The sequence below is a fragment of the Saccostrea echinata genome, unplaced genomic scaffold, assembly GCF_033153115.1.
Source record: "Saccostrea echinata isolate AGI-Se365-2 ecotype Australia unplaced genomic scaffold, CSIRO_AGI_Sech_v1 ptg000016l, whole genome shotgun sequence".
Taxonomy (NCBI): Eukaryota; Metazoa; Mollusca; class Bivalvia; order Ostreida; family Ostreidae; genus Saccostrea; species Saccostrea echinata.
In genome coordinates, this window is record NW_026889765.1 from 17610130 (window position 1) to 17682218 (window position 72089).

At 31.9% G+C, this 72089-nt stretch overlaps 3 protein-coding genes across 3 annotated transcripts; all 3 read left to right on the forward strand.

Moving 5' to 3' along the window:
• The first annotated feature begins 23908 nt into the window (after nt 1–23908).
• On the forward strand, nt 23909–29563 carry LOC133188965 (patched domain-containing protein 3-like). Its single transcript, XM_061324431.1, has 5 exons — nt 23909–24107; nt 25913–26915; nt 27289–27507; nt 27619–29041; nt 29176–29563. Exons 2-5 carry the CDS (start codon nt 25919–25921, stop codon nt 29348–29350), a joined length of 2814 nt encoding a protein of 937 aa, XP_061180415.1. The 5' UTR covers nt 23909–24107; nt 25913–25918; the 3' UTR covers nt 29351–29563.
• Nucleotides 29564–33318: 3755 nt separating this feature from the next.
• Nucleotides 33319–49986, forward strand: LOC133188686 (uncharacterized). Its single transcript, XM_061324189.1, has 8 exons — nt 33319–33527; nt 34034–34194; nt 37215–37418; nt 37532–37713; nt 38798–38972; nt 44902–47336; nt 47502–49760; nt 49957–49986. Exons 1-8 carry the CDS (start codon nt 33319–33321, stop codon nt 49984–49986), a joined length of 5655 nt encoding a protein of 1884 aa, XP_061180173.1.
• Nucleotides 49738–54067, forward strand: LOC133188966 (uncharacterized). Its single transcript, XM_061324432.1, has 3 exons — nt 49738–51468; nt 51560–51712; nt 52838–54067. Exons 1-3 carry the CDS (start codon nt 50043–50045, stop codon nt 52981–52983), a joined length of 1725 nt encoding a protein of 574 aa, XP_061180416.1. The 5' UTR covers nt 49738–50042; the 3' UTR covers nt 52984–54067.
• The last annotated feature ends 18022 nt before the right edge of the window (nt 54068–72089 follow it).

Genomic DNA, 72089 nt, shown 5'->3' on the forward strand with positions numbered 1-72089 from the left:
AAATAGTAAACAATGGGAGATAATTAGAGAATTAAAAACAAAAGTAGTGATTGCTAAAAATACTCTTCTTAAGAACTGGACAGATTTCACCAATCTTATGCGTATGGATTAGGATATGATGTAGATGAAAAATTGTTCAAGGCATCACCCTGGGGCAAAGAGTGTGATCTCAAAGGCACTTCAAAGTTGACCTAAAACTATGTTTTGTTAAAACTTTGATATTTTGCTTAATGCAATGACTGGAATCATAATTTTTTTTTCAGTTGATGCATCTTAGGACCTCATGTCAAGTTGACGCAAAAGTAGGTCACGATGACCTCTTTTGAATTTTGCAGTTATTTATATTTAATTTGGTTTTGATGCATATACTGTACACTTTGAAGCCTATAATCATTAAAAGTTGTCAGTCGATGCATCATTGGGCCTTTAAATGTGTCAATGAAAAAGTATGTTACCGTGACTTACTTTCTGAATTTTATGGCGAATCATTTTCAAAACATTTAAGGTCATTATTTCGGATACTGAGAGGTTTAGACTCATCAAACCTTGTAAGTTGATGCCTCTTGGGGATTTGAAACATATCTATTTAAAAGTAGGGACATACTTTATGAATTTCTTTTGGAATTTTAAGACAATTTCTAAATATTTCAAATTAAAAAAGGATTACAATAATAACATATGTCATTTGATGCATCTTAGGCTCTCAGAGTTGTTATCCAAAAAGTAGGTCACAGAGTTACTTTTGGAACTTCAAGGCTTTATTAAAATATATGCGATACAAAGAGTCTTTGGATGGAAGTGATACGGTTTTACACTTTAACAGAAGAGCGATACTAGGCCCTTGGGCCTCTTCTTAAATTGCCGTTTCATTGATCCATTACAGGGTTATTCTCAGATGACTGTTAAAGCCCTCTGGCCTCTTGTATAGTTTTGTTGCTATAAATAGAAACCGAAATCCCCATCGATTTTATGTATTTAAGTTATAAATAGAACTGGAAACCACCAATGATTTATTGTGCTTGTCAGTTAATGGTTACTAGTACATATACTTGTATACTCAGTCTGCAAATTTTCCATCCATGATATCTCAAATAGTGCAAATTTACATATTATGCAACATCTATTTTTAGACAATTGTTGCTGAAAAAAAAAAGAATTGTGAACCTACCTTCAATAATGTGTAAAGTGTTGTCTAAACAAATGTTCCTGTTGTTGAAATATTTTAGGTAGCAAATTTTCATTTAAATACGCTTTTATGAAGCTTTCAGAATGTGGAAAATTTTCATTTCATCTCATATACTGAGACGTATCTAAGTTTTTAAGTTTTTGTGCTATAAATAGGAATGGGAACCCTTCAACCATTGTGCGTTTTAGTTATTGGTTTCTAGTACTTGTCAGTCACATTATGTTTAATATAATAGTAGTATTCAAATTTTCAATCCGTAATGTCTGAAATAGCGCAAGAAACTATATTTTCTCAACACCTCAGAGCATCTTTTTTGACAAATGTTGCTGTAAAAAGAAAAGAGAATCCGTCCTCAATATCGTGTCAATTATTAATTGACCAAATGTTCTTGTTTATTCTAGACAGCATTATATTTTGTCAATACTTTTTCTATGAAGCTTACAATTGGTGGAAATTTGCCATTTTTTCTCATATGCTGAGATGTATCTATTTATGGGTGTTTTGTGCTATAAATAGAAATGAGAACCCTCTTCAGACATTGTGTATTTCAGGAAATGGTATCTAGTACTTGTCAGTCACACTATGTTTATAACAGTTAATCTGCATTTTTTCCTTCCAACATTGCCTAAAAAGTGCAAGAATCTACATTTTCTTGATAATTCGAGACATTTATTTTTAGATCATTGTTGCTACAAAAAAATAAGAGTCCACCCTCAATATTGTGTCAATTATTGTACAAAATATGTTCCTTTTGATGGAATATTGTAGAAAACATTATATTTTTCAATACTTTTTTCTATAAAGCTTCCAATTAGCATAAAATTGTCCTTTTTCCTCAAATGCAGAGATATATCTATATTTAGGTGCTTGATGCTATAAAAAGAAATAGGAATCCCCTTCAACCATGGTCCACCCCTTGTGGTGTCCAGCTTCTGTCATTAACATCTTAAAGTTTACGGTATACTTGCGAATTATCCAGCAATGGCATCTAAAACTGATTTTCTTTTTTTACATTTTTTAAAATATGTCTATTTATAGATACATGTTACTATGAATAGCATTGAAAGCCCACTGATATTTTTTCATGTGATGACACTAATAATCTTCAAGTATAAAAACACACATAAGATTTGAAAATTTTCCTTGGACAATTTTTCTTATTTAGCATTAGAAATCTCAAAAAATACTAAATGTCCCATTCTTCACATTTTCAAAAACCATGTCAGTTTGCATAACGTTTTCTTTAGAGTTGGAATATTTCTAGAATAAATGATTATATGCCCTGTACACCTTAAAATTTCTTGTTATTTCATGATCCAATGATTTTTGTCTGAGTGTATTTCATGTAGATACCGACAAATATTCGTTTACATTTTTCATGTTTTCATTTGTCAAAAAAGGCCAAAAATGGCCAAATTCAATGAATCCGTCTCCATGGCAATCAAGTGCAGTGTGGAACTCCTGACACCATATTTGCTAGTTTCGTTCCAAGAGGCACCCGTGGTGCAAATTCATCAAAATCGGAGACATGTCGTTTCCAAGCCCTATAGTAAATTTATTGGTGATTACGGAGAATGCAGTATAAATTTGTACATTATTAAAACGAAAAATGACAAAGGGAAAGATAACGAAAAATTATCAGTCTAATTAATACGATAAAAAAAAAAATCGAGAACAAGGCCTGCAAATTTACATCATTTTAAATTCCTACGCCCTACGCCCACTATTGTTTATTTTATTATTTATTCAAATTTTTCCAGCATATTTTGCAAAAAGGTAACAAGGTTCAAGCAGAACTCAGAAATTTTACTTTGCATGAGGAAGAATAACAAAGAAAACGACAGAAATGTACGGTATCAAATTGGTTTAAAAACGTTGATGTTAATCGTATTCTTGGGCGTATGGTGTAATTAAAATTAGAATTAGCGAATGATCACGCAGTCTGAGAATCTCTTAATTAAGTAGTTTCACATCCTGGTATGAAACCATTCCTAATATTTCTTTCTCCTGTGTGACGGTGACATGTTTGATCATCTTTAAATGTAAAATATATTATATGCGATGGTCAAGATTAAGACTTGCAGAATTAAAGCTGACTTTTGTTGGCGCTTTACATTTTATTAATTTTGAATCAAAATGATTGAATAAATATAACCAATGTTGCCTTGCTGCTTTTTCTTAAAAATAATTTTTATGAAAAAAAAAAAAAAAAAAAAAAAATAAGTAAGAAAAAAATACTTGAGACAGAAAAGGCAATATAGAAATTTTCTTTGTGTTTATAAAATGTTACAGCGAATTAATCTATTTTTTAATTTACGAGGAAAAAACAACCAAATTTTGTCATCTATACCTTAATTTGCAGCACAATGAGTTTACACACAATAATTTATTTAAAAGTGTGATTATAATGAGAATAATTTTATTGCATATTTTGTAAGAATAAAATCTTTTTTAAAAATGTATTTCATAATTCATGGTTTGAATGAATCGTTAAGAAATAAACAAAAAGAAAATGAAACTGGGAACATCTTGAGTGTTTCTCCTGAATGATAAAGGGGAAAAGCGAGGGTTTCCGACTGCACATGATACAAGCAAAACACAAAATACGATAGAACGTGATATCAACTTGTGTGTAAAACAATAGATGCTGATAAAATCCTACGGATATGTGGTGTAATCAACACTTGTATACGTCATTGATCATGCTGTATTTCTGAGAATTGCTCAATGAAAATAGTTTTACTTTCTAGTATATAACCGATGTTATTTCGAATTCTATCTTGTGTAACAGTCACACAATAATGATCAAATGTAAAGGGTCATTTAACTATCAGGAACAAGACTTGCTGTCTTTCAAGCTGGTTATGTACTTTAAATTTCATTCGCTGTAAATGTTTATGGGATTGAAAATAAATATTAAAATTTTCCTTGCTGATGTTCATGCTTTCTAGTCATGTCTGTCCACCTACATTTAATACGAAAGATGACACTAGCAATTTGTTGTAAAATTGGATACACATTGCATTTGATGGATACATGTAAGCATCAATCTACATTTCATTGTGATATACTGGAAATGAAAAATAACTGGAAATTTAGCAGAGGTACGTGAATTTGCTTATGACATAATTACATGTACATGTATATTCTTGCTGTTCTAACATCCTTCCCTTCAATATTATAGTGGCTTTGAGTGTTTATTTTAATAATTTTTTTTTCATGAACCTTTCTTCTGCTACGCGTTTTACTCACCTTATATATAAGTAAATTCCCCAGACAAATCAAGTGTATCGATTTATGAGCAACTCTTATCTTTAAGAAATAATCAATACTTTTTAGTTGGATATTACTTCCCAAAATCATTTCAATATGCTATGGAGAAAAGGAAACATTTCACTCGAAAATTTCTGAAGACAAGATGACAAATACGAAATTAGTTTGGTGAAATGTCTAAAACAGGTCAAACAGCTTATCGTTAAATTAAAAATGTCAAAATGAATCAAAGTAAAATTAAGGACTTTATGAGTTGGTAAGAGAGACATTTTTAGAATTTGACAATGATTTTTTTTTAATATTGTGCGGTGATTTTAATCTGGCTCTTGACCCTTCAATAGACACAGAAAATTATTGTAACATTAACAATCCAAAGGCGAGGGAAAAACTTCTAGAAATTATGAATGATCTACAAATAATTGACTATTTCAGGATATTGAATCCAAATTTTAAAATGTTTACGTGGCGAAAGAAAAATCAGTTAAAACAAGGACGATTAGATTATATTTTAATTTCTGAAAATATGTGTAATTTGGTTGATAATTTAGCAATTAAACCAGGGTACAGATCGGACCACTCATCGGTGGTTCTTGATAGGAAAAGGTCTCTGGAAACATAACAACTCTTTACTTACAGACAAAATATACGTTGGCAAGGTTAAAGAAACAATAGAGTCTGTTAAAAACCAATATGAAAATAATAATGTGCTTATAGAAGATATGGATTACAGTACATTTTTTGAAGTCCTTCTAATGGAAATTAGAGGAATAACTTTCTCATATTCGTCATATAGAAAGAAAGAAAAAATAAAGAAGAAGCCTTGTTAATTGCACAAATAGAACAATTAGGGGTAGAGAATATATTGAATCTACAATTAATAGAGGAAAAAAAAAAACAAGTCTTGAGAATTTGAGAAAAGAAAAGCTACAAGGTCATGTTATAAGGTCTCGAGCCAGATGGGTTGAAGATGGAGAAAAACTATCTCAATATTTTTTGTAAACTAGAATCCCGTAATTATTTGAATAAGATTATCAAAAAGGTTAAAACAGAGGAAAATGAAATCATTTACAATCAGAAATTTTAAATAGAATCAGGATGTATTACAAATCTCTTTATACTTCTGCAGATGCAGAACTTCTTGATATAGATCTTGGAGATATTATTTCAGTTACTTAGGTTCCAAAACTCGAAAATCATGTTGCCAATACACTTGAGGGAAATATATTAGAAAATGGAGTTTTACAGGTGTTAAGAAACATGAAAAACAATAAGTCACCAGGAAGTGATGGTTTCACTGCTGAATTTTTAAAAAATTTTTGGTCAGTTTTGAAACATTTTATTTTACTTGCCATTAATGACATATTTCAGAAGAAAAAACTTCCTATTTCTCAAACACTAGGGATAATTACATGTTTACCAAAAGGTGATAAGCCAAAAGAATTTCTGAAAAATTGGCGGCCTATTACACTTTTAAATGTGATTTATAAACTTTTATCAGGTTGTATAAGTTATAGAATAATATCTACCCTGGACAATATTATATCAAATACTCAACTTGGATTTTTAAAAGGAAGATAAAAAGGTAAAAATACCAGATTTCTTTATGATCTTATGGCTTATACTGAATCTGGAAATATACCTGGGTTGCTTGTACTTATAGACTTTGAAAAGGCTTTTGATTCAATATCCTGGACTTTTGTGTATAAAGTATTAACATTTTTTGGGTTTGGTAAAAACATTATTGAATGGGAAAAAATTCTAAATACAAAATTTTGTGCATCTGTACTTCAATGTGGAATTTTATCTGAACAGTTTAATATCCAAAGAGGATGTCGTCAGGGAGAAACCGTTACACCATATTTGTTTCTTCTTTGTGCAGAAATTCTTGCAATTATGATTAAACAAAATCAAAGCATGAAAGGAATTGTAATTAACAAGACAGAACATAAAATATCCCAATATGCAGATGATACCTGGCTTGCCCTTGATGGTTCACCTGAATCACTTTTTGCAGCATTAGATACAATTGATTTTTTCTCAAAGTCTACTTAAAATTAACAGCTCAAAAACTTAAATTGTTTGGATAGGTTAAAAAAAAATTCTCAAATCAAGTTTTTCACCATTCTTGTTGGAAGCTTGAATGGGGTTGCACAACTTTTAATTTACTTGGAATTAATTTTTCAGTAGAACTAGATAAAATTATTGATTTAAACTATAATGTTCAAATACCAAAAATCAAAGCATTAATTCAACAATGGATCCGGAAAAGAAGGATTCTTACTCCAACTGGAAGAGTCACAGTTCTGAAAACATTAGTCTTACCAAAACTGAACCATCTTTTTATATCTTTACCGAATCCAGGTAAAGAAATTTTATCATTATTGAATAGAGAAATCTTTGAGTTTATATGGAAATCAAAATGTGATAAAGTAAAAAGAAAAATTATTACTCAAGATTTTTTACAAGGAGGATTAAAAATGTTGGATATAAATAGCTTTATTATATCTCTTAAGTGCTCTTGGATTTCAATTAGAGAATTGATTGTAAATGATTTCATTTTCCTCTGTTTTAACCTTTTTGATAATCTTATTCAAATAATTACGGGATTCTAGTTTACAAAAATATTAAGATGGTTTTTCTCCATCTTCAACCCATCTGGCTCGAGACCTTATAACATGACCTTGTAGCTTTTCTTTTCTCAAATTCTCAAGACTTGTTTTTTTTTTCCTCTATTAATTGTAGATTCAATACATTCTCTACCCCTAATTGTTCTATTTGTGCAATTAACAAGGCTTCTTCTTTATTTTTTCTTTCTTTCTATATGACGAATATGAGAAAGTTATTCCTCTAATCTCCATTAGAAGGACTTCAAAAAATGTACTGTAATCCATATCTTCTATAAGCACATTATTATTTTCATATTGGTTTCTAACAGACTCTATTGTTTCTTTAACCTTGCCAACGTATATTTTGTCTGTAAGTAAAGAGTTGTTAAATTTCCAGACACCTTTTCCTTTCTTAAAGGTATTAAATTGCATATCAAGAACCACCGATGAGTGGTCCGATCTGTACCCTGGTTTAATTGCTAAATTATCAACCAAATTACACATATTTTCAGAAATTAAAATATAATCTAATCGTCCTTGTTTTAACTGATTTTTCTTTCGCCACGTAAACATTTTAAAATTTGGATTCAATATCCTGAAATAGTCAATTATTTGTAGATCATTCATAATTTCTAGAAGTTTTTCCCTCGCCTTTGGATTGTTAATGTTACAATAATTTTCTGTGTCTATTGAAGGGTCAAGAGCCAGATTAAAATCACCGCACAATATTAAAAAAAAATCATTGTCAAATTCTAAAAATGTCTCTCTTACCAACTCATAAAGTCCTTAATTTTACTTTGATTCATTTTGACATTTTTAATTTAACGATAAGCTGTTTGACCTGTTTTAGACATTTCACCAAACTAATTTCGTATTTGTCATCTTGTCTTCAGAAATTTTCGAGTGAAATGTTTCCTTTTCTCCATAGCATATTGAAATGATTTTGGGAAGTAATATCCAACTAAAAAGTATTGATTATTTCTTAAAGATAAGAGTTGCTCATAAATCGATACACTTGATTTGTCTGGGGAATTTACTTATATATAAGGTGAGTAAAACGCGTAGCAGAAGAAAGGTTCATGAAAAAAAAAATATTAAAATAAACACTCAAAGCCACTATAATATTGAAGGGAAGGATGTTAGAACAGCAAGAATATACATGTACATGTAATTATGTCATAAGCAAATTCACGTACCTCTGCTAAATTTCCAGTTATTTTTCATTTCCAGTATATCACTATAAACTGATGTATGCATATCACCTAGTCCAATGAAATGTAGATTGATGCTTACATGTATCCATCAAATGCAATGTGTATCCAATTTTACAACAAATTGCTAGTGTCATCTTTCGTATTAAATGTAGGTGGACAGACATGACTAGAAAGCATGAACATCAGCAAGGAAAATTTTAATATTTATTTTCAATCCCATTAACATTTAAAGCGAATGAAATTTAAAGTACATAACCAGCTTGCAAGTCAGCAAGTCTTGTTCCTGATAGTTAAATGACCCTTTACATATGATCAACATTGTGTGACTGTTACACAAGATAGAATTCGAAATAACATCGGTTATATACTAGAAAGTAAAACTATTTTCATTGAGCAATTCTCAGAAATACAGCATGATCAATGACGTATACAAGTTTTGATGACACCACATATCCGTAGGATTTTATCAACATCTATTGTTTTACAGGCAAGTTGATATTGTGTATTTATGTCGAATACGCAAGAATTCTTCAACACGCAAAGCATATTTTATAAATACTGTACCTTATTGTAAACAATAAGTAATAATTTACAATAATTTGATTTCATAGATAAAACCGCTGTGAGAGTAGGGATTAAATAATGTAAATTTTCAGACACTGTTTTCGATTTGATGGGGTTTATTAGACTGACCACTATTTCTTTTTCATGATTCGAATTTTTATTTTGAATCATCAAAATAAATGTAAGAGAAAAAAAATTCGTTTATAATTTTTTCGTTTATCTTGAAGAAAGTTTATCACGTTCTATCGTATTTTGTGTTTTGCGTTTATCATGTGCATCGGAAACCCTCGCTTTTCCCCTTTATCTTTCAGAAGAAACACTCAAGATGTTCCCAGTTTCATTTTCTTTTTGTTTATTTCTTAACGATTCATTCAAACCATGAATTATGAAATACATTTTTAAAAAAGATTTTATTCTTACAAAATATGCAATAAAATTATTCTCATTGTAATCACACTTTTAAATAAATTATTGTGTGTACACTCACTGTGCTGCAAATTAAGGTATAGATGACAAAATTTGGTTATTTTTTCCTCGTAAATTAAAAAATAGATTAATTCGCTGTAACATTTTATAAACACAAAGAAAATTTCTATATTGCCTTTTCTGTCTCAAGTATTTTTTTCTTACTTATTTTTTTTTTCATAATTTTTTTTTTTTTTTAAAAGCAGCAAGGCAACATTGGTTATTTTTATTCAATCATTTTGATTCAAAATTAATAAAATGTAAAGCGCCAACAAAAGTCAGCTTTAATTCTGCAAGTCTTAATCTTGACTATAATATATTTTACATTTAAAGATGATCAAACATGTGTCACTGTCACATAGGAGAAAGAAATATTATGAATGGTTTCATACCAGGATGTGAAACTACTTAATTAAGAGATTCTCAGACTGCGTGATCATTCGCTAATTCTAATTTTAATTACACCATACGCCCAAGAATACGATTAACATCAACTTTTTAAAACCAATTTGATACCGTACATTTCTGTCGTTTTCTTTGTTATTCTTCCTCATGCAAAGTAAAATTTCTGAGTTCTGCTTGAACCTTATTACCTTTTTGCAAAATATGCTGGAAAAATTTGAATAAATAATTAAATAAACAATAGTGGGCGTAGGGCGTAGGAATTTAAAATGATGTAAATTTGCAGGCCTTGTTCTCGATTTTTTTTTTATCGTATTAATTAGACTGATAATTTTTCGTTATCTTTCCCTTTGTCATTTTTCGTTTCAATAATGTACATATTTATACTGCATTCTCCGTAATCACCAATAAGTTTACTATAGGGCTTGGAAACAACATGTCTCCGATTTTGATGAATTTGCACCACGGGTGCCTCTTGGAACGAAACTAGCAAATATGGTGTCAGAAGTTCCACACTGCACTTGACTGACATGGAGACGGATCCATTGAATTTGGCTATTTTTGGTCTTTTTTGACCATACAAAAACATGAAAAATTGAGGAAATGTAAACGAATATTTGTCGGTATCTACATGAAATACACTCAGACAAAAATCATTGGATCATAAAATAACAAGAACTTTTAAGGTATACAGGGCATATAATCATTTATTCTAGAAATATTCCATTTCTAAGGAAAATTATGCAAACTGACATGGTTTTTGAAAATGTGAAGAATGGGAAATTTAGTATTTTTTGAGACTTCTAATGCTAAATAAGAAAAATTGTCCAAGGAAAATTTCCAAATCTTATGTGTGTTTTTATACTTGAAGATTATTAGTGTCATCACATGAAAAAAATATCAGTGGGCTTTCAATGCTATTCATAGTAACATGTATCTATAAATAGACATATTTTAAAAAATGTAAAAAAGAAAATCAGTTTTAGATGCCATTGCTGGAATATTCGCAAGTATACTGTAAACTTCAAGATGTTAATGACAGAAGCTGGACACCACAAGCTGGGGTGGACCATGGTTGAAGGGGATTCCTATTTCTTTTTATAGCATCAAGCACCTAAATATAGATATGTCTCTGCATTTGAGGAAAAATGACAATTTTATGCAAATAGGAAGCTTCATAGAAAAAAGTATTGAAAAATATAATGTTTTCTACAATATTCCATCAAAAAGAACATATTTTGTACAATAATTGACACAATATTGATGGTGGACTCTTATTTTTTTATAGCAACAATGGTCTAAAAATAAATGTCTCGAATTATCAAGAAAATGTAGATTCTTGCACTTTTTAGGCAATGTTGGATGGAAAAAAATGCAGATTAACTGTTATAAACATAGTACTAGATACCATTTCCTGAAATACACAATATCTGAAGAGGGTTCTCATTTCTATTTATAGCACAAAAACTCATAAATACATACATCTCAGCATATGAGAAAAAATGACAAATTTCCACCAATTGTAAGCTTCATAGAAAAAGTATTTACAAAATATAATGCTGTCTAGAATAAACAAGAACATTTGGTCAATTAATAATTGACGCAATATTGAGGATGGATTCTCTTTTCTTTTTACAGCAACATTTGTCAAAAAAGATGCTGTGAGGTATTGAGAAAATATAGTTTCTTGCGCTATTTCAGACATTACGGATTGAAAATTTGAATACTTACTATTATATTAAACATAATGTGACTGACAAGTACTAGAAACCAATAACTAAAACGCACAATTGTTGAAGGGGTTCCCATTTCTAATAATTGTAGTTGGAATTGTAATTAACAAAACAGAACATAAAATATCCCAATATGCAGATGATACCTGGCTTGCCCTTGATGGTTCACCTGAATCACTTTTTGCAGCATTAGATACAATTGATTTTTTCTCAAAGTTTACAGGACTTAAAATTAACAGCTCAAAAACTTAAATTGTTTGGATAGGTTAAAAAAATTCTCAAATCAAGTTTTTCTCCATTCTCGTTGGAAGCTTGAATGGGGTTGCACAACTTTTAATTTTCTTGGAATTAATTTTTCAGTAGAACTAGATAAAATTATTGATTTAAACTATAATGTTCAAATACCAAAAATCATAGCATTAATTCAACAATGGAAAAGAAGGATTCTTTCTCCAGTTGGAAGAATCATAGCTCTGAAAACGTTAGTCTTACCAAAACTTAACCATCTTTTTATATCCTTACCAATCCAGGTAAAGAAATTTTATCATTATTGAATAGAGAAATCTTTGAGTTTATATGGAAATCAAAATGTGATAAAGTAAAAAGAAAAAAAAATATTACTCAAGATTTTTTAGAGGATTAAAAATGTTGGATATAAATAGCTTTATTATATCTCTTAAGTGCTCCTGGATTAAAAGATTAACAAAAACCAATCAATCATGGTTTGGGTTTTTTTGGCAATAAATGGTAAATACGTATTGTATAAACTTTTTGATTTTGGTGAAGAGTTTGTGTCTTGTCTTATTGTAAAAAATAACAATGATTTTTGGAAAGATGTATTTAATTCATGGATATGTTTCATGAAGACGCTCAATAACAATTCATGTATGAAAACTAAATATCTGAATTTACCTGTCTGGTACAATCCCAATATAAAAACGGGAAACAAAATAATTTTTGTAAAGACCTGGTATAAAAATGGTGTTAAAAGTGTTTGTGATTTCTTAAATGATGAAGGAAATTTTTTTTTTTTAACTCTCAATGACCTTAAAAATAGATTTCATTTGTCTAAAGTTTGCATTATGCAATACAACAGTATTTTATGTGCTATATCCAGGTATTTAAAAACAATATGTCTATAGATAAATCATCTGTTAAGAGGGAATGTACCCCTGTTATCCCTTTTTATTTTGAAAATATTATTGTATATAAAAAGTGCACTAAAATAATTTACAGATATTTGAATAGTAACCATGTCACTCCTACGTCTATATTTCGATGGAACCAGAAGCTATCAGTGTTTTTAGAATCTGATATTTGTGCTCAAGAGGTTTTTAAGGTTTGTTTTAGAACAACTATGGATACTTCTGTTCAATGGTTACAGTATAGAATCCTTCATGGAATCCTTCCAGTGAAATATTATTTGAAGAAAATAAGTATTTTATCTGATGACCACTGTACTTTTTGTAAACAGGAGATAGAAACTATACAACATATATTTTTGAATTGCACAAAAATCTCTTCATTGTGGAGTAATCTTAGCATGCATATTTTAACAAAAACTTCTAAAAGAGTTGGGTTTAACACATGTAATATTATTTTCGGTGAAACTCCATTATCTTATCATAATAGGGTGACAAATTTTATTATTTTATATACAAAGCAATATATCATTTTCTGTTTGAAACAGAACAAAATACCTATGATTACTGGGCTGCTTCATCATTTAACTCTTAGATACAAAGTAGAAAAATGCATATCGATTCAAAAATTTGCAATGAACAATTTTGAAAACTTATGGTCACCATGGATCAATATTTTTGAGTTGTAAACATTTAAAACACAATATTATATTTCATTTATAAACTTTAAACTTTTTATTTGATATTTCATTCTTGTTTAAAACTAGAGAGGGGAAGTGTGAATGTGTGAGAGAATGTGAGCAAAAAATTCATTATGTAACTTGATATGTAACTCTTTGAAATAATAATAATAATAAAAAAAATAAGGACTTATGATACAACACAACAACACATTATTTTTTGGTGTGTGACATTTTGTATGTAATCAAAACATCTTATTTTCTCTATTCCAGAAGCATTAGATTTCAAACATGTCATATCTATACTTAATAGGTAATGTGATAAAAATCAGATCCTTTGTGGAAATCATTAATAAAAAAGATGCAAATAGAGCTAATAGTCTGTCTGCTTACATGGAAAGTTTAATTCAAAATAAACGTCAGTTACTGCGAATTTAAAATTGAAATGCATTTACACGAAAAAAATGATGCTTATTAGTTTAATTAGAATTAAATTTCTGTGGATCAAATTACTTCGTATTTACTTCGTGTTAATTCGAATTAAATTTTGAAGTATGCGTAATAGCAAAACTAAGACACATGCCACATATCAATGGTCAGATATAGGGATCATGCTATGTTTGAGTGAAAAACAAAGTAAAATCATGTTAAATCACTAAAGATATGTACAGACACTATGACATTATGTCATGTGTATATCTATTATTCACAAGGTGACGTAATTTGCAAATGATGTCTCAATAACGTTAATAAATACACGTATTGTCAAATTTTAATGCACATTAGTTTACCTTAACTGCCTTGTGAATGCCATGTAATTCTCATTTATTTAATTTGCATTTTTTTTTCTTCGCATTAGTTTACTGCGAATTCCAAAATTAATGTACATTCATGTGAACAGGAAACATAAAGCACTTGCATCGTTGAATCATCTTTCTTAACATTTCTATCGTATCATATCGTTCGTGCATCCAAAGGCATCTTTTTTGCCGATTATAAGGTTTTGCCTTCTCTATTTTTTTTTGTTTATCGGGGTTCATTGCTCGCATGTCGGGATCAATCTTGAATTGTTTTGCGTTTATCATGTGCATCCTCACTTTTTCATCTTTACTTTGAGAAGAAACAACCAAGATATACTTTTCTTGTTTGTTCTTTTGTATACGATTCATTCTAGTTATTGTCGGGATTAAGTTTAATAAAATGTGGAAGTTTTACACTTCTCTTTGGAAAAAAAGTTGTAGCAAATCTGTTTTTGTATTCTAATGAAGCAGAATTCTTTCAAAAATTCGTAAAACTTCCTATTGGAAACAAATTGTACTCCTTAATTATCCAATCTGTTTTTGTATTCTAATGAAGGAAAATTCTTTCAAAAATTCTATGTTTCCTTCAATTCGACATTTAAATTTCTAGGATGTTTTATCTGAATTAACAAAATTGATATTCATTCATATGCCGAAAAGACACATCAGAATCTGTCAAGTCTGTTTCATTTTCAGATATTTTTATTTGAAATAGATGTTAATGGCAAACTAACAACTAAAGTATATGAAACAAGAAGCCTATGGGCCACAACACTCACCCGGGTCACATTGGCCCTGCTTCTCATGAGAAGATTTATAAAAGTTTTTTTTCTCCTCTATATTCCTGTAAAAAATAGCACCTATATTGTGGCCCTACTTTACTTACTGGAGCCTCGATTTGAACAAACTAATCTTCACTACATGAGGATTTTTGATTATTAATATGATTAATCATGTTTCAGTAGTTCTTCACAAAAAGCTTCTAGAGATTTTTTTCTTATATATTCAATATCAAACTTTTTAACCGCCCCCCCCCCCCATTTCTGAGGGACGTGATTCAAATATCTTGATCTGCACTTCCTGAGGCTTTATATGAATATGATTAATAATAACTCTTCTGTTGATAAGAAAAATTTTAAAGATTTTTTCGTATTTATTCCTAATATGTAAAACTATCATTAACCATGGGTTTGTTCTTGAGAAAACGCTTTTTAAAGATTTTTGCTATATAAGCGTAGGTGTAAAATATGTATCCTCTGTTGTGGCCAGCCCTACCCCTTGGGGTCATGATTTGAACAAATTTCATTTTGCAATACCTGAAGATGCATGCATATTAATATCACTAACCATGGCCCAGCTGTTTTCCTTTATTTTCCAATGTAAAACTTTTATCTCACAAATGTGGCCCCATCCTACCGCCTGTGGAGGGGGGATGGAGGAATGATTTTAAATAAACTGAATATCCACTACCTAAGGATGCTTGCATATCAGGTCTAATGAGTCCCCTGATAAGAGAGGTAATTTTTGACAAGTATGGAATCAAAAATACTCGACAATTCACACTTAATATATATTTATTAATACTTCACACTTAATATATATATATATATATATATATATATATATATATATATATATATATATATATATATATATATATATATATATATATATATATATATATATATATATATATATATATATATATATATAGATATAGATATATAGATATAGATATATAGATATATAGATAAAGCACATTTTACAACAACTCTTAAACTAACATAACTGCCCTAAGTGAAGAAATATTAATATAGAAAGCACAAAGAAATTCACTTTTATAAGGATACCCACTTCCCCCCCAGCCCGGGGTTGAACTCTCAACCTACGGAATCTGTCTCCTAGCAGTACAGGAACAGCGCGCTAGACCGCTCGGCTATCTAGGCAAGTCAAAAAACTTCCTTTCGATGCCGATGGAATTCTCGCGGCGCTGCCCTACACTACACGGTCATTGAGAATGGAAGTAAGACACAGTTATTTGGACATTAGTTTTATTAGAGGAATGTTACCAATACACGTTGTAATGAAATTAATTTTTATTTATTAAGCACATTTTACAACAACTCTTAAACTAACATAGCTGCCCTAAGTGAAGAAATATTAATATAGAAAGCACAAAGAAATTCACTTTTATAAGGATACCCACTTCCGCCCCTGCCCGGGGTTGAACTCTCGACCCCGGGCTGGGGCGGAAGTGGGTATCCTTATAAAAGTGAATTTCTTTGTGCTTTCTATATATATATATATATATATATATATATATATATATATATATATATATATATATATATATATATAGATAGATAGATAGATAGATAGATAGATAGATAGATAGATAGATAGATAGATAGATATAGATATAGATATATATAGATATCATATCATATCATATCATATCATATCATATTTTTGATTTCATGCAGTGATAATAAATTATTGTTCTTTCTGTTTACTGTGTCAAATTGTCTTCACAAGGTTAGACATGGAATTATTTTCTGAAAAAAAGTAATCCTCACTCCAAAATTCAAAGTTTTTTTTTACTTTTTAATCCAATATTCAATATTTTTGTTGATGAAAATCAAAGATGGGAATTTTTAATTTTTTTGGATAAAATGTAGAATAGAGGGTAATTAGCCATTAACATGACTAATCATGGCCCAGCTGTTTTGAGAAAAAGATTTTAAAAGATTTTATCCACATATATTCCCGTGTAAAAATTTGATCTCCTGTTGTGGCCCTCGGGGGCTATGCTTTGAAAAAAAATTAAAAAATTAAATATGCACTACCTCATATGAGAATGCTCTCATATTTATTAAACTAATCAGGGCCTTGATGTTCTTAAGAGGGTTTTTAAAGATTTTTCCTCTGCATTCCCATGTAAAACTTTGATCCCCTATTGTGGCCACAGCCTATATTCGGGTGCCATGACGAAAATTGAATTTACAAGTCAGGAAGCTAATTTCATATAAGGTTCATCTTTTCTGGCGTAATGGTTCTTGAGGAGAAGATGTCACCGAATTTTCACAAATTCTTAATTATCTACCCTTAAAAGAGGGGTGAACCTTTATAAGAACAAATCTGAGTCCCTTTACCCAAGGATGTTTTAAGGTAAGTGTGTTGAAATTGGCCCAGTCAAAAATGTGAAGTTTACAGAGAAAACTCAACACATGTTTAATACTGTTGAGAAACAAGTTACAACCATAATTTACAGATAACCGTATACGAACTGAGAGACATTATCAGAATATCTGTTTACAATATTTCGCATAGGATTTATGATCTATTATTTCAAGTACCTTTTGTAATGTCTACGGTATAGAAATTGTTATGCATGATCACAATCCACCTATTTTGAGATGGCGACACGATGGCTGTATCCCCTAGATACATGGCAATATTCATGCCTAGCGCTTTAAAACTTAGGTTGCTATTGTTAACTCTCAGGTAGAAGGGACTTTTTGGCAGGTTTGATATTAATGCTGATTAGATCCTCACTGGGTTTGATTTAAGTAACATTGCTCTAGCTATAACCACAAAAAAGGACAGGCCCAATGATTCATCTCCTTCTTTAGGCATTACCTAGACAAATTTACTTGTTAAGCAGGAAGGTTAAAATCTTTCCAAAATATTCACTCCATTATTCATTGCTTTGGTATCTTGTATTAAATAATCTTCCTCTTTGTTAATGTTCATGTTTAGCATGAAATATGGATATTACGAAAAGTATTCAAGCTCATAGTCCATTGAAACAAAACAAATCGGGAGCAGAGCAAACACAGACCTCCAAAAACATCAGAGGCGGGATCAGGTGATCCCATGTCGACCGGTCACACCCGCTGTGTGCATCGTGTCATGATCGGTTAAACGGAAAAATCGGTAGAAATTTCAGTGTGCAAATAATGGACTAACAATTAATATGAAAAGTGTCAGTCAGCATTTGACCTAAAGATAGATTGTATTTCTTGATAAGGTCATTGTATCGACCATAGAACTTGCAAAATGATGACTTCAAATGAGACTGTTGATATCATTGTTTCATCTACTTGTTGGTTAATACATTGCCTCGTTTTAAAAATTGATCGTACGTAGAGCACGCTCTTGTGTATCGAATCAACTGGGAGACATAAACCCCATTATGCAGGTGAAAAGGGTGTATTGCTACATAAATAAGGAACGTAAAGTTTTGTTGTTGGGTTACCATTAACGTCTTTTATATGAAACAGATGTGTCAGACTCTGTGATGTCTTTTATTTCAAGTTCACTGGGATATATCGAATCGACATATGAATGAAGTAACTATTGTTCACTGATAATACGTCGTCGATATATCTAAATGTCGAGTTGAAGGCCACAACAAACGTTTTCTTCTTTTCACTAGAAGTTTTTTAATAAATTCTGCTTCATATCAATACAAAAATAAGTCTGCTAATAATTCGGCTCAATTGGTACCCATGGGAATTCCAACACATTGTTGGAAGACCTGATCTCCAAAAACTACATAGATATTGTCAATCAGAAAATTAAGCATCTTTTTAATATCAACTTTGGAGTACTTGTGTGCACATGTATCAAAGATGATTGAGCATCATCCACATACATTAAAGCTAATATTTTTCATAAATGTGTCTAAATTTGAAAACGCTGCAGCAGGAAGTTCTTACAAGTCTTTTCTTACAAGGAACCCTTAGAGTTTAGATTGGTTCTAATCTCCAAATTGGACAACAACTAAAGAAAACATTTTAAAACTAAATAGGGTTCAGCTGAAACGAAATACATATGTATAATTTTGGGTCATCACCGAGTGAACTTAATATCGGCTTGCTCCATATCTCTCTCTCTCTAAATTATATATATATATATATATATATATATATATATATATATATATATATATATATATATATATATATATATATATATATATATATATATATATATATATATATATATATATATATATATATATATATATATATATGAGTAAAATTTGAGTGAATTTCATGGTCCCTGCACTCCTTGGGCCTGAGAGGTGCGGCTAAATCCATCAGAATTAGTGCTATTTTGTAAATCTTCTTCTTTTTTCATGTAGACACTACAGAAGTCTTCATTGATGTTTGTCGATAAAATTCAGTACATATTTATGATGAACAAGGGTGCCTCTTCAAAAATTGTGAATTTTATGGCCCCTTCTTCAGGGGTTCTGGTGCTAGGGTGGCTATTGATTATATAGTGAATATACATTAATTATTTGAAAATCTTCTTCTGTACTCCTGGGTATTAAAGAGACTAACTAATTACATAGTTATGATGAGCAAGGTTGCCTCTTCCAAATTTGTGAAATTCAAGGCCCCTGGTTCAGGGTTCTGGTGTTAGGGCGGAGCTCTATTGATTATATAGTAAAAATGCATTAATTCTTTGCAAATCTTCTTCTCTAGTCTTGGGTATTAAAGAGACGTACTAATTACATAGTTATGATGAGCAAGGATGAAAATATTGTAAATTTCATGGCCCCTGGGTCAGGGGTTCTGGAGTTAGGGCGGGCCTCTATGGTTATATAGTGAAAATGCATTAATTCTTTGAAAATCATCTTTTTTTTTGCTCCTGGATATTATTTAAACAAATAGTAAGTGCATAGTATGATAAGCAAGGATGGCTCTTCCAAAATTGTGAAATTCATGGTCCCTGGGGGTTCTGGTGAAAGGGTGGGGGCTCTATCAATTATATAGTGAAAAAGCATAATTTCTTTGACAATATTCTTTTTTGCTCCTTGTTATAAAGCAAAGAAACTAAGTGTATAGTTATGATAAGCAAGAGTGCTTCTAGAATTAGTTTCATGGCCCCTGAGAGAGATGTTCTAGTGTAAGGAAGGAGCTCTTTTGATAATATAGAAAAAATGCATTAATTCTATTTAATAATCCTGTCTGCTCCTTAGTGTCGAGCAGATAAACAAATTGCATAGTTATAATGAACAAGGATGCTTCTTACAAAAATTTTAAAACTTGTGGTCCCACGGTCAGGGATTCTGGTGTTTCTTGGGGGATGGGGGCTCTATTGATAATATAATGAGAAAATGTGTTAATTCTTTAAAAAAATCTTCAACTAAGTGCATAGCTATCATGATGATGGTTCCTCCTCCAAATTTGTGAATTTCCTGCATGACTGTTATGGGTTCTGGTGTTAGGGTAGGGATTTGTTGAATCTGTAGTGAAAATGCATTATTTCTTTGAAAATCTTCTCTGCTTCTAGGCATATCGGAGACAAATAGAGTAAAAGTTTTCATTAGCAAGGGTATTTTTACCAGAGTTTTGAACATCTGGATCATTTGTTCAAGTGTTCTGGTCCTGGTCAAGGCTCTATTAATTTGTATTCTACTGAGAGAAGTTATTCCCCTTTGCCATTCACTTTTGATAAGTATTTACTGTAAATAATGTATTTGAAAGGTTAATGGAATAAGAGAATTATGCAAGAATTTTTGGCATACTATAAAACTTGGCCTGGCCTGGTCTCTAAGTTGGCCTGGCCTCTATTCTTGCCTCTAATTTGACTCCAAACCAGATTTTGGCCTGGCCTCAAAAGTTGGCCTGGCGTCAAATTTGGCCTCTGTAAAACTTTTTGGCCTCTATTTTGGCCTCACCCAAAAATGATTTCTATTTTTTTTAATTTGATTGGTTTGATTGATTTTTTATTGGTTTTCAGTTTTTCTAAGTTAAAGCAGATGAATAATATATTTCTGTTGGTTTGTTAATGTTCAGATTAAAATAATCATGAACTGCCACCAATCTGATTTATTTTATTGATTATCCATCAATCAATTTACATATATTTCTTCTAATGATTTGAAGGCCTTTGTTGTTTGCAAACATGTCATACTGGCACACTACTGATACACTTGCTTGATTAATTACAAAAATGTCTCAAATTTGTATTTTCCAAATTGTGCACATTGAAAAAAAACTCTAGTAATAATCCATATCAAATTTCACAAATAGCTTAAACAAATTCCCACTTGTTAAGTGATGAATCATCACCCTTCACACACTGCACCGTAGTTTGCCGTGTTACTGTTATGTCTGCATTCTCTTGAAATTGATATATGAAGTGTAGATATTTAGGAATTTTTAAATAGTAATATACTACCATAAACTAAATTAATGCAGATATCAAAAATGTTTATATTAATTTTACTCATTTGATTACTCTAAGTTATATAGACTAATCTCAAAATGAGATGGAATTTAAAACTTTAAAATAACATAATCAGATAATTAATAACTTTCTGTTTCAGTGCAGTAATACTGTAATTGGATATCGGATCACAAAAAAAATATTTGCAGCATGGTTCTTGACAAGGAGTCAAGGTTAATCAATGATGCAACAAATATGTGCATAGTCAGTTAAGCCACACGTTTTGTAAATAATTTCCTGCTACAACTTTCTTTTTCCACAATTATCAAAACAAAAGGTGATTTTGATAACAGTTTAATAACATTGAAGTGAAACAATTGCATCCTATCAACCAGTCAATAGTCAACCAGACTATTAGGACCCTTAGCATTTGGTCAATTACTTGCATATCAAAGTGTTGACAGTATTTTCATCATTTTAAGGAAAATGGTCCACGTCATAAAAAGGCATTTTTTCTTCTTAATAACAACAGTTTTAAAGTACAAACCAGGAACACTTAAAGTAATAGACATAAATTCTTTTTAGTTCTTATGTTATTATAACTTACCTGCACTCATTTCTTTGTTGTCTTGATAATTTGAATTTATGCTTCTAAACTTTTTTTACTGTGTAGATATCATCAATTCTGCTTTGGAAATTAAATAAAATTAAAGTCACATTTACTGAAACATTGTGGTATTTTCACATTGAATGGAAAATTATATGCTCTGTGTTATTGTCTTCAAAATTGAAACTGATCAAAGATAATCGATTAAATAAATCAGAGTGGTGATGGTGTATGATTATTTTAATCTGAGCATTTACAAATCAACCGAAATATGTTATTTTTCTGCTTTAACATAAAAATAATCTGAAAACCAATAAAAAATCAATAAAATCAATCAAATTCTGAAAAAGAAATCATTTTTGGGCGAGGCCAAAATAGAGGCCAAAAATTTTTACAGAGGCCAAATTTGAGGCCTGGCAAAAATTTGGTTTGTAGCCAAATTAGAGGCCAAAATAGAGGCCAGGCCAACCTAGAGGCCAGGCAAGGCCAAAGGGGCCAGGCCAGGTTTTATAGTATGCCAGAATTTTTACTGTGTATAACAAAAAGTACTTTAATAGTTTTAATGATCAGGTAGACTTGTAAATAATAGATAAATAAAAAATGAGACAAAAATAACTTATATTATTAAATGTTCTTCAAAGATCAAGGAAGGGCAATGTGGAAGTTATGATATGGGGTTAAAAATAGTACAGAAGCACTGATAGTTAGTTAATAGTCTTTATGGTGATAGTGATAAATGGGGGGCAGATTAGGACTTGATTTATGAGTTGTTACTGAATACTAGACTATTTATTTCGTTGATCCTGATCATCCTATTTCTCTATCAGTTTTCACTTATCAGTTTGGTTTATTCTCTATGGATCCTCTACATTGTTGCATTATACTCAGGTGACTATTAAGGCCCTTGGGCCTCTTGTTATCAATTTTAGAGCACATTTTGTTTCAGAAAGCACAAAGCAAAAGCTTGTCTATTTACCAAATTTATATATTTCATGCACTAGTATCAGATACATCTTATGTATGAAAATCTCAGGAGACAAGCTTGTGCTCTTTGTTTCCCAAAGTGAAAAGTATCTCAAATTTGATGAAATTCAATCGGAATTGAGGAATTTTGGTAAATGTTCTACTTTGTCATCCTCTTGTGACTCCTGTATATACTTTGAATCAATGTTAATGCTGGTTTTAAATCAAGCATTATTCTAATTGGAAACTGCCACAATTTTAACTGATTTTTATCCCAAATAAGGGACCAATTCAGACTTTACCGTAGCTTGTCCTCTATCAATCGAAAGTATCAATATTGATACCTGATTAATACATTAGGCTGACGGCGGGTATGATCGGTCAACAGGGAATGCTTACTCCTCCTAGGCACCTGATCCTACCCCCTTGTGTTTCCAGGAATCCATATTTTTGCCCTGTTAACGATATGTATTGTTTATCGGATTTATGAGATTGATCACTTTTCGTTATTATTTACCTTTACACAGGTATTTACTGATGAGATCTATCATGATTTTGAGCATCAGATAATTAAAGGCAACTACGGTGCATCGTACACTTTATAATCGCTCTGATGTAATGGAAAACCTCTTACAATATATTGATTTTATTTTAAATAATAGCAAAGTTTTTGTGCATTTTAAGCTCAAATGATTTTTCTGGTTATTATCACCATTACTATTAATGTATCGATATTACCTGCTGATTTCACGTTCATTTGTATTTATAAGTTCAGTTGATGAGGCCACATAATTAAATAGACATTGTCGTCTTCCCCGGAAGAGGTAACTAACTTGAAGATTACTTGTTGCTAAAATTAGTCAAACTTGATTCCAGGTAAACAAGCTATTTCCGTTATCATTTATGTGCTTAGAATTTTAAAGACCTGCAAAGCTTTAAGTTCAAATGCAGACAATCGGTAAATAGTCAGTCTTTTAGGTTTTGGAAAATTTGTGATTTTGTGCCTTATTTGCGAATACTACCTGGTCGATTTTTTCAACCAATGGTTTCATTGGACTGGTAGATCGGGAATTTAAATGAAATTAGGTCAAGCATATGATAATATAGAATGTGCATTAATTAGAGGACATTCTTTCCTAATTTTGGTGTAGGATCCTTGCGCTATCAATTTTAATCTAGTGTTTTATTTTTCTGTGTGAAAAATCTTCAGCTAGCCACATAAGATCAAATCGGAAATGGAATTGGATTGTGATTGAATTTCAAACTAGAATACACACACTTTAAAAGGTAAGGAGAAGACAAAGGTTTCTGAATTTTTTGGACATGTTACTTTCTATCCGTTATAGTAAAAATGTTCTTTTCAAATGTTCTTTGTAGGATTGGTTTTGCAATTAAAACAGAAATTATGTGTCTAATTAGTTTCTCGGAAATGTCATAGCATATATTACAATATTTTGATATCTTATTAAAATATGTCCACTAATTTAGTTTGCGTTGCTGCAAACTCTGCGAAAAAATATAATGCTTTTGATTTAGGTACATGAAATGGGTGTGAAACGTTTTGTACCATCTGAATTATTTTTCTTTCCAAAACTTACATACATTTTTTTAAGAGGAAGATGTACATTTTATTCGGAATTAATGATAAGCAATATTTGTTCCTGTAAAAATATGGGGGATTATTTCGGAAAGTTAAATAAAACAGGCATTTAGAACCAAAGTGCCGTTTAAATCAGATCATTAGAGGCTTGATATTATTTTTGGATTCGTTGGATTTTTATCATAATTATCAAGCATAGAATGCAAAGAGCAAGAGCCACTTAGGGTTTTTTTTTGGCCCTGAGAATTTCTGAAAAATCGAAACTGCTCAGTTTTGGTTGAAAATGCAGTATTTATAACCTGGACCCTTGGTGACTATGTATCTATTGAACATGACGTAATTTTCTCACTAGTCAATGCATTATAACGTCCTAAAATACGTTATTTTTCCCATATCCTCTAAATATCCTTAAAATTGGCCAAAGGTTGAGGTATTTCTTCCATATTTCATATAGAGCACAACCTCTGATCCAAAATATGCAATTACATAATGAAAGATCTGTTTCTGAAGATCACAAAACATGTTTCAATTTTTGGATCGTCGGCTGTGCCCATATTTTAATTTTTTGCTAAAGGTAGTCAAATGCGCATGTTTTCTGCAAAAATTCAAGAATATTGCATATTCTCAAAGCTTGTGTTCCAATACTTGGATTCTCAAAAAGAAATTTTGTTATAGAAAATGAAAGCACTAAGTCTCTACTTAATTTTGATATATGAAATGGGAAAGAGAGTGATAGTCAATTAATTGATAGAAGGACAGGGCCATTTTATGCATAAAGTGAACCTAGCTCTTTGAACTACATATTTTCCATATCTAGAACAAATTTTAAATCAGGTTATAATCCAGGAATCTAAATAAACTAAGCTGTAATATTTGATTACAATTTTGTATTTTCAAACTATAGCATAAATTTCTATCTACTTTTCAAAACCATTCATTGTAAATATTTTATCCACCATTGTACTCATAATTCATTAATGTATGCTAACTTCTTTGAAATGTGCAACCCACACATGCGTGGAAGCTAAATGAATTATGCCTTTAGTTTAGGAAAGCTTTCCTAGCCCCATCCCCAAATACCAACGATAGTGTTATATAGAGAAATTTGGAAAGTACAAACTTTGTTCATTCATTTCAGGAAAACAACAGATACCTTTCTATCTTTTTTCGATTGTTACCAATAAATTAAAAATGGCTAAGACCAAAGATATTATTATTTTATATAAAAAAAACCTTTTTATTATCTAAATAATAATTTTATTAAATTAGCAATAATTATATTTTTAATCCTTTTTTGTATAGATTAGAATATTTTCATTACAGTTTCTTAATAATAATTTTGTCCGGAAGTAGAAAAAAAAACTTGAAACATGAAAAACAACCTTTTCTTTTAGCTATGATATATATTTTATTTTTCGAAACATTTATAATTCAACAAACACTTGTTAAGTTTGTTTAGATTGAGTATTTCGTACCAATCATTTACTTGTAGGTCTAAATGGGATGTGATTGCATGTCGGGCTGTAAAAGATGTCACACAAAATGGGAGACTACGATAGAGGGTCTTTTCGGCAAACTCGCAGAACGAATTTCAGATTATCCGGTTCCGATAATGGTTTCATGTATCATTGTAAACTTGTTGTTTATCATTGGAATACTTGGAATGAAAGTAGAAAATGACATAGAAAAACTTTACACACCGATTGACAGTCAAGCAATACAGGATCGAGCTACTATACAGAATTTGTATGGAGACCCGACAGACAGATATTTTCGATCGTACCAACTTAGTGATTTTGGACTTTATGGAGGTGTTATGATCCTTTCAAAAAACATGAGTGACATAAAAACACAAGCTTATGTGGACGAAATAAACAATATTCACAGTATAATAAGTGCCATAACCGTTGATAATAAAACATATGCAGACTTAGCCCCTGGATCAGATCCTTTTGAGGGAATATCTGGTTCCGTGATATTATCACAGCCATTTCAAGACAATTTTATTATCAATAATATCACATATCCTATGTTTGGCACGAGTCTTTTATCTCCTTTTCTTGCCCAGGCCGTTTCAGAAAGCGGAAAATTGACCTCTGCTGTTGGTGTTAAGCTACAATATTACCTGCAACAAAACAATGCAACCGTCACTCAGCTATCAAAGACATGGGAAACAGCTTTCATATCGAAAATGGGAAGTATAAAGACAAACTTAACACAGATTGCTTACGTTTACTCAGATTCCATTGAAACAGAATTAAATAAGAATATAAATAGTGATATAATATTGTTTGCTGTTACATTTACACTTATGATGACATACGCGAATTTCGCCCTATTAAGTACAAATTGTAACAACGTAGCTAATCGTATGAACTTGGGCTTTGCTGGCGTACTTGCACCCGTATTAGCCATTGCTTCAGCCTTTGGATTTGTCAGCGCTATAGGAGTGGAATTCACGAACATCGTCGGCGTCATGCCATTTTTAGTTGTCGGTGGGTATTTTACAAATCAGTGTTCCTGAAAAGCACAAATAGCGCCAAACTGATTTAGGGTTTAACCCCTTTTGGTTCTTTAGCTACTTAAAGAAATAGCATTACAAAAGGTTAATGTTAAAACTATTCACCTCCCCCCAATAAATTATAAATTATTAATCTTTTAAAATTTAAATAAGAGACATGCATGTTAAATTAATTCAGAATCATAAATATATTTTTTTTTCTTTCGGGAAATTCAAAGTTCCTCTTCAAACTGTTAGGGAAAAAATTAGGAGAGAGAATCTGCAGAAATGTTTGAAGAAATTAAGAAAGTGCACTTTATATGTTTTGTGAAATTTTCATTGTTTTTTTTTCTTTTTTAATAAATTAGGTATTGGAATCGATGATATGTTCATCCTCATGTCCGGAATGGCAGACGCTCCATCTCTGTCCGAACAATCCGACAACCGTGATATAAAGAAGAGGATGATATTCATGATGAAGAAAAGTGGCATTGCAATAACTATCACGTCATTAACAGACTTTCTGGCTTTTGCTATTGGATATTCGTCTGTCTTCAAAAGTATACAAAATTTCTGTATTTATACAGGTATGAATATCGAATCACATCATCAAAAAGTATGTACCGTAATTATATCTAACAAAATTTTAAGGAAATCAGTTTGAAAACGACGAGTTAAGGAGTTCTTCATATTTTTAGGTGTTTCTGTGTTGTTTTGTTACCTGAACCAGCTTTTCTTCCTCAGTCCGGCTATAAGGATTAATGAGGAAAGAACTATGGAGAACAGGCACTACTGTTTGTGCAGTAAAGTTGTCAAACCAAAAGAAGAGTACGCAAATAAATCTATGTGCTTTTTGAACTGTATTTCTGGGTATATCCCTCAAAGAAGAAGTGATGTAGAAAGTCTTCTGGAAAGATACCCCAAAAAGTTTATACTTTTAATTCTAAATAATATTTTTGGGGAAATCTTCATTGTTTTGATATTCTTGGCTTATTTGGGTTCTTCGATTTATGGGTGTATACATCTTCAGCAAGGCTTACAGCTTTTCAATTTAGCTTCAAAAGATTCTTACTTTTACAAGTATAGTTTATGGGACGAACAGTATTACACCACAGAACCAATGATTATGATCTGTGTGACACAGATACAAGACTATCACAGGAATGACACACAAAACCTTATAAATTCTGTCTTATATAAAACTAAATTGGACAATTACATTGATGACAACATTGAGATAAATTGGCTCGAAAATTACAAAAAATATCCATCATATGATGACACTTCCGAATCAAATTTTGCTATTGGTCTTGCTCAGTTTTTAGCATCTCCTTTTGGACAATCTTTTACAAATGACGTAGTTCTGGATAATTCAAGCTTGAAAATACTGTCATCCAGATTTTATTTAAAGGCGAAGAATATGAAAACATCGGATGAGCAAGGAGATTTTATGACACGCATGCGAAAAATAACGGACAACACTGGACTTCCTTGCATAATTTATACCCCAGCCTTTGTATATTTTGAACAATACGTTCAAGTTTTACCCAGTACTTTACAAACTGTGGGTATTGCTGTGGTTGTTATGCTCTTTGTGACTTTTATATTCATGCCAGATTTTCGAATAGTATTAATTGTAAGTATAACTCTAATTAGTATCCTTGCTGGAATATTTGGATTCATGTTCTACTGGGATCTCACTTTGAGTTCTATTACCATGATCCATCTGGTCATGAGTGTTGGTTTTTCTGTAGATTTTAGCGTTCATATCTGCCATGCATTTTTTTCTGTGGAAGGGAAAGTTCCAAAAGAAATTTTAGAAAAGGCTATGGACCGTGCTGGTGGCCCAATCGTTAATGCTGCATTTTCAACACTTTTGGGAATATTAATGCTAGCATTTTCCAGTAGTTACATTTTTGTTTCGTTTGGTAAGCTAATGTTCCTGGTTATTTCCTTTGGTCTTTTACATGGTTCTTTCTTTCTTCCATTACTATTATATACTTTGAAAGCATGCAAATTATACAAGGCAAAAGTAAGTGAAGCAAAGAATGGTAAAATACACACCCCAGAACCTATTCCTGCCATCTCACAGAATGGATCGTTTACAGACATTGGGAAAAGGTATGATATACATGTTTATCAACTTAAAATACTTTAAACACGTTATATATTTTATTTCTTAGAATAAGCAAATTTCTTTGTTATTTATTGTGGTTAATTGTCCTTTGAATTGTGTTTTCTTATTTATTATTAAGGTCATTATCCTCCCAAGAGTTTCAAGTACCGAAACTACAACCTTATTCATCCTCACAACAAAGACGGTCGTGTCCGAATATACACAACGAAGTTAGCAGGACTACAGGGTTCAGTAATGGACGCTTGGGAAAAACAACTTATATAGGCGATGGTTTTATGATGTACCAATATTAATTTTTTTGTGTTTCTATAAAGACATATATAACCTCCTCATTTTTATATGAATCACAGAACACATCAAATTAAAACAGTATATATCTTAAAATGAATCACTGTACATTTCTATGCATTTTAATTGGTAAATAAGATTCTGTAGTTAAAAAAAAATTGATTTGTCTTTCGAATTTTCTTTTAATAATATGATATACAGCAATGCTTTTACTTGAAGAAAACAAATCAAATTAGATACGTTATTTAACGTTGAATTATTGAAAATAAAGTGTAATGGATATTTTGAATTTCAGATCCCCAGTATACAATAGAATCAGTACCAATGAAAAGATAATATCTCTACAAAGTAATGGGTGATTTTCAAACTTTAATTAAGAATTTTCTGTTTACATATGTTTCTCCTATGTATCCTGAAATGCAGTTGTGTCATTTTAGTTTTTTGGTAGCAATTTTTACGAAATAGCTAATTGAGCAGTTTTATACGATTTTATATCCTTATATAAGGTCTCGTTATGAAAATAATTTCCTACAGGTCAGTTAGGAGAGGTTGTAAATTATTTATGAGTAAGGGGTATACGAGATATATACAAAACATGAAATTTATATTGATGCATTTTTTTCGATGTATAATGAGCAAAATTTTTAAGTGTATAAGTAATCATGGTTTTTGTGCATTGATTTATTGAATTCCACTTTCAGATGTTTAATGTTTCTTTGAAAATAAACATTTTATCATTGAAATGGACAGTTTTTTTTCAGAGAAAAGCAGGAAAAAAGAAATCAGGGTGTTGCTTTTTTTGCCAAAATTAAAAGAGGATTTTTAAACGAAAAGTATATAAAGGAGATTTATATCTGACAAAAGAAATGAGTGTACGTGTATATATATAAATATTAAGGGTTCATGAGCAAAATCACAATACATGGGATGCAATATCGATTTAAATGTATTATGTTTCACTTAAAAGAATGAGTTATGAATAGCAGAGCAATTTCTCTAACAGTTTTGCTGTTTGTTTGTTGTTTAATGTCCCTCTCGAGATTTTTTCACTTATATCGAGACGCCACCAGTTGCCTGTGGAGGACTCATATTTTGACCTATACTGGCACTCAGGGCCATTGAGCAGTGAAGGATCTTCTTCGTGCCAGCACGTACTGCGACACGGGACCTCCGTTTATACAGTCTCATCCGAAGGATCCCGCAGTGGATTCGAACCTGCGACGTAAGGAGCAACTCCTTACGTCGCGCCTCTAGAACAAACGCTCTAACCACTGCGCCACGCGACTCTTTAACAGTTAACAGTTGTCTTGCACTAACTTTAAGTAACCAATTTTTGCGAGACCTTATTTTGGGCACAAATGACCAGCAGAGGACAATTCATGTTGTTATAAAGTGTATCATTTTTTCATTCTGTCAGTCTGTCTGTCAGTCTGCAGCACAGAAGATTGATTGATTGATTGTATTTTGTTTAACGTCCCTCTCGAGAATTTTTCACTCATATGGAGACGCCACCACTTGCCGGTGGAAAGCTGCAATTTTTGTCCTATACTCGGCACTAACGGCCATTGAGCAGCGAGGGATCTTTTTCATGCCAGCACCCACTGCGACACAGGCCTCGGTTTATACGGTCTCATCCAAAGGACCGGTCTCCACGTCCCACAGTGGGATTCGAACCCGCGACGTAAGGATCAACTCCTTACTCTGCGACTCTAGAGCAGACGCTCTAACCACTGCGACATGCGGGCGACCAGCACAGCAGACATCATATGTGAGATACAGAAGTTATCATTTGGTAAAAAATAAAAATTTGTTTTACAAGCCTTGCTTATTATCTTGTCATCTTATCTCTTATTGAAGTAAAGTTAAAAAGCGTCTAAAAGAACGAAAGGCTAATATTAGATGATTAGATACATCTTAGGTATATAACATAATATATGCTGTAGATATGTTTCACAAATAAAAACTGATATTTGAAAACGATAGGAGTGTATACTTTTGTAAATATAACTCGTAATGACTTATTAATGTGATACGTAAAACCACACTGGAAATATTGATTTGAGGGGACGATGAGTTTTGTGCGGATTTATGAAACATGAATGACTTTAAAAAATGGCAGACGGAAAAATATTTTAATTCAAAAAATACACCATCAGATACCATTCTTGAAAAAAAAGGCGGATGGAAAATTACAAAGGTTAGGAAGGTTATTCATAATTAGAGAAGTCGTATCTTGATAATAGAATGTGTAAGCCTTGCTTATAAGTCATGTACTTATGAGATAATGATTTAATAACAACTCAATTGTATTTCTTCATTGTAATTTAGCTACTCTCAATGTTAAAATTCTTTGCTCATTGTTCAGAAAAGAAGTAGGTACGGTTTCGGCTTTAATATGCCCTAAAAATGTAATGTTCTTAAAAAGTTATAATATTGGCTAAAATATGAGTTGAGTAGATGATGTGATAAATCATGAAAGAATATGGCATGAAGGAGGACTATTGTGGAAATATGACTACATCATTAATGTGTTACATTTCGACGTTTTAAACAGAAAAGGCCTGAAAATGACTCATTTCTGGGGTTATTTTCCGTAAGAAAATAGTGTTCACAACTGTCGCCCACTTCAATTTTTGGATATGTTTTGTAAAATCCTTAAAATAATCACATTTATCAAAATCTTTGTTGGCGATGCATGTGCTCTATATTATTTAGTGGAAAATTCTACTGAAATTTGATGTCTTCCGCTTTTTCAAGAAGATACGGGAAAATGCACAAGTTCATGACGTCACAATTAGCACTAAGGAGGTCATATGAAAAAAAAAAAAAACAAAACAAAACAAAACAAAAAAAAAAAACAAAAAAAAAAAAAAAACAAAAAAAAAAAAAAAAAAAAACAAGTAATTTCAATGATTCAGAAAGAAATAGCTTTATTTTCCTCACATCTCTTTCATATTTAAGAAAAATACAGTGCAAAGTTTGTATTGAAACCGTACCTTGTTCTTTGAACAATTACTTACATGTTAAATAATGATGTGTACATACTGGCAAACCTTCGTGTATTAACATATAAAATATACCCATTTTTGTTTTGTCATTTATCTGGAATAAAAATACAATACAATTTTAATATTGCAAAAAGGTCTATCCGAGAATCGATTAATCGTCGACGAAAAAATCATTTTAGAAAACATGATTATTTTGACATCCTTTATACTACATTGCAAACGTCTGAGAATATTTAATGAAGTGTTATATATTAATGGAAATAAATGTTATACATGGATTTTTAATTTTTTTCTTGTTTTCAATTATTTTCTGTAATTTCTTTGTAAAGCGATGCTGTCGTAGGCATATATATGGTCGGGTCATAATAAGCTGATTAACTGAATATCTTATCCCGATTTCATTTATTTGATTTATAAACATAGCCGCTAAGATATCAACCGAAATCTACCTGATTGATCATATATCATTCTACTTCTTTAGGCAGATGAAAGTAGTTTTTACTTAGTTATTTCTTTGAAATGAGATATTCAAGCTAAATTAAAAATTCTGTTTGGTTCATAAGTATATGGTATTTTTTTTTTTAATAAAATTTCCATAAGAACTAGAGCGTACCTAAAATTTGGTACATACTTCTGGGTTTTCAAAAGTTCTCAATAAATAACCCCCTAGGGAAAGTACCTAAACGATTCTTATACAATCATTACGTGTTTTTTCTGATTATTTGATTGGTTGGGCAGTTGTTCATTATGTTTTATCTTTAATCAGCCCATTTTGGTCTTTCAGATAGGTATTAAAAGTTCAGTGTCAATCAATTTTTTTTTCCATCCAATAATATTGTCTGTTATATGCCTTACGTCAGAAAGACAGTATATAAGATTAAATCCATAACCCTTCTCTCAGTTGAAACAAAAATCTATACAAATGTACCTCAGTATAGTCCTTGTTCTTTTAAATTACAAACGAAATGGACACTGAGGATGCCATCGCAATTGTAGGCATTGGCTGCAAGTTTCCTGGAGCAGAGAATGTGGAAGAATTTTGGAATGTTCTTAAAAATGGCGAAGATCATGTCAAAGATATTCCAAAAGAAAGATTCAATGTTGAGGCTTTCTATGACAGCGATCCTGACGCGCCTGGAAAAACATACATCAGAAAAGCTGGTTTAGTATCTGGGTAATGATCTTTATATCTTTATGCATTATTTGCTGAGCTTGAAATATTATATTCGATATAATAAATTGAAACTGTATAAAATGTATTAAAGAATATAAAAATATATCAAAAGCTTAACTCTTAACTTAGAAATATATCAAACGTTGAAGGAAATGAACCGTAATATCTTGATTCATTTTTGAAGTTAAAAGCTGGCACAAATACATTTTCTTTAGTTTAAAGCCACAGTTAACAAAAATAACTTGTTATTTCTTAAGTAAATATTCTAAAATTATCAACTGTTCAAATTTTATTAATATGGATAAATAATACTAAAGATAGAATAAAGTTTAAAAAACTAAAAGCACCCCCAATTTCATTTATTTTTTTTTAAATACATTGCTATGACAGAATAAAATTAGAATTTTTTTCTCTCAAAACTTTATTGAAGTTACTTGTATTTCTCTATTTTATCATTAACGAAAAATTTAGATGCAAATTCTGATTTTATTGCTATTTGTATGTAGGATCAACGAATGGGATTATAAATTTTTTGGAATGGGAGAAAACGAAGCAAAGAGAATCGATCCCCAACAGCGATTAGTTCTGGAGTGTACTTACAAGGCCATGGAGGATGGAGGAATCACTAAAACGTCCCTGAATCAATCAGATACAGGCGTTTATATAGGTATGTTCATTGTTTCAATTTATGTGCAAGTATTTCAACTGTTCTTTTCAAATCTCGTAAATATATTTTGTGTCCTTTGGATAATTAATGAATCCGACTATTATGCAAAACGATGTATTGTGGATAAAATTGTTCGAAGAGAGGCTTTCGGGCCCCGTTTGCACGTTTTGTTTTAACCAAACCTACATGCAAGACAAACAGTCTTGACACCAAAGCTAAAATGGTTTTATGATATCTACGAAAGAACCAAGAGCAACAACTCTTACAATGTAACTTAAAGAACTATATATTTTGTGATTTAATTCAGGTATCTCGGGAAAGAACTGTGGCCTTTTGTACAGAAATCAGAACTTATTTGATCTCTTTCATAAAAAAAAATAGTTGATTAATAAATTACCAGTTAAAATAAATCTTGAAGATACGGAAATTGAACCCTGAATACTCTAATTTCCTTATCTCTTTGCCGCTATCACAAGTCAACCTTAAACAAAGTAGGAGTATTACAACGACTGATCATAAGAAAATCGGACCCTTACAAGTTCGGATTACCATTCAAACATCAGTATTCATTTCACGATAAGTTTGGAGTGTATTGAAAAATAAAATGAAATTCTAATAAAATGCTAGATCAGAATTAATTAAATTACACTTTTTGTGCCCCGTAATCGAATATTAAGGAGCATATAGTTTTTGCTCTGTCCGTCTGTCTGTCTGTTGTTTATCTGTTTGTCTGTTTGTCCGCAAATTCTTTAACCTAGCCCATATATTTTGATTGGTTGGAGCTATGGTTTTCAAATTTCACATGTGTATTTTGTATGATGAGTCCTTTCATTGGGTACCAGCATATTTGACCTCTTGACCTTGGAGTTTGACCCACTTCTGCAAAATTTAACAAACTTTGAACTTGGCCATAACTTTTGAACGATTGAAGCTAAGACTTTTATAAACCACTTGTGAATGTCTTGTGACAAGGTCTTCCTTTGACCCTTTGACCTTGGCCTTTGAGTTTGACCTACTTTTGAAAAACTTTAAATTTGTCCATAATTTTGCAACTTCTAGGGCTGGGGCTTTTATGTTTAACATGTGTATTTCTTGAGACAAGACCTTTCATTGCTTGCATACTACTTATTTTGACCTTTTGACTTGAACTTTGAGTTTATTTACTTCTGAAAAACTTAAATCTTGGCCATAAGTTTTAAATAGTTGGTGCTCAGGCTTTCATATTTCCGATGTACATTGCTTATGGCAAGGCCTTCCCTTGGGTATCAACAGTTTTGACATTTTTTTCTTGACGTTTGACATACTTTTGAAAAGATATTGCTCTGACCGTAATTTTTGAATAGCTGGTGCTAGGGCTTTCATATTTCACAGGTGTTTTCCTTGTGACCTTTTCTTATTCACCATTTGTTTTAACCCTTTAACCTTGACCTAGCTGTGAGTTTGAGTTACTTTAGTAAAACCTTAACATTGGCCATACCTTTTGAACAGTTGGTGCCAGGACTTTCGTATTTCAGAGGTGTATTGCTTGTGACAAAATGTTTTTTTGGGTACCAACATTTTTGATTTTTTTAACTTGACCTTGGAGTTTGACTTGTATTTGAAAAACTTAAACCTTCGCCATGACGGGGGATCAGTGTTTCACAAACAAATTTTGCTTTCAGTATCAATTAACTGTATACCAACTTTTATTCGCGTCCGAAAAATATCCGCGAGTTTCGCGATCTACTTTAACTCGCGAAAATTAATCGCCGCTAACCATTTATTTGGCTTTGTAGAGAATGTTTCCTTAATACCGAAAATTTATTGTCACGGATTGATTTCATACTGATGAATCGCGAATAAAAGATGATGCGAATAATAGTTGGTTTTCATTCAAAGTTAAATAAATTAGTCACTGTAGAAAAAAATCACTTATTCTTACGTAAGCATGCATATGCAACCAACCAGCCAGTAGTTAGGATTCTGATATGAGCAGATCAATTATTTAATAAGAGTTTTACCATATTAATCAAAATAATAAACAAACAAAATACGTTTGTCTTGTGTTGTTGCTAAGGCAACAAATAGTTTTTGATTTTATTTGAAAACGGAAAAGGGCATAATATCAATCGTTCATCTGAGTTCTACACAAATCTAATTTTATTAGTTATCTTCCATAGTATGATGACAACATTCAAAATTCATATAACGAGAACAAAAGGTGACTTAATCTTAGAGTAGCCTAATAGCTTTTTTGAATAGACGAAGGCAAAAGTTTGATTTTACTTTCCAACAAGAGGCCCATGGGCCACAACGCTCACCTGAGTCAATAAGGCCCTGCTGTTCTTTGTCAGCAGATTTCTTCTCCTATATACATGTACTGATACGTAAAGCTTTGATTGCCTGTTCAAGGATTTTTTAAAAGATTTTTTATATATACCTATGTAAAACTAAGATCCCCCATTGTGGCCCCACCCTACCCCCAGGGGTCATGAATTGAATAAACTTGAATCTACACTACATGAGGATGATTCCATATCAATACGACTAACTGTGATTTTGTTGTTCTTGAGAACAAGATTTTTAAAGATTTTTTTCTATATATTCCTACGTATAACTTTGATCCCCCATTGTGGCCCCACCCCACCCCGGGGGTCATGATTTGAACAAACATGAATCTACACTATGTTTCTGTATGAAGGTTTCACGTATGTTTCAACTTTTCTGGCCTAATGCTTTTTGAGAAGAAGATTTTTAAAAGATGACACAAAATTTTCACCAATTCTTAATTATCTCCCCTTGGAAGAGGGCATGGCACTTCATTTGAACAAACTTGAACTCCTTTCACTCAAGGATGCTTTGTGGCAAGTTTGGTTGAAATTGGCCCAGTGGTTCTGGGGAAGAAGTCGAAAATGTGAAAAGTTTTTAGACAGACAGACGGACGGACAGACAGACAGACGGACTACAGACAAAATGTTATCAGAAAAGCTCACTTAAACTTTCAGCTCAGGTGAGCTAAAAAGCTTTTGTTTTCCCCGTAGGCGTCATGAATGGTGAGTTTGAAGCAATCACTGGAATAGATCCTACCCTAATTACCAACTACTCGGTAACAGGCGTGAGCAGAAGCATAATATCCGCACAGGTTGCTTATTTTTTAAACCTCCATGGACCGGCAATGACTTTGGATACAGCTTGTTCCTCGTCACTTGTTGCAATTCATACAGCCGGACAAGCCATTAAAACCGGTATAAGTCAAATTGTAGTCTTATTAGTAAAATTTGTAACTTCTTTTTATATGAATATTTCTTCATATTTTTCTTCATCCACTTATATTTTGTAATTTCTCTTCTTTGAAAAGGGGACATAAAGATGGCGATATGCGGGGGTGCCAACGTCCTGTTAAGTCCATCAACGTCAGTAGCTTTGTCCAAGGCACGAATGGCATCAAGGACTGGAAAATGTCATACCTTTTCCCAGAATGCTGATGGATATGTCAGAGGGGAGGGGTGTGGAATTGTGATTCTTAAACGACTTCGTGATGTACGGGTTTTTTTTTTTACAATGAATAACATCTATTTAAAGACAAATTTAACTTTTCATTACAACAAATTAAAAATACAATGTACTCGTTTGATTTATCTTTTATTTAAATTTATCGGTTATTATAGGTAAATTCGGTTAAAAGGGGTGTTTAAGAGCTCACTACAAAAGATTATTTTCTATTGCACTTTGTTTCATGAAGATGCACTATATACATGTAGTCTCAAAATCTATTTAGTCTTGATCTCCAAAATTTGGGGCTCATAAGAACATTGTTCCTCCCGAAATTGTAACCTTTTAAAACATTTCGGCTTTAGGAATTTGAAGTTCTGATTCCGAGAGGCAGCTGATTTTGCAACAGGGTTGCAAATGCTGCTTCTGACCTTTATTTTCCAGATAAATGTCAAGGTTCAGGTCCTGTAGCAGACACATTCCCATTTAGCTATAATTCTTATATCCACTAAATCATCCCCTAAGTATACATGCATTCTACTAAGTATGCGCACCTTAAATAAGGAAGTGGACGCCGCATCTGGCCCTTGTTTTCTGAATGTATATTCAAGTAGACATTTTTCAACAGATACTTGTATGTTCCGTTCTTCAATTAATCTTGCATAGATGTTGCTTTTTGAGATCCATGCCACAACTTATGTTTCGGATGCTGACCTGACCTTTATTATTTAGTTGTGTGACTATTAAACACTCACTTTTGAATATGTCAGCTATCAAGTCAATTTTTTTTAAAATGACCTACCTTGTAAAAAGGATGCATTTTGGGATGTGAAAGCGACATATGAAAACGAAATAATTACCAATCCTTAGTGGACTAATTTTGCAAGAATGATTTATTCTGGGATGCAAAATATGGATGTCCTTTTTACTTCCCTCTGACGTGCTTCTGGTAGCTATTGCGTTTGTGGCTTATATTTCTTTAATCAGTGAATAAAGACTTTTTAAAGTATACCAAAATTTAATGTAGAATGAAGTTGCATTTCTAATAAACAAACTATTTCCAACTCGTTTGGTGTCAAAGCATAAGTGAATTATGTAATTGATATCTTATGCCAATATTCATATCCTCCAGGCCATTGCTGAGAACAATAAAGTGTGGGGAATCATAGCCACTGCCTGCAATCAAGACGGACACGAGAATTCTCCGATCACGGCACCAGCAGGTGTTCAGCAGGTCAAACTCTTAGAGAGAATTTTCGAAAAAACAGCCATTCATCCCAGCAGTATACAGTACATAGAAGCTCACGGTATCTCAAATTTCATTTAAGAATTTAAGACTTGAAAGGATAATTAAACTTTCTGACTTATCGTCTATTGACAAATTACAACGCTTATGAGCATTTATTTTTTCTGTTAAGTGCAGTGCTATAATAATTGTAATGTACTTGAATATTTCAAGCCTTTTCTTTTAGATAGTTGAGCCGATTTAAAAAAAAATGAAAATATAAGAGTTTGGGACAGAGGGAAAAATATTTGTTATTTTCAAGATCATTGCACCTATCAAATTAAGGGATAGAAGCTACCAAAATGCATGCATTTTTCAAATGTACTGTTCTATATATTTGGGTTATCTAGCAGACATATTATTACGTAATTATAATGATAAGTTTAAACAAAATTGTCACCTTCCTTAACTCTAGATCAAGAGTTCATGCCCCAGACTGTGGCTAAGTTGTTCATATATAGAAAAATGCAAGAAACGTTGAAAAATATTTTCCTTTACAACCGGACCATTACACTACTGGACGAAAAAAGTGCTGAGAATCCCAAATTTTATTGATAATGTTTGATAATTACTGATACGGTGCTGTTCTTGCTGATAAATACTGATATTTACTGTTATTATTACTGTCGTTGCTGATAATTTTAGTTGTTTCTGATAAATACTGATAATTACTGTCGTCTTTACTGTGGAGTCTGATAAATACTGATAAATACTGTTGATGTGCTGTCGATGCTGAGATTTACTGATAATTACTGTAGTCATTGTTTTTAATCTGGGAAGGGACTAAAATAGCTTAAGAAATGATTATTTGTTTTAAAGAAAGTATTTTATCAACAAATTCATTACAGTATTCTAATTAAAAAATTATTCTAGGAAAAAAAGTCACGTTTTATTTGTTTTCATATTTCATGTATTAATTTTATTATAATCATTTTTACATCATAATGTTAAAATTAGATCATAAATGTTTGTGTTTTTCTTTACCTTTATATTAATTTTCTCCTTTCACAAAGTTTTCAATATCTGCGGAAAATAAAAATTGTGTTGTTATTGCAGTGGTTTTTCTCCCCAAGTACTTTTTAAAACAAGTTTTTATTTTTTAAGGTTAAAAAAAAAATCCCATCTCATTTTTTCCACGTGTATTAGTATTGTCAACAAAAACTTTTAGAGGGCATCTTTAATATAGTAAATGGTTGTTATCGTCAATTTATTTTTTCGTGTGGAGAACTGAACATGTATGAGCTCTATAAGTTGAGACCCCCCCCCCCCCTATTTACATACAACTCTCATTTTAAGAAGACACTTTAGCCAGTATTAAATATATCTCATAAAAAATCTATTCTAATTTTATGTTGTATACACTATGTCCTTTTATTGAAGAATGTGACAGGTTTAAATAATAAAAAATAAAACATCTTTAATCTGTAGAATAATCTCTTTTATATACATATAGCCAGTGCGCTCTATTTCTTTGATAATGTCCTCGATGCGAATTTGATATCATTGTGTGGTATCAACGCTATCTATCTTTCGTTTTTACGTTTCATGTTATACGCGGTCAGTCAGTTAAAAAAACCAAAATAAAATGAAATAAAACGAAACTTGAAGTAACTTTCGTCCATTAATGCAGTCTAGCTAAATTGCTGTTCTGGAACACACATGTTAACCACGTGTAAAAGTTCTACTTTCGTTTTGAGAATCGGATCAATTATTAGTACATTCTGTGTGTCGTGCGACATAAATTTTTGTAAAATTAGAAATAGTTTTGTACAGAGATTATAATGTTTTTTATTCCATTTTCTCCTTGTCGGAGACCTTTGTATAAACGAACAGTACAGGCTGGGCGCTTACCGACTTGATTATGCTTTACTGTAGCACAAAAGGGGGGGGGGTGAAATACTGTTAACTTAAAACTGATACGCGCAAGGTTGATTCTTTAGTTTTATGTTCAATAAGTAATACATGTTATAATTACTTATTACATATTTTTTATTTACATGAATAATATTATTTTAGAGAATCAATGAACGATACCAAATTCAGAACTGTAACATTTATTCAGGAGTGCGATAAACAACGACATGTTACTGTCATTCAAAATTCATAAAAGATTTTTTTCACGGATTCTGAGCGATGTGGAGTTTAATTCCCTGTTTCTGAATTGTGAACAGTTAATGCTAATATTATTTCAATAATTGCTTTCACTAAACCATCTATTTTTTTTTTAAATTTATATGTACATTTTGCATAATGTTTTAATTATAAGATGAAGTCAAATGTTCCGTATCAATTTCTCGTCTCCGTTTCACGGGCCCCAAACCATCGTTAACCGAGATTCAGAATTGAAAATACATGTAGCCCCTTCCCCGGGATTTTCTTGTAAACTTATCTCAAGCATGTCAAGAAATGTGCATAAAACTAACAAATAAAATTAAATACTGAGCAAAGATAGATTTATGTGAATTAAAATAATTATTGAATATTAAGTCGGTACAATGTATATGTATATAACTTAGTTAGTTCATTTCTTTTTCTTTTTTTTATCTTAGTCCTGCAATGTCCTATTTTGCTAAATAGTTTTTTTTTTTTTTTCAATTTTCAATTCTATTCGTCAACAAATTGAATATTACAGGATAATTTTTTTTTCCGTGCGACCGTAAAGATTTTCCTGCTCAAAGAAGAAAGTACATGTGCAGTGTAGGTAGTTTGTTTATTATGTACACCGGTGGCCGCAGACGAGGAACAATAGGTAATTAGTGCCCATTGTTACGCTGACCACTACAATTTACATGGAATATACAAGTTGTATCCCGTTCTACCCCGGGGCGGAAGACTTGTACACGATACAGCCAAGTCAGAGACTGATCTTCGATTTTTGATCAATGAAGATCAATTTATTCCATGCATTTTTTGACCACACAAGATTAAAATCGATCAATTTGATCATATACATGTACTTTACTAAGTAAACATATTATATTAGGTCTCATTTCTTATTTCACATTCCATAAAATTAAATTAATGAGATTTTAAAACTTATTGAATAAAAATGTTCCGTGTCATGAAATTTTAAGAGACCAACATCAAAATAACATAAACACATGTGTACCTTCGCTCTGACGCTGGGGATTCTGATCATGCACTAATTTTTAATCAGCCCCCAATCTGCCGGTTGCACATGTATGTATCGTGTATATGTAGATGTAGAAGAGATATTCTGGAAGAATCTAAAATGCCTATATTACTTTCAAATAAATGAATGAATAAATAAATAAATAAATAAATAAATAAATATTAAATAAATAAATAAATAATCTGTGCCTCCAGATTGAACATATTCACCTCTGTTTTCATCTCTTTTTTAAATTTAAAAATGCATAAAATTTCTAAATTTCGAGCAAATTTTCAAATATCTTGACAGAGACCAGAAAATCGAACATTTAAAAATGAAAAAAATAAATGTCTTTGAGAAATAAAAAACAAAAATAGCTATATGAAAGGTCCTCTTTAAAAAGAAAATGTCGTTCTCTCTTGACCAGTTGATGGAGTGAAACCGTGCGAATCAAACTTTTCTAACCTGCAGGAAATATTTTTTATCCCGAATTTTTTTTCCACCCATTAAGAACTATTTCTTATTATTGAAGAAAAAAAAAACATCACCGACCTCCCTACCCAAATATGTTGGAGTCGGGAGAGGGCGGCGATGAATCTTTTTAAAAGATAGTCTTATTTTCTTTTTATTTACAGTACATTAATAAAATTCCATTTATCTTGCTTACCGATAAATTATATTATTTTCATAGATTGGTAGAAAACATTTGCTTAATATACTAAGGTTTCATTTATTTATTGTCAACATTTTCACAACCGTATTGTATGTAGTAAATGAGATCAGCGTAATTTTTGTAACTAGCAGAACATTTAAAGAAATATGAAAATGTCGTAATGATAATTTATAATTAAAAGAAAGAAATAATTGAAGGTTTTTACAGCCCTCAGTTCTTCTTTAGCCCTTCCAAGCTTAAGAACAAAGACCACAGTAATTATCAGTAAATCTCAGCATCGACAGCACATCAACAGTATTTATCAGTATTTATCAGACTCCACAGTAAAGACGACAGTAATTATCAGTATTTATCAGAAACAACTAAAATTATCAGCAACGACAGTAATAATAACAGTAAATATCAGTATTTATCAGCAAGAACAGCACCGTATCAGTAATTATCAAACATTATCAGTAAAATTTGGGATTCTCAGCTCATTTTTCGTCCAGTAGTGTTAGCAGACAAAAAATTAACTTGCTGCTGATTAGTAGTTACACCAAAATTTTGAAATTTGTGCCCTCCTGAATCAGCAGTTTGTTCATGTAAGCAGTCTATACTCTGCATTAAGGATTGCCTCCGGGACAGCCTTGGGTTGAACTCTCGACCTATAGAAGTCGTCATTTTTATAACTAAGGGTCATTTGCAAGTTCACTATCACTTTTAGAAAAATGTATTTGAACACTTTAAAAAAATGAATTTTGTGAGTCGCTCACAATTCCTCTAGTTTTTTTATCTTTTCATTTATCTTGCAATTCCGCAGTTTTCCTTATTCTTAATTTGGAAAGAGCTTTTCAAAGGTTTACGACTCAAGTCTTAAAGGTGCTAAGTTAATTACATAATGAAAAGTACTAAGAATTTAGAAAATTGTCTACTTAACTATTAGATAACTAGCAGAAAAATTGTTTGTATGATAATGAAAGACATTAATCTCTATCTATAAATAGCACAAATCATGCAATGGTTCAGGATGCAGGTTCTAAACTAAGGCAAAGCTGGTAATAGCTTCGAAATTCATTATCACTTTAAAATTCTTCTTCTTTACTCACTTACATCTAAAAGGCAGTCTAAAATGGTTATATTACGCTCATTCAGTCAGTTCTTGTTTGTCTATTGTTCTCCAGTTGATGGTAGTTGATATTTGTTTATATAAATTTGTGTTAAAAGGAGATCAATAGACAAACATGCTCAAATGAGCTTTTCTGATCAAAGAATGTCCGGTGTTTGTCTGTCGTATGTGGTCCGTAATCTGTGTCTGTAAACTTTTCAAATTTTCCACTAGACCAATTTCAACCAAACGTGCCACTTAGCATTCTTGGGTGAAGGGGATTCACAATTGTACAAATGAAGGCCCATGTCTCCTTTCAAGGGGACGATAATTATGAATTAAAAACATTTAATTTCATTTTTAAAATCTTCTTAATAACCACTACACCAGAAAAGTTTCATTACACACAGAAGATTTACGTCTGTTCAAATCATGACCCCCATGGCTAGACGGGGCCAAAAATGGTATTTTAAGTTTGACATAGGAATGTATAAAAAAAATCTTTAAAATCTTCTGTAGAACAGCAAAGGAATGCTTATATTAATCATATTTATGTAGAAACATTCTAAGGAAGTTTAGATTCAAGTTAGTTCATATCATGACCTTCGGCGTAGGGTGTTGCCACAATAGAAGATCAAACTTTTTCATAAGAATATATCGGAGAAAATCTGTAGAAATCTTTTAAAGGCATGATTAGTCCTATAAATATGGAAGCATCTTCAGTTTGTGTAGATTCAAATTTGTTCAAGTCATCACTTTCTCCCCTGTCTCTCCTAGGGTGCTCCGGTGAGAGATATGGACATGGGCCTCTTAATTACATTTGCATCAGAATAGTCTGCATGTATAAATGTTTTCTGATTGTTTGTAAGCTCTTTTCCTCTAACGACCATCTCTGTTTGTTACATACGATTTTTCCAAAATTTCAAGACGACAGACATATGACGTAAACCGTATCGTAATACTTAAAAGTCAATTGATCACTATTTAAAGAAATCGATAATATCTATTTTCAAAAGGCATGTGAAAAATTCCTTTTTTCTAGAAACATTACATGAACATTAACTATCATTTGCTTATAGGTACTGGGACCCCGGTGGGTGATCCAATAGAAGTCAATGCTTTGGGGAATTTTTTTAGTAGCCATCGCAATAACCACAATATAAAAATTGGATCAGTGAAAACTAATATTGGTCATCTTGAATCTGCTGCAGGAGTTGCAGGTCTCATCAAAGTTCTTTTGATGATGAAATATGGAGAATTTGTGCCATCATTGCACGCCAAGGAATTGAACAAAAATATTCCATTTCAAGAATATGGATTTTTAGTCAGTCAAGACAATACAGAATGGAAATACGATACTCATAGTCGCCGATTAGCCTCAATTAATTCCTTTGGTTTCGGTGGCACAAATTCACATGCAATAGTATGCAGTACACCAAGTCTTAGCTCCCTACCAAACAAACACAAAGTTACCACGAGAGAGGTTCTTTTTCCAAACTCTCAAGTTGTTGTGGTGTCAGCAGTTACAAAAAAGTCAATACAGGAAATAACTGAAGACTTGAGGCAAAATTTAAATGAAATGACGGTTTTAGAAGATTTATCGTATACATCTATTCTTCGTAGGGAGCATTTTAAATTTCGCAAAATGTTTGTCACAGATTCGATCAACTATCTCGATAATCAGTTAAAAGCTTTTTCAAATAGCGGCGAACAAAGCGTTTCTGGTACACATTTCCAGCCACAAAAAATAACATTTGTTTTCTGTGGGGTAGGAACGACGTGGAAAGGAATGTGTGCAGAAATAATGATGATAAATCCAGTATTCAGAAAGCAGGTGATTGAAATTGACATGTACTTAAAAAAGCTAAATGCAAATATATCAATGTATGAAACCATAAAAAACAAAGAGGAGATTTATGAAGATGCAATGAGAGCCCATTTAGCAATTTTTACAATACAGGTTGCTCTAGCTGCATCTTGGAGACACATAGGAATTCAGCCGTCAGCGGTCGTAGGGCAATCTGTAGGTGAAGTGGCTGCAGCTTATGAATGTGGTTCACTTTCTCTTGAAGAAGCTGTAACCGTTATTTATAACCGTTCGCTTGTATTATCAGCTTGTAAAACTGGTGCAATGATGGTCATTCGTAATTGCTCAACCGAGGAGGTCAGTCAAGCTTGTGCCGAGGTTCTTAGAAATTTTAAATGTAAAGCCGACATTGCTGTTTACAATAGCAACGAGTCATGCTCTGTGTCTGGTGATGTAGAAGCACTGAAAAGAATACAAACAAGATTGAAAGATAACGCTGTGTTTATTCCCCTTAAAACATCATGTGCATACCACAGTCATCATGCCAAAGAAGCGAGTGGGCGTCTCCCTGATCTGTTGAAAAATCTAAACCCCAAACCGCCACTTGTTCGTTTCTTTTCAACGGTAACAGGAATGGAAATGAAAAATGAATTTGCATCATCAACTTATTGGGCATCAAATGTTTTGAAACCTGTAAAATTTATGCAAGCACTAAGATCAGTCAAAGATGAATTACAGAATGTTATATTTTTAGAAATAGGACCCCGGCCTGTATTCATGGCACATCAGTCAACAGTGTTTCCGAACACAAATACCTTAGTCTTACCTTCAATCAACAAATCACTGGATACGAAGACGTTTTTGAGCTCGTTGAACACATTGTTTGAAAAAGGAATAAATCCTGCATGGGATCATCTCACAGAAATAAATGGCAGTCTCTCAAAATTTCCACGATATGTTCTTAGCAAGTCTGACTGCTTTCTTGAATCTGAAATGGTTAAAAGATGGACACAAGAAAACAGTGTAGAAGGAAATGCAGGAAGAATGATTCGTGACGTACCAGGAACGAACGGGGAATTTAAAATTCTTATATCTAAATCAAATACGCCCTTCATATATGAACATGTAGTAGAAAACAGGATCATTATACCCGGTGCACTGTATGGAGAGGCAGCACTTGAAATTGGGAGGATTTTATTGACTGGGAATATAGAAGATCTAGAAGTTTCATGGAAAATTTGGAAACCTCTTGAAATCGCCATGAACGAGGAAAAGTCTCTTCTCATTGAAACTGATTTTGTTTCGCCACAGAGAGTTCACTTCAGAGTCCGAGAATCACCAGGTTCCCGGATATTAGCTGACGGGAATGCACAACATGTAGAGAAAATAGATTCCACGACATTTGACGTTGGAGGATTTGGAATGACCCTTGGAAAACAACAGTCAGGGATAGACATCTACAAGCTTTTAAATACTTTGGGTTTTAAGCATGGCCCAACTTTTCGAATAGTATCGGAGTTCCAAACATCATTGAACGATAGTCTCTCTAAAATACACTTAACAAAAAATGTCCAGATGGAATTGCCAAGAACCTGTTTCCATCCCGTAATCATTGATGGCATGTTTCAATCATCTTTTAATCCAAATATGTTATCAGGGGTTTCAAAAGGATGGCGTATTCTTCCCACTGGTGTGAAACTGTTTAGGGTTTACCAAGCACCAGTAGCAAACATGACTTGCTTTTCAAGATTCATGTTGAATCAGAATTCAAAAATAATATCAAACGCATTGCTTTTACGTGAGAATGGCATTGTTGTAGCAGAAATGGAAAGTTTTGAAATGAAAATAATTTCTGAAGATGGTGATTTTCAGAAATATTTTTTTGAGGAAACATGGCAGAATATCATTCCTCCAATTAGTGATCATTCTTACAGAATACCAAGTTTAGTTTTTTCTTGGAAAGACGAAGATCTTAGGGAGGCTAGAAAGACTTTGTGCAGGACTTGCTCAAATGTAGAGTCTGTCAATCTATCTCACGAGGAAGAAAGGGCGGCTTTTCTGTCATCCTTGAAGGAAAGAAAGCATTTTAATCTTTATTTCATTCCTGGTTTTGTCAATGCAGAATGTAATTTAAATGGGAATATTGTGTTAGAAACTGTAAAAAGATCTTCCCACATTCTCTTGAAGATACTTCAAGAAATAGATACGAAAAGCACAAGCTTATATATTATAACAGAATGGACACAGGGGGGCGAGAAAAGAGATGTCTTTGGTGTTTTTGGATCGGAGCTTTGGGGAATGGGTCGATCATTTAAGAGGGAATGTCCCGAATTCAACCTCGTTATGATAGATCTACATGGACAGTTGGCGGACCTCCAGGATTCATTTTTGTCCATTAACAATGCTTTGAAAAATGACAAAGAAAATCTACTACCTCGGGAATATATTATAACATCAAAAGGAGTCCTCACTAAACAGTTCCAAAATATGCCTTCCCTGTCTTTTGAAAGTGTTGTCAAGACAATTGATTCAAACAGAGAAAAGAGTTTTTCTGTGCGAGCAAGGTCAGCAAAAGATAATGAAACATTATTCAAAGTCCCAAACTTGGAAAATTCCAATTTTACAAAAGAGGGTTGTACTCTCTTGATTGATGAAGCACTGCTGTGTTCAAAAAATCGCCTATTTCCTCCCCAAAAAACTATCCCAATAGGAAAATACTGGAGTCCCTATCATGACATGGGTCTTGATGTAATGGCTTGCGAGTTTACAGGACGTTTCATGAAAAATGGGATACATGCTGTAGGTTGTTGTCTCGTCAATGTCACTAGCACTGTTATAGTAAACAAGCTATGTATATGTGAATTATCTGACATACCATTTTACAGGATAGGAATGTTCTCAAACACTGTAATAGCAATGTGTTTGGCAGAAAAAATTGGAAGAAAGAATTATGTTCAGATATTGTTTGACAAGCAATATGATGACGTGACAAAAATGTTACAGGCGATGTTACGAAAGAAACATTGTTCAGTTTTGGCTGCAGAATTCGATGCTGAAAAAGACACACAAAATCCATCAACGTCTTGTCTTGTGGTGTTAACAAATCAAATTGTTTGTTCTTTTGAAGCTATTGTGTACTGGTTTCCAAACATGAAGCAACTGCTCAGTATTAAAGGTCTTCTGCCATTGTCCACTACTTTAAATAATCAAACAGAGCATCCAAATATAGAATCTTGTGTTGTAGATATATATGAAGTATTTGAGCAAGCTAAAATGCAAAAGAGGTTCATCCAAGCAAAACGACTAATGCTTGACTATGAAAAAAATATTTCTGAAATGACTTTCCCGAGTTCAGGATGCATTTTGAACTTACCTTCCTTGAATGATTCTACAGAAGTAGAAGTGCCAAATAAGTTCTTAATAAGACCTGACTCGGCATACATTGTTATTGGAGGACTTTCAGGTCTAGGCTGGGAAGTAACAAAATTTTTAGCCGCTCGTGGTGCAAGAGTGGTAATTAGTCTATCTAGAAGAACCCCATCTAAATTAGAGAATAATCGAATGGAAAACATGAAAAATATTCGAAACACAGTTATTATGCATGAAAAGGTTGATATTACACAAATAAAAGACTTAGAACGTGTCTTCTTGGGTATTTTGTGTCAATTAGATAGTACACGGATTCGTGGAATTTTTCATGGCGCGGGTGTTCTCCAAGACTCACCTGTTAGTAAACTCACAAAGGAAAGCTTTGATATTCCACTGATACCAAAAATATTAGGTACTTGGAATTTGCATTTAGTAACAAAAAACTTGGATTTAGATTATTTTGTCATGCATTCCAGCATTGCTTCTCTTTTTGGCAATAGAGGACAGACTAACTATGCGGCAGCGAATGCATTTATGGACGCATTTGCTTATTATAGAAGATCAAAAGGTAAAGCAGCACAAGTTATTAACTGGGGTCTTCTTTCAGTTGGAATGGGAGCTGATCAAAATATTCAGTCAATGAATGCAATGAATGGTCTTCAAGCTTTACCTAAAGAAAAGATAATCGTTGCATTAAATCATGCATTAGTTACAAAGAGAGTTCAATTCACGTTTGCAGGCATCGATTCGTCTCGTATAGAGGTAAAAGATGCTAAATTAAGAAAAGGAAGACATAATTATCTTGAAAGTGACGTTCACAATTCAGACGCCGGAAATCATGAATCATTTCAAAGTAAACAGCAATTGCTTCAATCGTGGATTGATTCTGTCAGGCTGGCCTCTGCATCAGTTTTGTCAGTTGAGCCCACAGATATAAAAGATACATCAATTCTTCTAGATTTTGGATTGGATTCTCAAAAAGCAATAGAACTGATTAACTACTTATATGCATCCAGCCATATCCGTCTACCTGTTGTTTATCTTATGTCAGGGAAAAGCACTGTCAGTGACATAGCTGAATATTTCACATCGAAAATAGCTGAAGATGACAAGGCAGATAACGATACTTTTGTTTCTGAAAGTCCTTCCTTTTTGGAATTACACTACCTAGACTTGCAAAAAAGGGACCCAGATAACCCTCATTTAACAATTACGTTGGATTTCGATGTTTCATCGCAACTGAATTGTGCGAAAACATGGAAAATGTCTCTCCTGAATCTAATATCAATCAACCCAGAATTGAGAACATTGCTTCAAGAAACAGAGCAAGGAATGAAGCGTGCCAACATACAAAAGTTTATAATAGACATTGAAGACGTGAGTTTTCATTTTATTTCAGTTTCCTCGAAAGAGGAATTTGAAAACGCGTCTGACAGTATTTCGAAATTCAATCCATATGTAGACATTCCATTGAAAGCTGTATTTTGGAAGTCCTCTTCATTTGGAATTCTCAGGCTCGTAATAAATCACGGCAGCTTCGATAACGGATGTGTCATAGCTATTGTAAAAGATCTTCAATATATCTTTACTCAATATCTTTTACATCAGTCTGCTCCAGTTATGCTAACCCGTCAGCCAGTTGACCCAGCCTTGGCAATGGAAAGGCTTTTGAATGAGCGAATGGACGAACTTAAAACTTACTGGAACATGGAGCTTTTAAAATGTCGAGAACCACAGAGTTTTCAAATGATTAAAAAAGTAGAGGAGAGAAGTCCCGGAAATATTAGTGAAGTGATCACAAAGCTCTTGAATGTTGATCAATTAAAAAAATTGGAAGAAGTGTCTACGGAAAACCACAGTACGCTGTTCACCTTGTTTTGTACTGCTTTTCAAGTAGCAATACATAAACAATTACATTGCCACAGAACATGTGTAATCGCAGCAGCAGATACTAGAATGCACCTCCCAGAATTTCGGGAGAGACCTGTTTTGTGCGTGAATTACATTCCCATTGTTTCAACAGATATGGTAAACCCAAGTTTATCTTTCTATGACATATTAAAGGCAAACAAAAACATTATTGCTCAAGGGATCTCCAAAAGTCTCTTTCCTTTCAAACTCATGAGAGAAATGCCAGCCTTTGTAGAAGACATACATAAGGTGCACTCAATTGTAATGGAAGATTTGACGCTTTGGAATGTTTTCAATACTTCTCAAATTCAATTATCAAAATTTGGTGTGGAACAAGATTCAAGCTATGAAACAAATCTTAGTGTAATCCTTCATTCCAATAAGTCTTTAGAACTTAAATTGAGGTACTCTGTGCAGAAAGTTGGAAGGTACCTTGCAGAAAACATCCTGGAGCATATTGAAGCTATACTGGAAAATTCTGTATCGGATATACACTTCAATATTTTTACATGGCGCTCATTGTGCAAAATAGAACAAGAAATAGAAAGTTTAGCGGACGGTAAGTATTTCAGTGATTTATTGGTCACAGTTTTCAAGAAAGAAATATCACAGATTGTATGATTGGTAGTATCTACCTTTATTTTTCACAGAATATTTCTTCCTGTACAACCGCAACGGCAAAGTAAGGAAAAAGAAAATATTTATCATAAACCATCCGACATTTGCCTTGGAATGGGGTAAAAAGCGTACTTGGAGAATTCCTACTTCAGAAATGGTCCTCATCACTGGCTTTAATGCTCAAGGTAAACAATATATATATATATATATATATATATATATATATATATATATATATATATATATATATATATATATATATATATATATATATATATATATATCACAGCCGACAATACGAAATATCCGGACAAAACATACATGTACATGTTTTAACTCTGGCGACAATATGTATTTGCTCGAGACCCCCCTCCCTCATCCCGTAGAATTGGTGACAAATGTGTGTCACGCATCTGGACATTTTACTGCCATGCCAAAAGTATCTTTTAAAAGAATGTTTCACTTGGTCATTAGAGAGAGAGAGAGAGAGAGAGAGAGAGAAGGGGGGTCTTGGTCTTTCTGTATAATTTTTACTAATTTTTTTTTTCTTTACCTAGTTTCAATTGTATATTAAATGAAACTTTTTTATTGCTGCTGCTTAATATCATTTAAAAATGCATGGAAAGTTACGTTGAGAAAATGGAATCGTACACTTTTTTACGATATACATGACGTTGTAGATTTTGCGCCTTAGCTTCATGACAATTCCCAAATAATCACTCAAAATTGATTTCAATTCAAAATATTTTGAAATAAAATCTTGTTGATAACTACAGTGAAGAGTGAAGATTCTTTTATAATATTTGTGACTTTTTGATTATTTTTGTCTTCAAATAATTTTGCTGAGAAGTAGGTCCGCGTAATTTTTGAACGACCCCCATTTATCAGTTGAACGACAACATGACTTAAACATATTTTAAAATAATTCTGCAAAAATGTATTGATGGAAGACAAATGCGATATTAATGTGAGGGCAGGTGAATTTTGTTGTTGAGGAAGATATGAATCTTCACTGAGAAGTACCTTACAAGTAAAAATATTGTTTAATACTGGTGGCAATTTAACTTGTGTCAGGTCTAGGATTTTCCGACCTATTGTACGAAATTTGAAAGTTTTAATATAGCAAATTTAAATCATAAACCCGTTAAGGTTTTTCAGACTTGAAAACAAAATTATGATTTTGCTGTAGTGACGAACAGTCAACAGATACAAATGGTGGGATTAAACCAAGATTATGTAGATTGAAATATGCTGTTTTATTAAGAGTTTATCCTGAGAATTTTTCATACACATGCCTTATTGTGTTTTAGATTTCCATGGAATCTACATAAAAACACTTCATTCAGAAGAAAGACTATTGCTAAAAGATCGAAAGCGGCGAGATGCTTGGATTGCCGTTCTTAGAAGAAAGGTGGCGGAACATTTTGAAGAAAAGTATGAGAGTACAAAATTGTGAAGTAAACAAAGTATTAGCAAACCATACCCATAACCTTAATTCTCTGTTCTGTTAAGTTCTGACACTGATAAATAATTCAGTTCACATAACCATGAAGCATTTGGCAGCTCTGTTCTGCAGCTGTTGAATAAGAAAGAGAGTTAAATAAACAGTTGGACCTTGTTAAGACCTAGTATTTCCTAGCAAATTGTCCGGATTAATGAAGCACCCGCATTAATTAAACATACTTGGTACGTGTACGTATATCTAAATACAAATTGTACCTTGTCCTCATAAATTTTGTTCGGAAATTTTGCCGTTCGTATTAAAGAGGCTACACTGTAATTAACTGTTTTTATACTGTAATCAATTGTAATAATATTGTAATAAACTGTAATTAAATTGTGATTACTGTATATTGTTTTATACACATCTTTGAAAATAATACTTAAAAAACAATATTTTTGGAGTGATATTGATTATTTTTTTTTTTTATCTCGGTATGTTTATTTTCTTCCACTTTATGCCTCAGAAAATTAAGGCTGTGGTTTATGAGAGAAAAATACTATAATCTATTGTATTAAAAATGTGTCCTGTGAAAAAACAATGGTATCTAATTCTTCTCCACATTAGGAGGTAATGGATTTATTTTTAAAAAAAAAAATCAGCGATGAACTTTCTACTCCTACTCTTAATGATTTTCAAACGACATGTTTTTATGTACTGATATGTTATAGAAATTTTTGGATATTTTGTATTTTATATATGACGAAATTCACTGTTGGGAATTCAGAATGCTGTTTTTGAAATACATGTAGTTAAATTGTTATGCAAGAATTGAAAGCATCCATTGTTTCTGGAATTATGACAGTAACCTGGCATAATAAAATAGTATGAGTGTACTAAATATTGAATAGCCTATAAATTTTTAATGATGAACCACACTTTAGACTGTTTTAATTATTTTATTTATATCTGATTTTTTATCTCTCTCTCTCTCTCTCTCTCTCTCTCTCTCTCTCTCTCTCTCTCTCTCTTGGCTTTTTTGTTTGTGTTTGTGCTTTGTTTGTTTGTTTTGTTTTTTATGTGTATGTTTGTTTCTGTATGGCTGTTTTGTTTTGTTTCTGTTTTCGCTTTTTTTGTTTCTTCTTTGTACAAAACATGATGAATGAACATTAGAAAGATGATTTTTTTAAAATAACAGTGTTAACTATTAATTCTCCATAGATATGAATATGGAGAACATTATGCACACTTTCTTAAATTTTCAAAACCTATTTTTATTGTAGATTACAATGTCCATTCCTTCATGTAGCTATATATAGAATATATATATTGATAATCATTGTCCTTAATAATTTGGATTTTTTATGTAATATACAGTCTACATTATTCATTTTACGCAGATGTTATTCTCAATTTTACTTAATACGAATTAGCATCGACTTGTCTTCTTCTATTAGAACTATATACATGTACTTGTTAAAGGACTTATCGCATGTTTCTAAATTATTTGAAATTAAAAGCGTAAAAGTTCCTTATGACCACAGTTTATAAATTTTGTGTTTTTACTGCGGATAAACCGCGTTAATTAAACAATTATTGACTCAAATGAAAACCCCTGAATTAAAAATCTAATTTAATTAGATAGCGAACACGTGACCCTGTGAGGTCAAAGGCGACAATGGCTGATCAGCTCTTCACGTAAATCTTACTAAAATATACGCGATACAACCTGAATTTTCTGTGTTATGGACGGCAAAATCACTGATTTTATCGATACGATATCCAATCTTATATTTTAGAATTGTCAGCAAGAAATAATCTGAAAAATCCGTTAACATTGTAAAAATAGCAGCGACGATAGCGAGGGAGACGCGGCGAAGACGAAGAAACTCGCCATCAAAATACAATTTGATTTGCGTCATTTTATCAAGTATTAACTTATTTGATTCACAAATTTAATATTACATAACTTTGTTATTCTTCGTTTTTAACATAATATTGATTTATGCAAGTATGCTTTCATATGTTTTGTAAAGGATGGCGGTCTTGAAAAATAATTTTTCGATCACGAAACATTGCCGTAATCAGACCTACAGATTCTAAATGTTTGGAATAAAAAACGAAATATCTCAAAATTCTTATACCTTAGAACTAGTTAATGTTTCTATAGTAATTGAAAATCACGTTAGGAATTATTTTTTTCAGCATTTTTTATAATTAAGCTGCATTTGTCGTTGATAACTTCGAAAATAGTGTGCAACGTCTCATCTCTCTATCACTGAATTGTCGCCTATGACGTCAGAGCAGTATTTCGCCGAAATCCGACTGAAATATGCATATTGCCATATTTGAATTTCAACTCTCAATATCACTTAAAATATGCTTTCAACAACGTTTATTTTATTCAGAATTTTAATAAACAAGGTTGTAGATAATATTTTTCATAAAATTAAGAATTTTGAAAAATCATGCGATAAGTCCTTTAACATTAAACTATAAATGCCTTGTGGTTAATCTTAATATTTGAACAAAAGTTTAGTCTAAAATTTAATTAAAAAAACAAAAAACAAATATGAAACATCTTAGTTGAATTGTTTATTTCCTTGATTTCATGTATGCATGTTATAAAGAATGTAGATTTCACTTGAAAGAACTCAAATAGTTTTTAAAAAATTAAATTCAATCATGAATTAAAATTCAAAGCAATTTAATCTCTTATTTTCTGAGATTTGTAATTCTTGTGATTTTTTCATAGATATATTCTATAACATTAAACACTAAAAAAGTTTAATTTTTAGGCCTAAATTTTGGGAAGATATATATATATATATATATATATATATATATATATATATATATATATATATATATATATATATATATATAGACTTTAAGAAAAATCCAATTTTTGATACAGTAAAACACTGATATATCCAATGAAAAAATCAAGAATCACAAGACTCGAATGATCATTTTAACTGTAAGCGCTTTCTGCCTTTTAATGGCTCTTCAGACAGTTACAAAATGAATATGAAATTGCTTAGTAACGTTCATAATCACGACGTCAATTATTGTCCTTTGTGACGTCATAATAACTTTAAAAAGTAGCATCATAATTCGCACAGTTACAATCACTTATAAATAAAAACAAATAAAAAATTAAGTAGAAAATTAACTCTGAAGCAATCATTTTCTGTTAAGTTTTTGGTTAAATAATTTAATAAAATTATATATGTAAGTATATGTATGTATATGTAAGTGATTATGGGTAAAAGTTGTTAATCATAGTTTACAAGTTGTGAAACAATAATTTTGAGAAAAATTGACGTTTTACAATTATAGAAAATTATATTTTTCATTATTATATTCCTCACAAACAAAGTTTTTTGGGGTCCTACTGTCTGTTCATCTGTCCGTTCCAGGCTTTAACTTTGTAACGCAGAATTATTCAGAGCTTATACTTAAGCTTCGTACAAAAATTATTTATGACCAGAGGATGTGTCCAGACCTTAACTTATGGTCATTCTGGCAAGTTCAGGGTCACTGGCCAAAAAGGTTTGAATATAACTTCCTAATGAAAAAAAAAAAAAAAAAAAAAAAAAAAAATTGAATTTAATACCTCATACAAAGATTGTTTCTGATCTGAAGGTGTGACATGACCTTGATTCAAGTAATTTTATCAAGTTCAAGGTCATTTCCTGACCATATCTTTTAATTGAGAACATAAGAACCTCAAAACTATTACAAATATTGCAAGCGACCTGAAGGTATCTCTTGCCTTTCACCAAAGTTTAAGGTCCTTGGAAAATAATATACTACTTGTGTCCGGATTGTAACTCTCAAACTGAGGCAAATTAGAATTTGGTACTTGACACACAAATTGCTTATGACTTAAGGAGGCTGGGGGGTCAACAAATTAACCACAAATTAACCACCAGATTTAACTTAATTTTTTAGATATGATATCTTAAGCTGTCAACTATCATTTGGCAAAGAAAAAATTCAAAAATTTTAGTTTTAAAATTTGATCATTTTCTATATCTTCATATGGAGCTCTTCTTCTAAAGGAGATCAATATAGTCTAAAAATGGCCACAACCCCCCAGCCTCTTTAAGGGTGAATCATGATCTGATCCGAAGTCATTTTGGTAAATTCAAGCCACAAGCTGAAAAAGAGTGCAATATATATCCGCTCTAGATCTCTAACTTTCTAATAAAAAAACCCATTGGAAGTTCATATTTCACATAAATATTACCTATGTCCTATACATATGTCATGATCCTCACTCAATGTCATTTCTCCAAGTTCAAGGTAACTGAAGAAATTTTTTTAAAATATGCATTTTTTCTAATGAATAAATATTGAATGTTGAAACTTCAAAGATCATCTGTGAACTGAAGGTATGAAATTTTGATAAGAAAAGCTCACTTGAACCTTCAGCTCAGGTGAACTAAAAAGTTCAAAGATGATTGGCGTTTTACCTAGATCCCAAATGTTGGTGTTGGAATAGGTATCTCGAGCGTTGGATTGAAATATATTTTCATCTGTTCGGGTGAATGATCGTTTATTATGGCTTTCTTGACCTCAAAAGGATTAAAGTTGGAAAAGTTAGAAATCAAGTTGGTAATTTAAACTTCTAAGTTGATAAAAGCCAAGATTAAATTTGTTACTTCCAATTCTAAAGCTGAAAAAGCCGAGATGTAATTTGGAAAAGCCACGATTAAAGTTGAAAAAGACAAGATTAAAGTTGAAAAAGCCAAGATTAAATGTGGAATTTGAGTGAAAAAATACAACATGGCACTAATACACTTCTGCAGCATTCAAGTAGTCTTAAATATTTGTTATAACACTCGTACTTGCAACGATGCATTGACTTGTAACAATCAGACATAGATCTATATGTTTGTATAAAATTTAATACACGGATTAAAAATATATGGGAAGTACATGTATTCATCTTCCAAGCCAAATCCAGTAATAATGTATTTTTAAAAAAAAATATATGTATATGTAAATTAATCATCCTTGGTTTATTTTTCTCTAATTGCGCGATATTATGATGTCCCATAATAAAGACATTGCTACATGAAAGAAATAGATCACTTGGATCCTTTCCTTGGTTTTATTATAAATGTAAGTTTTTTCTCTTCCTTTGATCATACTTTTTTGTATTATACATGTATTTATTAACACATACTTTTTCACTTGCTCTGTCTATTGGTTGAGGCTATCTGGTACCGTTTGCAGGGTGGCTGGCAGGAGTTATCTCTCCATAAATGTGTACGAGTTATCTCGCATTACAACGGTGATAACCATGAATTTGTACCCTTATTAAAAAGTTCCACATCAATCGTTCTCCATGAAGTTTAATGTTAATTTGATATGTAAAACGTAATAATTAAGAAAAAGAAAGGCCTCTAATTGCTGATTAGGAGCATATAGTGCATTCGAACTTGGGGGTGGAGGGGGAGAAGTATCGTCACAATCATTTTAACATTATATAATATTCACTTGAAAAGAAAGAGGTCTTACAGAGCCCCCCCCCCCAAAAAAAAAAAACAAACAAACAAACAATGTATGATGAAGTTTTTTTAACATTATTTAATTATTTTATATATATATATATATATTATTTTATGTACATATTTATTTTTATTTATTTATTTTTGTAAATATACACCTTTTGTTTATCACTCGAGACTGCGATGTTTTCAGTTACCTTTTGTTGTTATTCTTTTCTTTTGACAAATGTTCACTCGCTTTGTCATTCTCGCAGGCATGGCACGATAGCCTAACGTCTTTCGTCTTGAAATTGAAATTCTTATAAATTAAAGTACAAAAATTTAGGGAATTTTGAATTCCCCTCCATGTATCAGCGAATATTTATTTACAATTTAATCGAGGGTCGAAATTAAGTGTTTTTGAATGTCTCCAAGTTATTAACAGTTCTCTCTGTCTCTCTCTCTCTGACAGTAGTGAACCCCTGCCTTAATCCGTGCTTGCTGTGTTCTACATTTAATCTAATTTTCAAACACTCTTTGTTAGCTTTCTAGTTATCATCTTCTAATTCACCGGAATTTTTTCTGTTTTTTTATTTAATATATTTCATCTCATATTTTAAATTTCACAGTGAACATTACATGATAACCTTGTACAATTTACTAATATTGATAGTGTTTATAACATAGGTCCAACTAGTATTTCAAAACTATCCCAAAAATAAAATTTGGCATCTATATGTATGCCCCCCCCCCCCCCCGATGAAAAAACTAAAACTCTTAAACCAGTATTCAATAGTGATATTTATTTTCTTTAATGCACAATTTGAATAGAGGAATGTTTTAACGCCAAGAATCAACATTTATCGATCTAAATATGTGTATAAAAGTTAAGACATACTAAAATCACCTCTACCGACCGCCTACGTTTTGCTAAGATTGTCATATCTTAGCACGTCTTTAGTTACGGTATTAAGTTTAACACTGTACATTCTTAACAAGTCCTTCTTAATTAAGCATGGTCTTTGACTTAAGCACCCTTTATGTTACGACACCCAGAAAATGATATCAAGTTATGATACTTCCTACCTCTAACAGGTACCAGAGTTCAAAGTCACCTACCTCTAACAGGTACCAGATTACAGGACTACCTATCTCTAACAGGTACGCGGCTATGATAAGGCTGTCCGAAGAATGTCACAATGTACCAGCCGTAGTTACTTCTCTGAACTACCTAGATATGACGTCATAATGGCATATGACGTCAAGTCACTGCAAATTTGAGCAAACATGACGGGGAAAGTGTCATAACTTTTACATTCCTTTCACATCACATGTAGAATTTTTTACGTTGATGTTTAATTCATGTGTCTGGATTGTTGTTTTAAGACTGTTATGATGGTGAATATTTGCAGTATAATATCGTTATTATTTTTTCTTGTCTAACATGTACGTATTCAAACAATTACAAAAAAAAAAAAAAGAATGTGAAATGTTCCCCTTTACAGGTCCGTAGACAGAGTAAGAATTTATAAATCTTATGTATATTAGACTGGCACAAGTGAATAATAAGGATTAATTGAAGATATTCTGTGTGAATCTACTAGGGAAATTTGTCCTCTAACTGAATTTTGCTGGGGGATTGTATGTCATTTATCCTATTTTGTATAAATTGTGATGAAGAGTTGAAAATGACCCCTTGTATGTGGGTAAGTTGAATTTCTCGTGCAATATTTTCTTAAGAAATAAAATTCAGACTTGCCCCCAGCACTTTATATAAACCCAAGAATACGTTTAATTAATTTGTGTAACAAGCCGTTCACAATAATTTTGTTTTTCACTTGTGCCGATGCGATTTTTGTGCAACATTTAAGAAAATTTGTAAGTGTCCGTCACGTGATCAACACAGTCATGTGACATCACAAAAATGCTTATCTATAATATCTTATTCAACTCTCTTTGCAATTTAACTGTGTATGTATACATAGGTTACAAATTGAAATCAAAACATAGTTCAATATAACATAGTATATATTTAATGCATATAAAGCCTTCGGACAGCCTTCACACAGCTGCGTACCAGATTTTAAAGTTACCTACCTCTAACAGGTACCAGATTTTAAAGCTACTTGCCTCTAACAGGTACCAGATTTCAAAGCTACCTACCTCTAACAGGTACCAGATTTCAAAGTTACCTACCTCTAACAGGTACCATATTATAATGTACATACTTCTATGCAGCACTTTATTATGAAGCTACCTGACGTTATTTATCTCATACAGGTACCAGGTTATGAATCACTTACCCTAACATTTATTAAATTATGAATTACTCTTCCTGTTACAAGTTCCAGAGTTTTGCTTAACTATGGCAAGAGCCATAATAGAGAAAATTGAGGTCACAGGAAAAATTCAATTGTTTGAAAAGATTGATCAAGATTACAGAGCGGGATAGTTTTGAAATACTATTTGGACCTATATATGTTATAAACACTATCAATATTAGTAAATTGTACAAGGTTATCATGTAATGTTCACTGTGAAATTTAAAATATGAGATGAAATATATTTTTTAAAAAAAGAAAAAAAAATGGTGAACTAGACGATGATGACTAAAAAGCTTACGAAGAGTGTCTGAAAATTAGACTAAATATAGAACACAGCAAGCACGGATTAAGGCAGGGGTTCACTACTGTCAGAGAGAGAGAGAGAGAGAGAGAGAGAGAGAGAGAGAGAGAGAGCTGTTAATAACATGGAGACATTCATAAACACCTCCTTTCTACCCTTGATTAAATTGTAAATAAGTATTCGCTGAAACATGGAGGGGGATTCAAAATTCCCTAAATTTTTGTACTTTAATTTATAAGAATTTCAATTTCAAGAAGAAAGACGTTCGGTTATCGTGTCATGTCTGCGAGAATGACAAAGAAAGGAATAACAACAAAAGGTAACTGAAATAAATAAAAATAAATATGTACATAAAATTATATATATATATATATATATATCTATATCTATATCTAAATATATATATATATATAATTAAATAATTAAAAAAATAAACTTCATCATACATTATTTTTTTGTGGGGGGGGGGGGGGAGCTCTGTAAGATCTCTTTCTTTTCAAGTGAATATTATATAATGTTAAAATTGTTGTGACACCCCTCCCCCTCCACTCCCAAGTTTGAATGCACTATATGCTCCCATATCAGCAATTAGAGGAGTTTAATTGCCTCCCTCTCTTTCTTTTTCTTAATAAGTACTTTTTACATATTAAAAAAACATTAACCTTAATAGAGAACGATTGATGTGGAACTTTTTAATAAGGGTACAACCGTTGTAATGCGAAATAACTCGTACGCACTTATGGAGAGATAACTCCTGCCAGCCACCCTGCAAGCGGTACCAGATAGCCTCAACCATTTTTTACTCTCTCTCTTTCTGTCACTTTTACTATAAGTTGTCATAGCAGGGCTATTTCTCCCTTGCTGCTCCAGGGATTAAGACATGCTTAATTTGAATTTTACTCCGTGGCAGTTTTCAGTCCAGATGAGGCAGTGTAAATTTTTAAAATTAATTTTTGTTACAAAGGAATATATAGCGAAATGGTTGGAAGTCTGTATTCTTGTAAATCAAAGGATTAGACTCAATCAACCGTTGCCATTTTTTGTATGCTCGGGGAGTACTAATGATAATTGATGACAATTTAGAGAGATGCTGCTTTCTGTACATGAAGTGTTTAACCTTTAAATGTTAGTGAGTCCGGTCGTTAGAAACCTGGCCTATTAAGTATATATATAAAAGTTAAATAAATGCAGTTTTTATATATCGGAAAGGATTTTGGTGCCTCATGACGTCTTGAAGAAGGTGTTATTTATCTTTTCATGCTTTCGTGAATTTAAAATGCATTTACATCTTGCTGATTAAAGTACATTAAAAAAAAACCTCCATTCCATGTATTATATACTAGTTGTATAACAGCTCTAGTACTACAGACCCTGAAACGTGCTACTACCCCAAAAAAGCGTGTAACTTTCGTGCGCTTTTCGTTTCGTGCAAACCGTGTAGCGTTTCGTGTAAACCGTGCAGCGTTTCGTGCAAACCGTGTAGCGTTTCGTGTAAACCGTGCAGCGTTTCGTGTAAGCTCCAAAGCGTTTCGTGCAAACCGTGTAGCGAGCGTGCGAGAAGCGTGTGAGAAACGTGCGACTTTCGTGTAAGAACCGTGTGAGAACCGTGCGACTTTCGTGCAAGAATCGTGTGAGAAACGTGTAGGATTCATTCGGAAGTCATTTCATTTTAAATATGGCTATCGATGGGTCAGGATGTCAAATAGTGTTGTTTATAGCTAATATTATTCGGAGATACTATACTGGATGTATTTTAAGAGCGAAATTTAAAAAAAAAAGTATGAGAGCAACAAAATAAAATTACACGGTAATGTATATTTAATTTGTTTTTCTTACTTTTTTTCTCTCAAAAACAAAGATGGACAGGAAATTTATTCGAACTAATTACATGTAATAACAGTTTATGTGCAACATTTTTAATGAATTGATTTTAATGCACAATCGGAGTGATCTTATCTTTTTTATTTTATTTTCCAAAGAGATCAACAAACGAAATTTTATCAGGACTCCGCTCTTGTCTATTTATTACCAGATTGTATTAAATAATTTTAATCAAAACTGTGTGTCATTAAAAGTCTTCTAACACATAGCATTGGTTGATTGATAATTGAAAAATATGAGTATAATTCACAAGCATTTACGAACGCAGGATTAGAAATTACCGAGGGGGGGGGGGCGCATTTCAAACACGCAAGCTTTAAATTCAATATTTGTCGGTACCGGGTATTAAAAAGCATAATTGACTCTCTTTTGTATAAAGAAATAAATACTTAATTTATATGGTGCATCGGATGCACCACTTAAAATATATTGGAATATCTAGATCTTCAACTTCCCATTTGCAATGTGCGAATGTGATCAAGGTCATTTACGACAGCGACCACGGGCTCCACGGGCAGGGAACTGAAAACTTGTTCTGCTTTTATCTTTTATCAATCATGTCTAAAATACACCTGAGAATAGCGATTGAGTTTAAATTTGTGATATTAAATGCTTTTTTTTATTTAAATGGTACACATACTACCCGTGGATTTTATTTTTAATCGACCCGAATTTCCGTGATCAGTGGATTGTTCGGCAGTCACAATAAAAAAAGAGTTTAGAAATAAATTCTATATACCAATTACATATCAGTTGTTTTATAAATCAGGCAGCTTTAATTTGTATATTTTAAAATATTCGAGTTTTCATGTAATGTACTTGGACATGTATACACGAATATTGCATGGTAAGTTGTACCGTGACTATTTGTAAATTACATAAAATTTCCCCTTAACCGAGTTTTATAATGAAGGAATTTACAAGGTGATGGGTATATGTATATTGTTGTCATTTTAGGTACATGTAGAGAGAGCTTATTATCCTTTATACCCCCCTCCCCGCGGGTTTTTCTTCCATTCTTCCATATAAAATTCTAATGTTAAATTAAACTCTAAATAAAACGTTTAAACCTTAAAACTACCATTTGGTATAAAATGTTTTATTATTAAATCTCGCTGGAGACATGAATATTTTTAAGCACAGTTACTTCGTTTCTCTAATACTTTTTTTCCCGATAGTATAATTACTGAAACGGCTGTCGGTGGTCTTTAGCCATGTCAGATTTACAGATACACAAGTAAGATCTCGGTAACCCCCCTCCCCCCTCCTCGCTCTCGACCAAAAGAGAGAAAGAAAATGCATAATCATCCTCTTTTCTGCAGTGTACTTATAAATTTTGCATATTAAAGAGGTGAACCTGAATTAAATAAATAAAATAAACTTACTGCTAAATGATAAGAAAATCGATCCGTTCACGGATATAAACATAATACAATATTTATTAAAATTAATTACTAAAGTTATATTTCGCTAATAAACGAGTTTTTAATATAATACTTAAAAAAATTAATGCCGAAAGAAATTATGAGGGACAAATATAAATGTATCTCTTGCAGTGTAAAATTTAGAGAAATAAAAGATGTACACTGACGATGATGGGCATATCACCTTAAAACAAGCGGATTACAAACGGAAAGACAATCATGAATTATTAACTACTAAACTTTGAATATTTCTATCAGTTTATAAACGTGTAGTACAGGTGTAGCGAGTTTTAATTTAAAATGTACCGTGAAAGATTGCGACTCTTAATTAATCTATATTTAGCCCGTAAAAATTAGATAATGCCCGAGAGATTCCGAATAGAAAATCCAGATCGAGGCCAAAGCGTGCGAGAAACGTGTACAAAGCGTTTCGTGCAGCCTTTCGTGTAAACCGTGCAGCCTTTCGTGCAAAGCGTTTCGTGTAAACCGTGTAGCGTTTCGTGTAAACCGTGCAGCGTTTCGTGCAAACCGTGTAGCGTGCGTGTACCGTTCGTGCAGCGTGCGTGTGGGGTAGTAGCACGTTTCAGGGTCTGTACCTGCATAACACCGGAGGATCCGTACTCATTTCACGAAATAAGACAAAGGTGAAAAGGTCACTAAGTGTAATACTGATAAAACGTTCTTATTCTTATTTATCAAGCTCTTCGACTTGTTTTTTTCAAAGTGGGGGAACTGGACAAAATTTTTGAACAAGTTAAAAAAAGCTTCCTCAAGCATGATAAAAGAAAACAAAACACACCCAGAATATAAAACAAAAATAGCCCAATTTGAAAAAAAAAATCTTTGGGGGGGATACTGCAACAAAGAGTAGGATGTACTGTAGGAAACTGTTTCAATTAAAATACTTAAATTAACAGTAAAATATCATTCTTGGAAAAATACGGATCCCCCGTCCACTTGATAGTACAATGACTGTTTATAATTATGCATATATAATACGTGTAATACTACTGAGCATCTGTAATATATATATATATATATATATATATATATATATATATATATATATATATATATATATATATATATATATATATATATATATATATATATATATATATATATATATATATATATATATATATATATATATATATTTAATTATGATAAAAACCATTCAAGATAAACCATGAACGCAGACAAAGTTACAGTATAGTATAGAGATCCTATTTCAAAGCATATTTTATAATTAAATACCAGTGGCAAAACTGGACTGTAAATGTGTTAAATAGACAATAACCGAGAAGAATCCATTATTGTTTTATTTTTGCATAATCCATTGTTCATTCTGAATGACTCTGTGGTTTACGGTTTCTTGATTGTATGTATAGGAGATATGTATCCTGCCTGTGGAGTCCTAAAACATGGTGGGATAACTGAACTCGACTCCATTTTCATCTGTCTTATATTCTAGGTTTCTTGTGTACTTTCAAGTAAGATGAAATATATGGAGATAACGAACAGTATTCAAGCTCAAAAGTCCATTAAACAATACAAAATAGGAGCAGAGCAAACAAGGACCTCCAAACATCAGAGGTGGGATCAGGTGCCATGGAGGAGTAAGCATCCCCTGCCGACCGGTCACACCCGCCGTGTGATCCTTGTCATGATCGGGAAATAACGGAAAAATCCGTCGACAATTCAGTGTGTAAATAATGGCCCAACAATTAGTATGAAAAACGGCAGTCAGCATTTGACTCAATGATAAATTGCATTTGCTGACAAGCACTACTGGACGAAAAAAGTGCTGAGAATCCCAAATTTTACTGATAATGTTTGATAATTACTGATACTGTGTTGTTCTTGCTGATAAATACTGATATTTACTGTTATTCTTACTGTTGTTGCTGATAATTTTAGTTGTTTCTGATAAATACTGATAATTACTGTCGTCTTTACTGTTGAATCTGATAAATACTGATAAATACTGTTGATGTGCTGTCGATGCTGAGATTTACTGATAATTACTGTGGTCATTGTTCTTGAGCTGAGAAGGTGATAAAAAAGCTTGAGTGATGATTAATTCTTTTAAAGAAAGTATTTTATCAACAAAATTCATTACAATCTACTTGCTAGTTAAATTCTAAATGAAGAAGTCACATGACTTATTTGTTTTCACATTTCATTATTCATTTATTTATTTTTATTTTATTATTTTTTTTTTTACATCTTAATGTTAAAATTAGATCATAAATGTTTATGTTTTCCTTTATCTTTATATTTCTCCTTTGTTGTCAATATCTGAAGGGGGGGGGGGGATGTTCATGCAGTGGTTACTCTACCTATGCAGGTACTTTTTAAAATAATTTTTTATTCACAAAGGTTTTTAAAAAACCCATCTCATATTTTTTCCGCGTGTATTTGTACTGTCGTTAAAAATTTTAGGAAGCATCTTTAATACAGTCAATGGTTGCAATTAAATATATATTTTCATGTAGAGAACCTGAATATTTGACAAGTAACATGGGTTCCGTCTGCTCTGTTAGTTGAGACCCCCCCCCCCCCCCCAAAAAAAAACATTCTCCTTTTGACAAGGCAGTATTAAATATTCTCACAAAAAATCTATTCATATAACATATATTATGCCCTTTAATGAAGAATGTGACAGGTTCAAATAATAAGATTTAATCATGATCTTAAATTTGTTGAACTATCTCTTTTATATACTCGGCTAGTGCGCTCTAGTTCTATAATTTATGTCCTCCGCGTAATTTTTTAAATATAATTTTGTGGTATCAAGCTATCTATCTTTCGTTGTTTTTATTTTTATTTTATTTTTTAAGCCATCAGGAACTAGAAATCTTATGCAGTGTGATTTTCATTCAATGAAATACGCATCTTTCTTTCTTCGTTAGTACGATGCACGTAATTAATGGTACATGTAACCGTGAGCTAGATCAATTTAAAAAAAAAAAATTAATAACCTGCTTATACGCTGTCAGTCAGTTAAAAAACAAAATAAAACAAAACTTGAAATTACTCGGTTGTTCTAAAACACCGTGTTAAATATTCACATGTCCACCACGTGTAGAAGTTTCTACTTTCGTTTTGAGAATCGGGTCAAATATTAGTACATTTTGTATGTCCTACGATATTCATTTAGTAAAATTAGAAATAACCTTGTACAGAGAGTATAATATTTGTTGTCCATTCCATTTCTCGTTGTGCGAGACCAATGTATTCAAAGTACACGAGACATGATTCAATTACATGTAGTTATTCAGACTGTAGAAGAAAAAAGGGGGGATGAAAGACTCTTACCTAGGCTGATAGGCGCAAGGTTGATTTTTAGTTTTAAGTTCCATAAGTTATACATGCAATAATTGCTGAATATCTATAATATACATGAATAAATTATTTTAGAGAATCAGGAAACAATACAAAATTCAGCTATTATAATAACATTTATTCATGCGTGCGATCAGCATATTACTGACATTCATAATTCATACAATGTAACAGATTTTTTTCTCGGATTCAGCGATGTGGAGTTTTCGCGTTTCTGAATTGTGAAAAGTTGATGATAATATCATTACACAGATTGCTAAATCACTAAACCATCTTTTTTTGAAAACAAAAATCTCGTATAAATTTTGCATAATTAATTATTAGATAAAGTCGAAATCTTCCTTATCAATTTATCGTCTCCGTTTTACAGGCCCTTAAACACTGTTAAGAGAAATTCAAATGAATTTACATGTAGCAACCCCCCCCCCCCCCCTCGGATATTCTTTAAACTTTATCTCAAGAAATGTACGTAAAACTAGCAAATAAAATTAAATACTGAGCAAAGATCTACGTGAATTAAAATAAATTTATTTTATTTTAACATGTTTAAGTTACTTCATTTAATTAATAAATTTGTACAATGTATATAACTTTTTTTTTTGTTTTCTTTTTTTAAATTTTGTACTGTGTTCTATTTTGCTAAATATTTTCTATCAATTTAATTTGTCAACGAAATCGATAACAAATATTATTTTTTTTTTTGTGCATCCATAAAGATTGTTCCTGCTCCAAGTAGCAAGTACATGCACAGTGTAGGTTCACTTGTTTATTATTAACACCGGTGGCCGCAGACGCAGAACAATAGGTAATTAGTGCCCATTGTTACGCTGACCACTACAACTTACATGGAATATACATGTTGTACCCCGTTCTGCCCCAGTGCCTAATACATGTACACAATTAAGCCAAATCATGGGTTGATCTTCGATTTCTGATCAATACAAATCAATTTAAACGTGTATTCCATTCAGACCTGTGACCTTACAATATTAAAATCGATCAACTTAATAATTAATTTACATTTAATAGGTCCCATTTCTTATTTTCCATTCCATAAAATTAAATTAAATAAATGAGATTTTTAAAACTTATTGAATAAAAATGTTTTATGTGGTAACTTGTGAAATTGTAAGAGACCAATATCAAAATTACATGTACACGTGTATACCATTGCACTTACACTATAATTCTGACAAATAATTTTTGATCAGCCCCATCTGCCGGTTACACATGTATAAACATGTAGCAGAGTTATATTCTGGGACGATCTACGAATGCTTGCATTACGTATTCCTAAAAATAAATAAATAAACAATGTGCTTCCAGATGGAACATATTCACCCCTGTTTCCATCTCTCAATTTAATTTAAAAAAAAAGGCATAAAATTTATCAGTTTCGGGCAGATTTTCAGGGGGGAAAAAGATCAGAAAAACCAAACATTATTTTTTTTTAAACTATGCATATCTTTGGGAAAGAATTAAAAAAAAATTGCTATCATGTAAAGCCATCTTTAAAAAGAAAATGATTGTTTGTGTTCTCTTGACCGAGTGAAAACAGGTCAAATTTTTTCTATTCTGCTGGAATTTTTTTTTAATAAAAAAAATCACCAACCTCCTTACCCAAATTTCTTGAGTCGGGCTATCAATCCCTTTTTTTAAAGCCTTTGTATTATAGTGACTTATGTTAAAATGAAATCTTCATGCAAAAGGAAAATTCCATTTATTCTGCTTATAGACATACATGTACTATTTTCATGGATTCTTGGAAAACATTTCCCTTCACGCTGACAATTTTATTTAATGGTTAACTTTAATTATAATTGTCAAGATTTTCACAACCGTATTGTAATCGAGATCAGTGTCATAATTTTTGTCACAAGCAGTAAATATAAAGAAACATGAAAATTTTGTTGTGAAAATTAAATAAAAAGTAATGATTGAAGAAGGTTTTAACAACCCTAAGTTCTATTTAAGCACCTTCTCAGCTCAAGAACAATGACCACAGTAATTATCAGTAAATCTCAGCATCGACAGCACATCGACAGTATTTATCAGACTCAACAGTAAAGACGACAGCAATTATCAGTATTTATCAGAAACAACTAAAATTATCAGTTACAACAGTAAGAATAACAGTAAATATCAGTATTTATCAGCAAGAACAGCACAGTATCAGTAATTATCAAACATTATCAGTAAAATTTGGGATTCTCAGCACTTTTTTCGTCCAGTAGTGAAGGTCACTGTATCGGCCATAGAACTTGCGAAATGATGACTTTAAACAAGACAGCTGATATTCTTGAAAAGTAAGTCCGCGTAATTTTTGAACGGCCTTCATTTATCAGTTGGACGACAACATGACTTGTGATTATTTTTAAATAATTCTGCAAAAATGTAGTGATGGAAGACAAATGAAACAGGAGAGTAGGTGCTGATGAGGAAGATATGAATCTTCACAGAGAAGTACCTTACACGTAAAAAATATTGTTTAATACTGGTGGCAATTTAACTTGTGTCAGGCCTAGGATTCTCCGACCTATTCTACTAAATTTGAAAGTTTTAATATAGCAAATTTAAATCATAAAGCCGTTAAGATTTTTCAGATTTGAAAAAAAAAATATTTTGCTGTAGTGACGAACAGTCAACAGATACAAATGGTGGGATTAAACCAAGATTACAGAAGTTGAAATATGCTGTTTAATTTAGAGTTTATCCGGAGGATTTTTCATACACATGTCTTATTTTGTTTTAGATTTCCATGGAATCTACATAAGAACACTTCATTCAGACCAAAAGCTATTGCTGAGAGATCAAAAAAGGAGAGATGCTTGGATTGCCGTTCTTAGACGAAAGGTGGCGGAACATTTTGAAGAAGAGTATGAGAGTACAATATTGTGAAGTAAACAAAGTTTTGGCAAACCATAACCTTTAAATTAATTATATGTGCTATAACGTGAACTTTCTTACACTGATAAATTATTCAGTTTACATTAACATGAACATGTTGAATAATAAAAAGTTAAATAAACAGTTGGGCCTCGATAAGACGCTTGTACATGGTCCGATTAATGAAGCGCCCAAATTACTGAAACATTCTTGGTACCTGTATATCTAGATACAAATTGTACTGTGTTCCTCATAATTTTTTTAAGGAAAGTGAGCGTCCATATTTTTGGCGTTTAGATTAACTGGGCTCCATTGTAAACTGTAATTATACTATAATTAACTTTAATTATACTATAATTAACTGTAATTATACTATAATTAACTGTAATTATACTGTAATTAACAGTCATTACACTGTAAATAACTGGAATTATACTTTTATTAACCGTTATTTCTGTTTGTTTAAATACACATCTGTCAAAATAATACTTATGGTACAATGTTATTGCAGTGTTGTTGTTATCTCGACATGTTTCTTTTCTTTCATTATATGTCTCAGAAATTAAGGTTTAGTGTTAATGAGAGATAATTACTATTTATTGTATAAAAATGTGTTGTGTGAAAAACAATTTTATTTAATGCTTCTCAAAAGTAGGAGGAAATCGATCCATTTTTGTTTAAATCAGGGATGAACTTTCTAATCGTAATGATTTTCAAACGACATGCTTTATAGAAATTTTTGGATATTATGTATTTTACGTATGACGAAATTCACTGTTAGGGAATTCAGAGTGCTGTCTTTTAAAATAGTAAAATTACTAGACTTTGACCCGTGCGTGCACGGGTTGACATTGTTATGAATGCATCCATGTGCATATCGGACATTTACAAAATAGATACATCGACACATTCATATTGAAAGGTACTTTTGAGATAAACAATGAATGTGAATATAATTCTGGTGGTTTTTTTTTTTTTTTTTTTTTTTTGCAAAATGGTGCGTAACGGCGTAGCGCAGAATGGGTTTGACCCCCAGTTAGCTATAAATCAAGTCATGAGTTCGAATCACGCCGGAGCTTACAAAAAAAAAGCTACATAAATTTCACCTTTCCTAGCAAATTTAATAAAAGAAATTATGGATATTTATTGAAAATATGACGACAACAACAAAGAGTTCAGCACTGCTGATACATCAAGCAAAGTAATGAAAATGAAGAAATGTGCTAAGCTGGTATTTTTACACAAATCAGTTATTAAACTAAAGGTGTAACAAATTTTGTAACAATTTTAACACTGCAGGTCTTAACTTGTTCAAAATATGACCTCAACAATAAAAGAGTTAAGCACTGCTAATACATATACTTTATATACATGTATACACAGGTAATAGACATGTATATAATCTGTTAAAGCAGAAATGAAAATGGAAAAATGTGCTACACCTGTTTTTTTTTTC

Excerpts from the sequence above, each read along its gene's own strand:
- LOC133188965 (XM_061324431.1), top strand. The coding sequence starts at position 25,919 with ATGGGATGTGATTGCATGTCGGGCTGTAAAAGATGTCACACAAAATGG. Across the intron at positions 27,508-27,618 it reads AAATTTCTGTATTTATACAG|GTGTTTCTGTGTTGTTTTGT; the intron begins GTATGAATATCG and ends TCATATTTTTAG. Across the intron at positions 29,042-29,175 it reads TTTACAGACATTGGGAAAAG|GTCATTATCCTCCCAAGAGT; the intron begins GTATGATATACA and ends TTTATTATTAAG.
- LOC133188686 (XM_061324189.1), top strand. The coding sequence starts at position 33,319 with ATGGACACTGAGGATGCCATCGCAATTGTAGGCATTGGCTGCAAGTTT. Across the intron at positions 37,419-37,531 it reads CGGACAAGCCATTAAAACCG|GGGACATAAAGATGGCGATA; the intron begins GTATAAGTCAAA and ends TTCTTTGAAAAG. Across the intron at positions 49,761-49,956 it reads TCGATTCGTCTCGTATAGAG|ATTTTGGATTGGATTCTCAA; the intron begins GTAAAAGATGCT and ends CAATTCTTCTAG.
- LOC133188966 (XM_061324432.1), top strand. The coding sequence starts at position 50,043 with ATGTCAGGGAAAAGCACTGTCAGTGACATAGCTGAATATTTCACATCG. Across the intron at positions 51,469-51,559 it reads AATAGAAAGTTTAGCGGACG|AATATTTCTTCCTGTACAAC; the intron begins GTAAGTATTTCA and ends TATTTTTCACAG. Across the intron at positions 51,713-52,837 it reads CACTGGCTTTAATGCTCAAG|ATTTCCATGGAATCTACATA; the intron begins GTAAACAATATA and ends ATTGTGTTTTAG.